Source organism: Dromiciops gliroides, chromosome 2 (assembly GCF_019393635.1).
Source record: "Dromiciops gliroides isolate mDroGli1 chromosome 2, mDroGli1.pri, whole genome shotgun sequence".
Classification (NCBI taxonomy): Eukaryota; Metazoa; Chordata; class Mammalia; order Microbiotheria; family Microbiotheriidae; genus Dromiciops; species Dromiciops gliroides.
The window spans coordinates 496,710,047-496,782,135 of NC_057862.1; the positions used below are offsets into that span (position 1 = coordinate 496,710,047).

General features: G+C 38.6%; 1 protein-coding gene and 1 pseudogene across 1 annotated transcript; one reads left to right on the plus strand and one right to left on the minus strand.

Moving 5' to 3' along the window:
* Positions 1 to 7,769: 7,769 nt before the first annotated feature.
* On the plus strand, positions 7,770 to 8,162 carry LOC122739183 (40S ribosomal protein S12-like). Its single transcript, XM_043981018.1, has one exon. The coding sequence runs from the start codon at positions 7,770 to 7,772 to the stop codon at positions 8,160 to 8,162; it is 393 nt and encodes a 130-aa protein (XP_043836953.1).
* A 40,186-nt stretch (positions 8,163 to 48,348) lies between these two features.
* LOC122743675 lies at positions 48,349 to 48,809 on the minus strand (annotated as a pseudogene).
* Between the last annotated feature and the right edge of the window lie 23,280 nt (positions 48,810 to 72,089).

Consider the following 72,089-nt stretch of genomic DNA (forward strand, 5'->3'; position numbering starts at 1 on the left):
TTCATATTTTTAATCATCACAATATTATTTAACTAGCCATGGAGAATGCAAAGACCAGAGCAAAAGAATTACTGAATTTAACTAGCTTGTACTCCATAATGTAAGTTTTTGGAAGAGAGGAAACATTTCATTTTTGACTTGGTATTCTTAGCACCAAGCTTAACCTATGCTTGTTTATTGATTGATAGTTTGATTGGGAGGTCACAACAAATATACAAATTAGAAAATACAAGGTTACCTACAGAGGGAGAAAGCAATACTAAGTGCACAATTAGGGAACTTACTATTATGTGTGTGAACCAGTGAAAGCTTGTTTGACTGTACCAGGTCCCAGGATAACCTATAATGCATGCATAATAAAGCTTAACCAAACCTAAGATCAGGCATTGCCAATTGCCCATCTCCACCTCTACCTACTTGCTTGCTGTGGCACAGTTTAGAATAAAGCTTCCTGGGTTTTTTCCCCTCATTTTACATTTCTTATTAGGCAATTAAGAGAATTTCCTTCATTCCAGTAGTCTATACCACCCCAATAATTTACCCCACTGATGAAAGGGGGTTTCTCCTATTAGTGCCACATCAACTCTTTATCTAGAAACTCTATAAAAGTTCGAACCTTCAGTACTTCTGGCTCTTTGACCAGATTGCCCATCTTACTGCACATCTGAGGCACCAACTGTCTGCCACCCATGGGACTATGAAGCAATGGGGGCCACCAACCTATACTGCTCATACCGTTCTTATCTCTTTGTAAGTTAGCCCCTATCCTTCTGTGACATTTTCACCCTTCATGAGAAAAACTCACCTTTGGTGTAGGTCCTCCACTAAATTCCTCCTCTGAGACCTCTTGCTTCTTCTAGTATGATGTTTGGTTTTTTTCTATGAAACTAAGCTAGTTTTGTTTTATAACTCACAAGGAAAAAGCAGTGGAAAGAGTACTGGCTTTGGAGTTAGAAGACCTGGATTTGATTGATTCCCCCTTCTGATATTTCTCTTTGACCTTGGGCAAGTCATTTAGACTCCTTGGGCCTCAGATTCTTTACCTGTGAAATGAGTGGGTTGGAATAGGTGACCCTAGATATCCCTCCTTGATCTATGATGTTCCCTCTGTGGATTTAAGCAACTTATGTCTCTCACATCCTCAGTTTCCTCATTTGTAAATGAGAGATAATGACATCAATATTACCTATTTCACTAGGCTGATATGAAAAAAAATACTTTCAGGATCTTAAAATACTAGAGAAATGAGTCTCAGCCAAGTAACAAATATTTATTAAGTGTTTACTATATGCCAGGCCCAGTAAACACTGAGGATACAAAGAAAAGCAAAAAACTGTCCTCCTAGAAGGAGTTTCTATCCCTTTGGGATCTATTTTGATTTTTAAAAACCAAGGATTATAATACCCAGAGATTATGACAAAAGGATGATAAATAGTAAAAAAAAAATCAAAAAGAAAATTAAAAAGATTTTAATATACAAACTGAAAATGAAAGTCCACGGACTTTTTAAACTTTATTCACTCCTCTTGTAGCTGCAGATGGGTATAAGGAAAAGTTAGGGTTCAATGCAAATTCAAATCATCTGGTACTTGCCTATAAGGACTTCAGTAGCCTCACTGACCTTCTAAATTAAGAAGCCTGGGGAGGCTCAAATTCCCTGAGTACCATGCCAAAGTAAGGTCTTCAGTAATGGCCAAATGCCTTTCTCTCTCTCCCCCTCTTCCCCTAGGGGAATGTCAATATCAGCTTCATTCCCAACCCACCATACCAAGCATCACCACCAGTGGAGAATCTTGGCCTTCACTTAAGGTATAGGCTCCAGGGCTCCCTTCTCCCAATGCCTAGTCCTTCTTAACCCAGATCAGAAGCCTATAAAAATCCCCTGGGTTTTACCAGTTTGAGTGCTCCCTTCCACTGAGTTCTAGTAGACCTGACATTTCTATCAGCTCTAACTGTTCCTTCTTATTTTGAGCCTTTTTCCTCTCAATCAAGCTGGTTTGCTTTACTATCTCTATGCTGACTCTGCCTTGTTGGGTGCTCCAAGTTTCCTTGTACTGAACCTTGGAAAACTTTAACAAACCCCCAAATTCAGTCTGTTATTAAAGGCCTTGTATTTCACATTTAGCTGCTAGAATTATCACCTCATCCAAGTTTTTTATGCCTTTCTTTCTTACTATCTAGTTGATTATTTTGTTTTTTAAAACAATAATTTTTCCACAGTGAATTTAAATAAGTAAAACATATTTAAGCTTTCCAAGTAAATTCCAGGAAGACATTTATGGAAAGCTGGGGGAAGAGTGGGAAGGAGGGAAGACTTGGGCATGAGAACTGAACAGTCCTTCATTTGAATTCCAGAGTCTGATTTTGTCATTCTCTTCTGTGTTTGCATGTTTTAATGAACTGATCCATAAGCCCCCCAGTGGCCAACATGATACCTTCCTCAATCTTCTTCTACCTTATAGCCTAAACCTGTATAATGTGGTAACACAGCTAAATTCATTTTCAGAAGAACAGATTTCAATTGCTGCTGTCTTAAAACCTTTATTAACATTTCTGTCATCAGCTGCATTAATGCCATTATAGTGCCACTAATTTCTCCCAGTTTTCTCCTGCAATTCACAGCACTTTCCATGAAAGTGAACCAATAAAAAGAACGGTTCTATCAGGTGAGTTTATGCACGAAAAATTCCCCAATAAAGTCCAGAGTTACAAAGGAAGAATCCAACATTGTCACAAGGGAAATAAACCGTGATTAACTCAACATGGGGCAGAAATCCTGATTATGGTCTGATAAATGTTTAGAGAGAAGGGGTTGCTATTTGGGGGAGAGGGAGGTAAAGTGAATGCTTCATACAGGTTCCATCTACGGGGAACCTATCTGGGAGGGGCATCATCTAACTCACTCATTTTGAGAGGAGAAAATTGAGGCCCAGAGAGGGGAAGTAACTTCTCAAGATCAGATCGATAGTGAGTCTGGGTTAAAATCCTGTTCTCCTTCCCCCAAATTCAGTATTCTGTTTATTCCACTATTCTGCCTACTTGTTCCTTGGTAGAATAGCTCCTACCAACTGGTTGGTTCGGTTCAGCCAACTCGAAGAAGGCTGCATTTAGAATGATCAGCAGAGAGAAAATATGATTTTACTTAAGGGGCTCTGAAAATCCCATATTTCCCCAGCCATTTTACAACTCCACCTATCACTCCGCCAGAAATTTTGAATTTAGTAGGTTAAGGCATTGTGTCTCCAGAAGGCCCTAGTTAAAATGCAAATATGTCCTCTGGGAGGGGTAATATAGTGAGCCATTAAGACCCACTGACACATTAGCATGGATTAGCCCATCAGAAAGAAATTAGGAAGCAAAGTGCAGGCACTGAGGAAATGAGACCCAGGAAAAGAAAATGTTGATGCCAGGCAGATAGTAAGATATCTCTGGAGTGAGTGTCCCTCACCTCTTTGTGAGGAGAAGCTACTTTTGATTTTACTGAATTCATGAAATCACTGGGAAATGCTGGCCATAAAGGCCCTGAGCATCAGATAAGCTATTTCTTTCCCTACTAGGAATCCTTGGCCCTTGCAGAGTCTAGGAATAGCAGTGGGTGTGAGGGTGTGGGTGCAGGGGAGTTTAAAAACTGGTCTGGAGGTCATTTGGGTAAGGCTTAGAGGATATGCCAATTACATTCAGTTTTCCTAGTTGGGAATCCCTGATTGAGAGTGTGAAGTGGTGCCTAGGAAGGACAGACCTATAGCTGAAATACAGCACTAGGGATCTAACTGCATGTTTGGAAATGCCAAAAGCAGACATAAGGAAGCATCTAAGGCAAACCACTGAATTGGCAGTTTTTCAGAAGGATGGCTCTGAAAGATGAGAAGTCACTTAATCACATTTTCAAAAGCTAAACTGCAATAGATATGTTCAAGTAAAAGTGGCAATCTACATGACCTTGGGCAGGTCACTTCACATCTGTGGTCTTGGCCTCCTCCTCTGTAATATGAGAGGTTTAACTAGGTGGATTTGAAGGCTCCTATCACTTTGGAATGTCCGTGATCTGAAATTCTGCCTGTTAAAGCAATCCCTTCCAGTATAAATATTCATGTTCTAAGATCCCTCCTAGCTCTGATATTTTATGTTCAAAGGTCCCTACAAGCCCAAACATACTATGTTCTATATTTTAAGACCTCTTCCATCTCTGACATTCTATGTTCTAAGGGCCCTTTCAGCTCTCACAGTCTATGTTATAAAGTCTCTGCAGGCTCTGACATCCAACGAAGCTATGACAGCTTTTCTCATAGGTTGTTGGTCTTGTGGTGAGAGTAAGCAGCAATCTTCTATGAATAGCACAATGCATCATCAATAAGAGAACTAGAGCTAGATCCCCAATCTGTTGGGTGGACCCTTTGTGGAGGACTTAAGGGAGAACACCAACAAGAATCACACAGGGTTAAAGATAGATTGTGACCTGGAGTATAAGAGGAAGGACCCACATTTCTGAAAGCATATTATCAGAACATGTCAAGTTAGAGGACATTCCTGTCCCTGATATTGTAGATCAAGCCAGGGTTTAATTTGACTGTGGCTTGCTTTATTAACCCTTTACTAACAGGATCATCTGTAGTGATAGTACCAAAAGTATTGAATTGCTTCTCTCTCTCTCTCTCTCTCTCTCTCTCTCTCTCTCTCTCTCTCTCTCTCTCTCTCTCTCTCTCTTTCTCTCTCAAATGCAGAATCTAGCAGAATGCAAAGAGCCTTATATCATCTTGATGTGCTGATGGGAAAAACAATCTGAATGATGAGGACAGCCAAAGCAAGGAAGTACAAAGCTTATTTGAAACAGTAGAAATGGATTTCAAGTACAAGCCAAATACATCCATAGCCTTGGATTCATAACTCAACATATATAAAGTTCATAAATTAATATAATAAGAAGCAGGGCAACATCTGTTCCATAGTATCTAAACAGAGGGAATTTGGATATTTGAGAAGTGGCTGTACAGATATTACATTCTGCACAGAAACATATGGATGGTATTTACAGTGCAAAGGGTTCCTCATCTCTATTGTGTTTCATTTTTACTGCATGCATCTGCCTTGAAACCCTTTTAGATTTAGGGGCACAATCTCTTCTCCTAAATGGTCCCCTTTATTGGAAAAACAAAAGAAAACAAAAAAAAACCGACCCCCCCAAAAGCACCAAAAAAACAAAAAAATCCCCCCAAAACAGAGCTAAGATACCTTGACCCATGGATGGCATAAGGAAAAGTTTCTTGTCTCTTTCAGCCTAGATTTCCCCAGTAGTTTGCAAAACAAATGCTCCCTGTTGGTTGTCACCACATCATTCCTATCCAAAGGGACCATTGCTGCCTCATAGCAAAATGTGTTAGGAATATGTCCTAACACTAACAGAGGAATTTGAAAGCCTCCAAACTTCACATCCAGGGCTAAGTTAACCACTAATTACTGTTACTAATAAAATCCCATGGTAGGTTGATTTCAAGTAGAGTTTGCTTAATTCTAGATCAAAGGCAAGCCTTTTTTAAAATTCATATCTTGAGAGATGAAGGATGTAATTAAGTTCATGTATGGGCTGTTAAGTAACTGAATATTTACCTCCTACTTAAAACGACTTCCTGAGCCAGTGTGTGGTGGTCCTTTTATCCAGTGGTCTGAAGTTGAAATAGCAGCATTACTGTAAGAGAGCTATAAAAAGGGATATATTGTGAGTTGTTGCCGCATCCTGATTACACAAGATAAGAGGATACTTGGGAGGAGATGGGAAGGTGGTAAGAGCTAAATTAGCTCTCTGCCATGCCAAAGAGATAAAAGATTGCATCCTAAAATGAAAAGTTGAGGCTATGCAAAACTTTTTGCAGAATGTGAGCTGGAAGTGACCTCAAAAGTAGCTAGTTCGGTGTGGCAATCTAAAAATAGTATGATGAATGCTAGACTTGGAATCTGGGAGACCTGGGTTTGAATCCTGTGTGATCTTGGGCAAATCACAAACTCTCTGCCTCTAAGTAGCTTCATCTGTAAAATTCAGAGGTTGCTCTTGGTATACTATAGGATCTCTTGCTGCTCTAGATCTGTGATTCTATGGAGCCTATATTTGCTGGAGAGTCCCTGCTATTATGTTCCTAACAAATTATCAACTGATCTGCCTGAATAATACTAGGGAGAGGAATGTCTTTTTGCCAGAGATAGCCTTTCCCATTTGGGGATAGCTGTCATTGTTAGGTAGATTTTCTCTACATATAGCCTAAATCAACCTCTCTTTAATTTTCTTTCATTGCTCCAGGTTCTGTTCTCTGAGAGCTTGTAAAACAATTGTAATTCCTCAGTCACATGGAATATATTATAAGTTGTTCCCAACTCCTGGATCTCCTCTCCTCTCTTTCACATACCCGATTCCAATAGTGTTCTATTCTCCATGCTCAACACCCTCAGTTCCTTCAATTGATCTTTGTATAGCAAAGTCTTCAATCCACTTACTGTAATGTTATGTCAACAACAACAATTTAATTTCCACACGGAATAAATATAAATATCTGTGAACCAATAAGAGTGTTCTGGGCTATAGGATAGTGTTGTTCCTGCAAAAACTGTAGGTAAGGGTCACAATATTTATCCAACTTTAAGAACAGAGCAACCACCACACTGAGTGATCTAGGTTTCAGTTGCAAAACAGTTTGCAACAAAATAACATTGCAGTCATCAGATTACAGAGAAAAATTAACAAGAATAGGAATCACTACAAGTTTGCTCTGCAAAAGAAAGATTAAGTGTATTTACAGAATTACAGAATGGAAGGAAGGAAGGAAGAAGGATTTATTAAATGCCAACTATGTGCCAGGAACTATGCTAAATATTATCTAATTTGATCCTTTCAAAAAACCTGATAGGTGCAAATATTATTCCCATTTTACAACTGAGGAAACCGGGGTAATCAGAAATTAAGTGATTAACACAGGGTCACACAGCAAGTAAGTATCTAAGGCTAGATTTGAGCTAAGGTCTTCCTAACTCCGGACCTAGCTTGCCACCTAGCTGGGACCTCAGAGGCCAACTAATACCACTAACTCATTTTAAGAAGGGGGAAGTGAGAGCTGGAGAGAAGTGACTTAATTAAGGCCACTTAGTCACCCAAGTTAAAAGGGTGAAGGATACGGGCAGACAGTTAAATTCCTAACTTTCAGAATTGTGCAAAAGTAGAATGAGATGCTTTGTGAAGTGGTGAGTTCCTCATCACTGAAGCAAAAGGCACATGAGCACATGATAGGGTTATTATAGAGGGAATTCTTGCTAAAGCAGAGGCAGTGTATATAAAACCAAACCCCACAGAGGAAAAATGCTGTTTTCCCATAACTGCAAGAAGTGAATCCCATTCATTGTCTTGACAGGTAATCATGCTATAAGTACAGGTGTAGATCAGCTACAGTGAACTTGAGAATCCAGTCCCAACAAAGGGCTAAAACAACTCAATATGTGGAGGTAACAACCAGCAATAGAAGGGACCATCTGCTGGCTATTTTATTGATTGTCAACAAGGGGATAGGGTGGCACCACATTATATTAGTCTCTGTTGTTAGGTTAAATAGTCCTATTTCCATAGTACTTAAGGAACAACAACTAAGTTTATAAGAATAATAGCTGCTCTTTTTCCTTGTGGCCACTGAATCAAGCAGGAGGCAGGAGGCTCCAGGTGTTTTCAAGATTTAGCTTCACCTGTGAACCGCTGCCACGGCTGAGGAAGGCACTGTTGGTGTGTTGGAGGTGTAATGGACGTTAACACCACTCCACAAGAAATGCTGAAGACCACACTCATCCACGATGACCTAGCTCATGGAATTCATGAAGCTGCCAAAGCCTTGGACAAATGCCAATCCTATCTTTGTGTTCTGGCTTCCAACTGTGATGAACCTATGTATGTAAAATTGGTTGAAGCCCTGTGTGCTGAGCACCAAATTAACTTGATCAAGGTAGATGACAATAAGAAGCTGCGTGAATGGGTAGGCCTCTGTAAAATTGACAGAGAGGAAAAGACCAACAAAGTGGTTGGCTGCAGTTGCGTTGTTGTTAAAGACTATGGCAAGGAATCTCAGGCCAAAGATGTCATCGAAGAATATTTTAAATGCAAGACATGTGTAAATAAAAGCCTTGGTCTGATTTGAAAAAAATAAAGAAGAATAGCTAATGTTTATATTGGTTTTGGGGGGATGGGGTGGGGCAATGAGGGTTAAGCAAGTTACCCAAGGTCACACAGCTAGTAAGTGTCAAGTGTCTGAGGTCAGATTTGAACTCAGGTCCTCCTGAATCCAGTCCGGTGCTTTAGTCACTGCACCACCTAGCTGCCCCCTGTGTTTTAAGTTTTACAAAATATTTTATATACAATATCTCATCTATTCATTTGTTTCTCACAACAGCTCTATGAGGTAATTCTATAAGTATATTGTTGTTATTATTATTTCTGATTTAGACAGGATGGTTTTTAGGCTAAGAGACTTGCTCAGCAGGATTTCAAACTTGGACTATGATATTTTTTTGAACAGGGATTATTTTTTATATCTGCAGTGTAAGTACTGCACCGTGCCTGACAAATAGTAGGCATTTAATAAATGCTTATGGACTAGCCTTTTCTTGGCTGCAGAGCCAGGGATATTTCTAGCATGCTATGCTGCCTCTCATGTGGTTGGTTGCTATTCCAGATGACTCAAGATTTCTTGAGACAGGAAATGTACCAGTGGATTCCAGGATTCCAACTCACATCCAATAAGGCCTGTTTGGTCCCTGAATTGATAGATAGATAGATAGATAGATAGATAGATAGATAGATAGATAGATAGATAGATAGATAGATAGATAGAAATTCATAACTGAATGAATATAAAAGAACTTGTTTAAGAGTTAAAACCTGAGCTGTGCTCTGAAGGAAGTTAGAGATTCTATGAATTAGCTAGGAGAAAGAGTACATTCCAGACTTAGGGAACCAATGGAATAGTGTGTATAATGGTGACATTGAGGGAAGGGGGGGTCAAGAATAGCTAACAAGTCAGTTTGATTGGAACAGAGTAAAAGTCTACATGAAGAAGAATAATAAGAGATGCAACTTAAAAGATAGGTAAGAACCAGAGTGTGGAGGACTTTAAATGCTAGGCTAAGGGTTTTGTACTTCATTCTAACAATAAGAAGTCAGCCAAGGTTTTTAGTAGAGAGGTGATGTGGCCCAATCTATGTTTCAGGAATATTAATTTAGAAGCCGTGTGAAGGATGGTTTGGAGAGGGGAGAGTCTGGAATCAGAGAAATGAATTAACAGTCTCTTTCAGTAGTCTAGATGCTAGGTATGGTGGTCCAGAACAAGGGTAGAGAATGTGTGAGCTCAGAATTAATGAATGAAAAACATTTATTAAATTCTTTCTGTGTTCTAAACACAATACTGGGCTGTGAAGATATAAATAATAAAGCAAAGGGGCAGCTAGGTGGCCCAGTGGATAGAGAACCTGAGTTCAGATCCAGCCTCAGACACTTTACATACTAGCTGTGTGACCCTGACCCTGGGCAAGTCACTTAACCCCAATTGCCTCACCACAAAAAAAAGAAAGAAAGAAAGAAAGAAAAAAAAATAATAAAGCAAGACAATCCCTCCTCTCAAGCGGTGGCTACTGGGGATGGGGAAGTTACACAGAGCAATAGTAGCCAGGGAAGTGTGTTTTCAGTCTGGCAAGGCATGGACATGGTGAATGGAAGAGTGAATGAGGGGAAGGTATAGATGCTATAGCACAGAGGATGGTAAGTGGCTAAGATGGAGTTGATAAAGGGCTTTATGGAATAGTCTCTTGAAGTATGGAAAGTACATTAAAGGATGATGGCTGAGAGTAGTTAAGTCATTCAATACAATGATCCAAGGACAATACCAAAGGACTAATGATGAAGCATACTTTCCACCTCCAGAGAAAGAACTGTTGTTGATTGAGCACAGAATGAAGCACACTATTTTGCATTCTTTTTTTTTACTTGAGTCTTTTTGTATAAAATGACTAATATGATAATGTTTTACATAATTGCACATGTATAACCTATATCTGATTGCTTGTTGCCTCAAGGAGGGGGAAGGGTAGAGAGGGAAGGAATGAGAGAAGGATAGGATTTGGAACTCAAAGATTAAATAAATAAATAAATGAAAAGAGGGGAAAAAAAGTAAAAAAAAAAAAGGATGATGGCTGGATAAAATATGAAGGGAAAAGGGAAAAGAACAACAACACATTTGTTAAGTACCTACTGTGTGCCAGGCACTACACTAAGCATTTTACAGATATTATCTCATTTGATCCTCTCAACAATGCAGGGAGTTAGATGCTATTATTATCCCCATTTTACAGTTGGAGAAACTGAGGCAGACTAAGGTTAAGTAACTTGCCCAGAATGTTACAGCTAACTAGCTGACCTAGCTGCTGTGGTAAGACAGGGAAGAGTATGAGAGATGCAACCCACTCTTCTTTAGGTAGCAGTAATTGTATTTTTTGGAGGGGGATGAGGCAATTGGGGTTAAGTGACTTGCCCAGGGTCACACAGTTAGTAAGTGTCAAGTGTCAAAGGCCGGATTTGAACTCAGGTCCTCCTGACTTCAGGGCTGGTGCTCTATCCACTGTGCCACCTAGCTGCCCTTAGATAGCAGTTTTTCCTTACCTCAAACCTAACTTTACATCTTTGAAATTTCTACGTATTGCTACTAGTTCTGGCCTCAGGGGGACAAGCAGAACAAGTTTATTCCGTCTTCCATGTGACAGCCTTCTAAATACCTGAAGACAGCTGTCATGTATTACCTAAAATGGGAAAGGGAAGAGAAGGAAATGGACATGGGAAAAGAACCCACTTCCTGGACTATCTTTCCCACTCTGCCTTCCTGTGCCAGACCCTTCTTGACTCCCATCCCCCTCCTGAGCATACTTTCCTTAATTGTCACTCTATCTCTCTGGTAGGAATTTGCATACAACTTTTATTTTCAGATATGCACAAAGCTGTGTTTGGCTGGTCAAAGAGAAACTCTTTGAGGACAGTCACAGTTTGATTTTTTTCTCTGTGTCTACAGTGTCTAGCAAGGTGTCTGTTATATAGAAGAAATAAAGAATGTTCCTACATTTGAAGATTGAATTGAAATAAGGAGCATGGAATAGGAGTGTAAGACTTTAAAGTAAGAGGTTAGGAGCAGCTAGGTGGTATAGTGGATAGAGCATTAGCCCTAGAGTCAGGAGGACCTGAGTTCAAGTCACTTAACTCTGATTGCCTCTAAAAAAAAAGTAAGAGGTTAAGGAGGTAAAGGTAGAGGTCATGTTGGAATGGGCATATTCGAGGTGGTGAACCTGAAAATAATACCTGGGGTAATGTGTAGGTTTCACATTGAAACTCCCTATGATAACATTGATCAAGAAAAAACCCAATATGATTAATAGGATATTTATGTATGCATGAGTTTCTTTAAAGAGGCTTAGGTCTCATGAATAAATGACCACTTAGGTTACTTATGAGCACAAGCCTTGACTCATGGCAGATTTTAGGAAGCTTTCCTTGACCAACCACATGGAACTCTGGTCAGCCCCTGCCTTGCATCCCAGCAGCACTAATTAACCCACTTTGTACTATATTCACTTTGGGGGGGGGGAGGAATAAACATTTTCATAGCACCTACTATGTGCTAGGTACTATGCTAAGTACTTTACAATTATTGTCTCATTTGATCCTCACAAAAACCCTTCAAAACAGCTGCTAATATCATACCTATTTTTACAGTTGGAGAAATTGATGCAAACTGCGGTTAATTAAGTGATTTCTCCAGGGTAACACAGCTAATAAGTGATTTTGGCTAGTTTTGAACTCATTTTCCTGATTCTAGGCCCAGTGGTTTATCCATTGTACCTTAAATTTATTACAGTGATGATTCCTATACTTAAAGCACTATGTGGTTACAAAACATTTTCCTCACAATGACCCTGGAACTAATTGGTATGGTATGAGGGAAAGTAAGATATCTGTCTTCAGAAGCTTGGGTATTTTTGTAAGGGGAGAAATATAAAGACTTATATGAACTAAAGAAAAGTGAAGTTAAGTAAAATCAGAAAAAAAATTGGCACATGACTATAACAATGCAAACAGAAAGAAACATAAAAACTTTAAACTCAACACTGTATAATTATAATGACCAAGCTCAATCCTAAGAAAGGCTATGAGAACGTACCTCTCTCTTCTTCGCAGAAGCAGGAGGACACTATGGAGAAAGAATGGTGCATGCATGTAGTGTTGGATTTGGTTGTTTTGCATAGATTGCTGAACTATTTTTTTCCCTCTTTCTTTTTTATTTGTTCTTATAAGGCATGGATACTATGAGCCAGAATGAGTGATATGTTAGGAAATGAAAGTTGATGTAAAAACAAAAGATACAAATAAAATCAAAATAAAAAGAAAGAAGACAGGCTCAAATCTCACCTCTGTCAGTTACTAGCTGTGCACATTTAGGCAAGTCATTTAAATTCACTGGGTCTCAGCTGGACTAGATAATTACTAAGACATCTCCCAGCTAAAGATCCAATGATCCCAAATATGTAGTGCAGATACTATTATCTCCATTTTATGGATTCAGTTACAAATGTTCAAGAACAGTTTCTTCCTTTCATTTTAGGTGTGTCCGACTCTCCATGACTCCGTATGGGGTCTTCTTGCCAAAGATACAGGAGTGGTTTGCCATTTCCTTCTCTAGCTCATTTTGCAGAAGAGGAGAATAAGTAAACAGGGTTAAGTGATTTGCCCAAGGTCACATAGCTAGTAAGTGTCTGAGGCCAAATTTTGAGCACACAAAGAGATGTCAGCTTGACTCCAGGACTGGCACTCTGTCTACTGTTTCACCTAGTTCCCTCTAGGCCTAGGCTAGATGATATAAATTTAATTAGAATCAATAAGTATTTATTAAGTGCCTACTTTGTAGCAGGTATCATGCTAAATGAAGGCAAAAATGAAATAGAGCCTATCTTCAAGGAGATCTCTATCATATTGGGGATGGTGTGGGAGTGGAGGATAAAACGTATCATAGAGATTTTTTTTTTTTAGTGAGGCAATTGGGGTTAAGTGACTTGCCCAGGGTCACACAGCTGGTAAGTGTTAAATGTCTGAGGTCGGATTTGAACCCAGGTACTCCTGATTCCAGGGCTGGTACTCTATCCACTGCGCCACCTAGCTGCCCCATCATAGAGATTTAAAAACAAAATATATACAAAGTAATTTCCAGAGGAAGGGCACTAACAACTAGATAGATCAGAATAGGCTTTCTTTAGAAAACTGATATTTAAAGGGACTTGGAGAGTCTAAAAGCCCCAGAAGAATTAATTCATTTCAGGGATGGGAGACAGTCTCCATTTCGAAGGACTATAAGTTGACAGTGAATGCAGGGCTGGCAAGTGGCAGAGATGGAAACGTCCCTATTAATTATTTCCTTCCAACGCCTCACCTTAGGGATGAGGAAATCAAGACCTAAAGAGGGGAAATTAATGTTCCAGGTCTTCTAATTCTAAATCCAGTCTTCATTCTCCTACTCTATGAGATCCAGGTTAATAGATGTCAGCTGTCAGAAGAGTTCATTTTTTTAAGTCTTATTTTATTTTACTTCCAATCTTTTCCTCTTAGAGAAAGACATAAGAACAACTGACCCAAGTGTCTCTAGAGCTAAATGGTGCCACCCACCTGCCTACAGCTTTCCCAGCTCCCCTCAGCCTTTAGCAGATTTAGGGTACGTAAGCACACATCTACCTTTTCCATTTCCGGAGTTGCCAAGGAGCATCTCCCAGGAGCTGTCAGAGATGTTTCTGAGCTCTGCTGGCAGAAAGCACTTGACTTCAGTGGAGAGGCATTCTGACATCCAGAGGCAGGCGATTAGGAGGTTATGTGTGAAAATGGGGATTATTTTCGGATGGATGATAGAGGATGTCCCAAGGATGTCAGCAATCCTTCCAGGTTAAGCGTTTTGAGGCCACTTTTTTGCATGTCTCCATCTCCTGCCTGTCTGGGGGAGGGAATACTCAGCACCTGACATAAACCACCTGTCCCCAAGGCCAGGATCCCAGCATCCCTTTAGAGCAGAAAGGGAAGAACCAAAGGACTCCCCTGGTCCCCATCATTCCTACATTGCCAGACCTTTCTCATCACTGCTGTGCCTTCACGGTGGCTCAGGAAGCAATTCTTTGAACCAGCACACACGTTTATTTCTGCTTCCTCTCCAGATGAAGGCTCTTGTCTTCAGAGTATTGCCCTAGCTGAGCTAAGGACCACTGTAGGTAAAAGCTTCATAAATATGCATAACTGAATAATTCCTTCAGAGGACAAGTGGTTGCTCTTCATTTTACATATACTGACACCTTTCTTCTAACATTTGCACAATCACCTAGTGATGGATTCCATACCCTGGAGGAGTAAAAGTGCAGGGTAGTGCAAATTGCCAGTTTCTGGTCATCAGAAGACCTGGGTTCTGTGTCTGATTTTGCCTTCTCATGAATTGTGTGACTTTAAGCAAGCCACCTCCCTTTTCTCCCTCTTGCATAGCCTGTGTTAGACTAGATGACTTGTAATACCCGTGAACCTAAAATCCTATAACTGCCACACACCTCTGTTAGTTGTTTTTGAAATTGCACTGGTCCTATGCTTCTATTTGTTTTTTCACCAATTGGGGTTAAATGACTTCCCCAGGGTCACAAAGCTAGTAAGTGTCAAGTGTCTGAGGCCGGATTTGAACTCAGGTCCTCCTGACTCCAGGGCCGGTGCTCTATCCACTGCACCATCTAGCTGCCCCCCTATGCTTCTACTTGTAACAAGGAATTCCCTCTCCCCATGCAAATGGTATACTGTTTTGCAAACTGTGGGTCTTACTTAGGAGTCGCCTGGGATGCTGAGTATGTATCAAGAGGTAGGATCTTAATCCAGGCTCTCTATCCTCTACATCCATGATACTTCTAGACCATAAAGATAACTTCTTTAAAGTGTTGTTTTAATAAATGAAATAAAATAATAATTTATACTTGAGAAACAAGTTTTGTTTTTACAGTCTACCTCTTTTACAAATGTCCTGTTGAGGTAGATGGTAAAAGGGTCATTGTTCTCATGGTACCGATGAGATAACCAACATACAGTTACATAGCCAAAAAGTGTCAGGGCCTAATTCCGATCCCTGTCTTCATTTCAAATCTGTCCCTCTTTAAGCTACACTACTTAGCTTCTAGGCAGAAATGGTTAATTTGATACTTAGCACATGGTAGTTGCTTTAATAAAAGGAGGCAGCTAGGTAGCTGAGTGGCATTGGGCCTGGAGTCAGAAAGACCTGAGTACAAATACACCTTAGACACTAGCCATGTGACCTTGGGTAAGACACTTAACTTTTGTTTGCCTTAATCCACTGGAGAAGGAAAGGTTAAACCACCCTGATATCTTTGTTAAGAAAACCCCATGGAGGGGCAGCTAGGTGACACAGTGGATAGAGCACTAGCCCTGGAGTCAGGAGAACCTGAGTTCAAATCTGGCCTCAGACACTTGACACTTACTAGCTGTGTGACCCTGGGCAAGTCCCTTAACCCCAATTGCCTCACAAAAAAACCAAAAACCAAAAACCAAAAAACAGAAAGAAAGAAAACCCCATGGACAGTAAGTACTATCCAACCCATGGGGTCACGGCAGAATGAGACATGATTGAACAACAATAAGAGGTGCTTAATCAATGCTTGTTGACTAAAAACTTTGGGGCTCATTTTTTTTGTAACTATAGCTTTTTCACATGGGACAATTTAAATTGCCATATGAAAAGCCAACCTACATCAGGATTTGCCTTGGTGATAAAGGAAAAGTATTTATATGCATTCATATAACACTTTTTGCCTTAGAACCTATTATTACATGGAAGATAGGAAAAATGGGTAAGAGACACTATTTTCATATCAAAGAGATATGAAGATGGGGGCAGCTAGGTGGCGCAGTGGATAGAGAACTGGCCCTGGATTCAGGAGGACCTGAGTTCAAATTCGGCCTTAGACACTTAACACTTACTAGCTGTGTGACCCTGGGCAAGTCACTTAACCCCAATTGCCTCCCCACAAAAAAGTGATATGGAGAACTTGGAAAGCCTTCAGTCAGAAAAAAATAATAAAAACACTGGAGGTGATTATATACAGAAAAAGAAAATCTGTAGGGAAGGCATAACATTAAACCTCCTAAGTCCAAGAGGATAGAGACACCCTCTTTTATTAATGCCCCCAGGTTTGGCCCTTGGTAAGCTTATGGTGCTTTTGTCTTCTTCTCCTTGGCAGTGGCTCTTTACACCCTGATTCTGGGGACCAGAGAAAAAATATCTAAAGCTTAGATATGGCTGATATCTGAGGATCTCCGTCCCCCAAAGTTATTCAATGTACAATATGGACCAAGAATAAGATGACTATTTGTTTCCTTTATACGGGGTGGGCTAAAAATCATGAAGGGATCCAATGTTTTAAAAACTTTTTGGAAATTATTTTCAAATAATTTATGCCATTTATAAGATTTTATCCCTTCATGACTTTTGGCCCACTCTGTAAAAAAGAAAGGCTTAAAATCCCCAAAGACTCATTAAGCAATATGAACCAAGACATAAAATGAAGAGATTAAAACTTTAAAATATTCAATTTTATTTTATATTCAGCTCCTAATTTTTCCCCTTCCATCTCTCCCTCACATTCATCATGAGAAAAGAAGAAAAATAAAACTATTAGAAACATATACAGTCAAGCAAAACATTTCCCACATTAACTATGTCTAAAAAGCAATACATGCTTTCACCTGCACTCTGGGTCCATCTCTTCTTTATCTAGAAAACGGTAGCATGCTTCATCATGAGTCCTCTGGTATTGGTCACTATTCCTAAGTCTTTCAAGGTTGTCTAGCTTTACAATAATGATGTTATTGTGTAAATTGTTTCCCTTGTTATTCTCACTTCACTTTGCATACAAATATTTCTAAATTTCTCTGAAAATCCCCTTTCAGCATTTATTATAGCACAGTCTATTCCATCATATTAATATCTCATAACTTGTTCAGCTATTGCTCAAATGATAGGCATGCCCTAAGTTTCTAATTCTTTACTATCATGAAAAGCTGTTATAAAATTTTTTTGTACATATGGGTTCTTTCCCTCTTTCTTTGATCTCTTTGGGGGTATTGACCTAGAAGCAGTTATCACTGGGTGAAAAAATATGCACAGTTTAATAGCTTTTTGTAATAGTTACAAATTGCTTTTCAGAATAGCTGAACCAGTTCACTGCTCTACTAATAGTACATTAATATGCCCGTTTTTCCCCAATACCTCCAGGATTTCTCTTTTTCCTTTTTTGTCACTTTGACAATCTGATGTATTTGAGGTAGTACTCTAAAACTATTAAAACTTTATTTATAAATTATTTGGAGCATTTTTGCATAATGCTAATGATAGCTTGGATCTCTTTCTCTTAAAATTCCATATTCATATCCTTTATCAATGGGGGAATGGCTCTTATTTTTTTTTTTAATTTTAGTAAGGCAATTGGGGTTAAGTGACTTGCCCAGGGTCACACAGCTAGTAAGTGTTACGTGTCTGAGGCCGGATTTGAACTCAGGTACTCCTGAATCCAGGGCCGGTGCTCTATCCACTGCGCCATCTAGCTGCCCCATGGCCCTTATTTTTATAAATTTGAATAAATTTCTATATATCTTAGAAATGAGACATCTTATCATTTCCTCCTCTCAAAAATGTTAGATTTATTAGTTTTGATTGTACAAAACTTTAAAAAATTTCATACAATTGAGATTGTGCATTTTGCCATTTGGTCATAAACTCCTCCCTATTGATAGCTCTAATAGATAATTTCTTCCACCCTCCTCTAAACTTCTGATGTCACCCTTCATATCTAAATAATATACACATTGGAGTTTGTCTTGTCATAAATGTGAAATGTTGATCTATACATAGCTTATGCCAGACAGTTTTCCAATTTTCCCAAGTCAAATACTAAGTTTTTGCCCCAATAGTTGGGATCTTTGGGTTTATCAAAAAAAGTATTGTGTTCATTGGCTTCTGTATATTGTGTACCTAGTACAAGACTCAATTTCTTAATCAGTAACATATTGTTTTCACAATTACTCCTTAGTATAGTTTGAGATCTAGAAAATTGAATCTTAAAACATTAAAACATGAGACAATTAGTGGATACATCAAATAGTCATTTCATCTTCATTTGTGTTCAGTAGTATCTGAATATCTTTTTTTAAGCTCCATGTCTTCTGGCAAGCCAATTGACTTATCTTCCAATTAATAGTCTTCTTCTCCTTTGAGAAATGTTATAGGAACTATAGGGATCAATTATAGTGTAGCCAGTACTGATTTAAATACCCAGGAGCTCCTGACCTTTTGAACTCTCAAGATTGCCTCTTGGGCTGAAAAAGTACATCTCAGCATAATGTTTGGTAATGTTATTAAGGAAAAAACAACAGCAGCACAGTACAGAAGAGACAGCCATTTTCTTAAGATCCTGATTAAGCTTATCGAAGCACATGCTCTTACTCCCCAGTGTAAGAAGATACCATTAGTAATGGTGGAAAAAGAAGAGACCTTTTCCCTTCACTCACTAGAAGTCCTAAAGAGAAAGTTTCATCTTGCACATTCCAGAGACAGGAGGAGAAGAGTAACAGCAGAAATTATTTCTCCATTTAAAGTCTTTACAATGTGGATAATTCTTCCTGGCTTAGTGACCAATTCTTTTTTTGCTAGATCCTCTTTCCTTTATGGGGCCAAGACATTTCTATGATATCCCAAAGGATGAAGTCCTTCAGCACTGAGTACACATATCCCTGGAAATGACCAGGGGAGCTCAGTCCATGCTTCATAGGATTGCTCATATGCATGAATACACCATGGAGTATACTCCAATCCAACTCTTTTATGCTACAAAATAATAAAAAGAATTGGGAATATTTGAGCCAAAGCAGTAATGGAATTTGAGCCCTTAGAGAAACTTTAGAGATATTCAAACCATATTCTCTCATAAACTGATAGACTCATAAATGTTAGTGCTACATGAAACCTTGAGACCCACAAATATCCATGCAGAACTATACAGAAACTAAAACTCTCTCTCTCTCTCTCTCTCTCTCTCTCTCTCTCTCTCTCTCTCTCTCTCTCTCTCTCTCTCTCTCTCTCTCTCTCTCTCTCATTCTCTCTCCCCCTCTGTCCATCCATCTGTCTCTCTGTCTGTCAAGGCAGCTAGGTGGCACATTGGAGAGAGCACCAGCCCTGGAGACAGGAGGATCTGAGTTCAAACCTGGCCTCAGACACTTGACACTTACTAGCTGTGTGACCCTAGGCAAGTGACTTAACCCCAATTGACTCACACACAAAAACAAACAAACAAAAGAGACCTTTCTTTCTGTCTATCTCTTTCTAAAATACTAAGGGAGTCATTTGTCCTCTTTGAAAATAAGGAGTGGAGGGGGCAGCTAGGTGGTGCAGTAGATAGAGAACATGGCCCTGGATTCAGGAGGACCTGAGTTCAAAATCCAACCTCAGACACATGACACTTACTGGCTGTGTGACCCTGCGCAAGTCACTTAACCTTCATTTCCCTGCAAAAAAGAAAAAAGAAAAGAAAGGGTGGTGGGGCAGCTAGGTGGCACAGTGGATAAAGTACTGGCCCTGGATTCAGGAGGACCTGAGTTCAAATGTGACCTCAGACTCTTGACACTTACTAGCTGTGTGACCCTGGGCAAGTCACTTAACCCCAATTGCCTCACAAAAAGAAAAAAAAGGGGAAAAATAGAAAATAAAGGGTGGGGGGCAGCTAAGTGGCACCCTGGATAAAGCACTGGCCCTGGATTCAGCAGGACCTGAGTTCAAGTCTCGCCTCAAACACTTGATGTGTACTAGCTATGTGACCCTGGGTTAACCCTCATTGCCTCACAAAAACCCAAAATAAATAAAAATAAAAATAAAGGCTGAATAACTAACAATTGAGGGAGTATTTAGATACTCCTCATTATATGAATTTTTTTTGTTTGTTTGTTTGTTTGTTTTTTTTTTTGCAGGGCAATGAGGGTTAAGTGACTTGCCCAGGGTCACACAGCTAGTAAGTGTCAAGTGTCTGAGGCCGGATTTGAACTCAGGTACTCCTGAATCCAGGGCTGGTGCTTTATCCACTGAGCCACCTAGCTGCCCTATATGAGATGTTTTAAGAAAAGGACCCCGGGGCAGCTAGGTGGTGCAGTGGACAGAGCACTGGCCCTGGATTCAGGAGTACCTGAGTTCAAATCCAGCCTCAGACACTTGACACTTACTAGCTGTGTGGCTGTGGGCAAGTCACTTAACCCCCATTGCCCTAAAAAAAAAAAAAAAAAAAAAAGGAAAAAAAAAAAGAAAAGGACCCCTACATTTGAATAACACCACTTAGCTGTTTGAATAACACCACATAGTAGGGAGAAAATTGCTGATATATTGGAGCACACTCTCTCACCTACAATCTACGAAGATCTGCTGTTGTAGATTGAAAGCATAAAACTCAAACACTAGAAGACAAAGGACCTCAAATTGTGTTGTCATCCTGATCCTACATGGAACCGAGGACACAAAACTGCTTGAGAGGCACAAAGGGTAGAATTGCATTATTCCTCGTGACTCCTAGGATGCTGCTTGGTTTTGAGGCCAGAGACCACTGGAACCATTGTAGAAAAGATTTCAAAAATAGGGCATTGTAAAAAAAAAAAAAAAGAGGCAGCTGGGTGGGGCAGTGGATAAAGCACCAGCCCTGGAGTCAGGAGGATCTGTGTTCAAATCCGGCCTCAGACACTTGACACTTTACGAGCTGTGTGACTTTAGGCAAGTCACTTAACCCCAACTGCCTCACCCTCCCCCCAAAATAGGGTACTGTAATTGCATTTTAAGTTATAATACAGACCTTCTGGAGTTAGCATCTTGGCAGGAAGCAGGGACATAGAAAAAGTTATCATCAGAAGCAACAATCTACAACATGTAAGACAATGTTCTATAGTCTTGACTTAAAATCAGGAAGACTTAGAATCATATCTGCCTGTTATTTTTTCTAAATCTATGATCCTGGGCAAGTTATCTAACCTGAGTCTCAGTTTCTTCATTTATAAAATGAGTGAGTTTTAAATGAATTATTTCTACCATCTCTTCTAATTCTCATATGTAATGAATTCAAGCTCCTATGTGATCACCCTCCCCTGGATATAATGTCCCTTTGCTATCTGCAAAGTTACTGAGCACATGGATAATTCTCCAGGAGGACATTTTAAATATCATTCATCATTGCTATCTGTTGTGGTCTTTTTTTGTCATTATCCTATTTTGTTGTTCCTTCAGTCCACACCTAATTTTTTTTTTTACAACTAAAAATACATGTTTATAAAATAATATCATAAATCATATAACATAATAAATTGGGGTGGGGAGGCAGAATGTGCTATCTGTATTCAAGTAACCAGTCTTAAGAAGCTCTTCTTGAGGGACAGAGCCAAGATGGCAGAGGAAAGGCAGTGACCTCCTGGAGCTCTCCCCCCAAACCCCTCCAAATTCCTTCAAATAATGCCATAAGACAATTCCAGGAGCAGCAGAACCCATAAAAGGACAGGGCAAGATAATTTTCTAGCCAAAGACAGCTTAGAAGGTCAACAGGAAAGATCTGTTGTGCTGGGGTGAGAGTAGAACACAGACCTGTGTCAGTGCCGTGCAAATCCAGTCCCTGGCAGGCCACTCTAGAGTAGCCTCTCAGCTGTGGCTGCTTCTGAAACTCAGCCCATGGACAGTGAGGGAGTCAAGCAGTTGGCCAATGAGAGATTGCAGGGATCTCTTCTGGCATTGAGGTGGGACTCTGTTATTTTACCCGTGTTCAGAACTAGGAAGTTGTCTTGAGTGGTGGTTCAGGTTGGAGAAGGGCATAGGCATGCTGGGGCTTTCAAACAATGTGAAACTGCATTCTATTCCTGGGTTAAAGAGCAAGAAGGCCTGTGGTTACTTACAGACCAGAGCACAGGCCAGAGGAGTGTAGAATGTGCCTCTCCTTAAATCATTCCACTTGGGACCTCCTGAAGCTTGGGACATTGTGCCCTGGAAGGAGTGCCCCACTTTAAGAAGGAGTTAAAAGTCAAGAAATAGGCCAGGAAAATGAGCAGACATAAAAAATGCTAACCCTGGAAAGCTTTTTTTGTTTGTTTGTTTGTTTTTGTTTTGACAAGGAAGGTCTAAATAGACCCTCAGACAAAGATAAAAATGTCAAAGCTGCTACATCCAAAGCTTCCAAGAAAAATATGAATTGGTCTGAGTCCATAGAAGCACCTCAAAAGGACTTAGAAGATAAGGTAAAAGAGGTAGAGGAAAAAAATGGAAAGAGAAATGGGAGTGATGCAGGAGGGTAATGAAAAAAAAGTTAACAGTTTGAAAAGCTAAAAGGAGATACAAAAGATCTCTGAAGAAAATAAATGCTTAAAAATTAGGATTGAGGAAATGGAAGCTAATGGCTTTATGAGAAATCAAGACATAAAGCAAAACCAAAAGAATGAAAAAAATTGAAGTCAATGTGAAATATCTCCTTGGAAAAACAACTGCCCTAGAAAATAGATCGAGGAGAGATAATTTGAGAATAATTGGACTAACTGAAAACCATGATCAACAAAGGAGCTTAGACACCATCCTCCAAGAAATGGTCGGGGAAAATTGCCCTGATATTCTAAAAAGAGAAGGTAAAGTAGAAATTGAAAGAATCCACTCATAACTTCCTGAAAAGAGATTGCAAAAGGAAAACTTCAAGGACTATAATAGCCAAATTCCAGAGCTCCCAGGTCAAGGAGAAAATTTTGCAAGCTGTTGGAAAGAAACAATTCAAGGACTGTGAAACCACAGTCAGGATAACACAAAATTTGGCCGCTTCCACATTAAAGGATCAGAGGGCATGGAATATGATAATCTGGAGGGTAGAGGAACTGAGTTTACAACCATGAATCATCAACCCAGGAAAACTGATTATAATCTTTTGGGGAAAAAATGACAATTCAATGAAAGAGAGGACTTTTAGGCATTTGTGATGAAAAGACCTGAACTGAATAGAAAATTTGACTTTCAAATACAAATCTTGTATTTGAAAAATAATCAGGGAAAAGAAATCATAAGGGATATTAAAAGGTTAAACTGTTTACATTCCTACATGGTAAGATGATTCTTTTAACTCCTATGAACATTCTCACCATTAGGGCAGCTGAATGGAGTATATTTAGACAGAGGGAAGAGGTTTGAATTGAATATGAAGGAATTCTATCTTTAAAGCATGTATTTTTTTGACTTTTTTTTGTGGGGTGGTCAGAGTTTGGTGGCTTGCCCAGGGCTATATAGCTGGTGGGTGTCAGTGTCTGAGGCCGGATTTGGGCTCGGGCCCTCCTGGGTCTAGAACTGGTGCTTTGTCCACTGTGCCACCTAACTTCCCCATGTTGATACCTTTTAAAAAATAAAATTAAGAAGGGAGAGGAATGTACTAGGAGAAAGGGAAAGGGAGAGGTGGAATGGGGTAAAGTATCTCACATAAAAAAAAGCAAGAAAAAGCTTATGGAGTGGAGGGGAAGATAGGGGTCGTACAGGGGATTGAGTCAGCATTACTCTCATCAGAATTGGCTCAAAGAGGGAATAACATGCATACTCAATTGGGTATAGTAATATATCTTGCCCTGCAGGAAAGGAAGAGGATAAGGAAGGAGGAGTGAAGGAAGGGAGGGCAGATTGGGGGAGGGGGAAGTCAGAAGCAAAACACTTCTGAGGAGGAATAGGGTGAAAGAAGATAGAAAATTGAGTAATTATCAAAGCAAGGGAATAGGATGGAGGGTAATACAGTTAGTAATAGTAATTGTAAAAAAAATTTTGAAGCAAGTTTGTCTGAAAAACACATAGAAAACTGTAAAGTTGCTATCTGTTCAGGGATAAAATTCTAGCTAGACTGCCTAAAAAATCTAACGAGTGGTCACCATAAATTGTAAGCTTTAGCAAGAGTTTAGACTTTTAAATATTTATTAAGGAGCATAAGAATTTGGTGACGAGAGAGAAAGAGGCCAAGATTCCTTCATCTATCTATCTCAGGGAGTCAGCATCTCAGCTCTACTCCAAACAAGGTCCTGGATGAAAAGAGAGCTCCTAGCTCCTTGCTCCTTCTTCCTCTGAGAAACCTCTCGTGAAACAAGAAAAGGAGCCATCCACACACACACAGCCCCAAGCTAATTGGTTTATAGCTTTGATCAACAGTACCCATGAGCAAATGTCACTTCCTGACACCAAGGTCACATGGCTATGTCCGCAGGCCAGAGCTCACAAAATGTTCCTCCCAGCAGGGGGTGTTATTCCAACTCTCACAGAACTGAGTCGAATTTGCTAAAATGAGAGCCATTCCCCAATTGATAGATGATCCAAAGATATGAAGTTTTCAGATGAAATAATCAAAGCCACCTATAGCCATATTAAAAAAAAAATGCTCTATCAAGTATCTGAAGATCTATGGAGAATTTATTAATCCAATCTAATCCATTCCAATAAAATTTTGTTAAGTGTCAACTATGTTCCAGGCCCTATGCTAAACACTGGGGATACAATAAATATAGAAAAAGACAGTCTTCAACCTCAAGGAACTTACAGTCTAAAGGGGGACAGAAGGAAGCAGAAAATAAGGCACCAAGCATACCCAGCAAGGAAGCATCTTGCTCCATATATCTGGAACCAGTCAAGGCAGCAGATGCAAAGTGGAGTGAGCCAAGTTCATTTTTGCCCTCTGTTAATTAAGGCATTTGGAGGAGTTTGGTATGCCATCCTCTAGGGAGTAGAGAAGACTGAGGAAGGTGGTGTCAATCAGAACTTAAGTTAGCAACATGATGGTGAGTTTAGAAGTGATGAGCTTATCCTGGGAATAGCATCTCATTTTGTGGAGTTGAAACCAGGCAGGGAAGCAAATGCAAACTAGAGTGGATTAAATGTGTTCTCTTTTGGCCATAGGAGGCAGAATCATAATCAGTGAATGGACAAAACAAAGAGACAAATTTAGACAGTTTGAGGAAAAAAATTCCTAGCATTTAGAGCTATCCACAAGTGGAATAGCCTCATTTGAGAGGAGGTAGTTCCCCTCTCCTTGAAGGTCTTCAAGCCCAAGCTGGAAGACACTTTTTGAGTATTTGACAATGGTGAATCCTTTGTGTGTATGTCGAAATAGCCACAGCTCACAAATGTTGAAATTCTATGACAGGGAGTAGAGTACCCACACTTCTATTAGAGTACTCTCTGGGACTATGGCTGCCTCTAGGAGAGAGCTGCTCAGTGACAAGTAAGGCTATTTTCTTTAAGCTCTGACATAAATTATGTTGTTTTTTTTTTTTCATTAACTAGTAAATAAATTTGCTCATCATTTGAATCTGGGGCAACTTTTGTGCTTGTAAGGTAAGCTGATAAATACACCCATAGGAGTAGCAGATTGGGGTGGCATATCATATATAGACATTTGATTGATGGTAATGAGCCAGAGAAGTGAGTCAATCTCCAAGGTATATACCTGGAAGTATATAGAGTCAGAAGGCAGCCTCTGACACAAGTGCTATAATTATATTGATTTTCTAAGGTTGAAGATGTCTGGTGGTCTGGAGATCTGAGTGTCATAAGCTTGTCAAAGTTAATCCATTACGCATGAAAAATGCCATCTACCTTCAGATAGAGAACTGAAAGGACTTAGAGTGCAGATTGAAAGCATAGCTTTTTGCCTTTCTTTATTTTTCTTGCTTTCCTGCCTCCTCCCCCTGCCCCAGAACATTGATAATGCAGAGATATGTTTTCCATGACTTCATACATCTAATGGGTATCATATTTCTTGCCTTCTCAATTGGTAGGGGAGGGGCTAGAAGGAGGAAGAGAATTTGGAACTTAAAATAAAACTAGAAATTGATAATTTTTAAAAAATTAAAGCAAAAACAAAGTTAGCCTTTAGAAGGACTCTTCAAGTGTCGCAGAAATTGATTTCTTTCATTCAGTAACAATAGCTAATGAAAGATTTTCTTTGAATGGCAAGTTTAGAGCTTGGGGAGTAATGTTCCACTCATCCAAAATCAGAAAAATAGACTCATTAAGATCTATTAAAATCTGTCTGTATGTCTATCAACAAAAGGAAATTTGGTCAGAGCATTTCTTTATAAGTATCATTAAGTATGAGGATAGAAATGAGGGAATTTCAAATGAGACTTCAGAGAGTCTAGGGATAGAAGCCATGATACTATTGGCCAAGTTTTCCTCAGAAAAAAGAAGGTAAAAAAAATTGAGGAAGTTAGTGATTTGAAGATCTATCCAGGGCCAGCCCTGGACAAAACTGTGAAGTAGGTTAAGTTCCTTCCAATGGCTGCTGACCTCTGTTTCTGCTTCCCTTACCCCTGTTTGTTGTGGGAGAAGGTGATCTTCTAAAAGCTCATTGCTCTTAAAGAGGTGCGAGATTGCTCCCAGACAGACTTGCATTTTATCAGAGGAACGAGAAAACCAGGGTACTGCTTAATCCAAAGGACTGAGCAGAGATTTATGGAGTCGTGGAATTCCAGACCTATAGAATCATGGAGTGTGAGAGCTGAAAGGATGTTAGAAGATCATTTAGTCCAACTCATTTATTAGAAAGAGCAGGAGACGGAGTCCTAGAGAGCGGGAAGTATCTTCTTCTGTAGGATTATGGGGTTGAACCAGATCATCTATAAGATACTTTTTCAACCCTGAATCTTGCAATTTAATGACAAATGGCTTGCCTGAGATCACACAGATATTAAGTGGCAGAGCCATGATATGAGCCCATGTCTTTTGATTCCAAATCTACAAGTGCCACTTCATCACAAGGAAAATACTTTTTAGACAAAGGAGTTGTGACATCCCAAATGCAGAGGTGTCTGTTTGATTTATTTCCAAGGAAGGCCACTTGGATTGTATTGGGTCAACAATCCAGATAATCCATGACAAAAATGACATTTTTCTTCAAAAATATGTTTTTGTTTTCTTTTGTCTGAAGCCTGCTTGGCACTTTACCTGTGGGGTCCTTCACACAGCTGATTTAATTGTCCACTAGGGTTTCCACAACCTCTTCCCAGGGCTATCACATCTCCTTTACAAGTTTCCTTGATTTTTAAAACATTTTTCTCCCTGTCCTGGCTAGGATCCTAGGGCTTACCTGGAAAAAATCAGGCAGATTCAAAGGCCCTGGAGAGAATTTCCTTCCATGGGCAACTTAGACTTTATTTCCAAATCCATATTTTCCTGGAGTGGGGATGATTTTCTTTGTACCTGATTGGCAGCCGTGACTTCTGCCAAGTGCAATTAACTGCTGAAAGATAAATTCAGTGGTTCAGTTGCAGAAATGTAGGTTTGGTCATTGGTAGATTTCTGAACATAAGGGAAGAAAGTTGCTTATTCACTTTATTGAATGGTGTTGAGTAGGTTAAAAGAAAATCTTTTTTATATTAACCATACTCTGCAAAGGGACATGGAAGTAAGGGTTAAATCCTCTCTTTTTAAACTGCAACTTTATATTTTTTCGATGTTATAATTTTATGATTATCTAATTAAGAAAACTGGTTCATTACAAGCAACTCTAAGGTGCTAATTCAATTCCCGCCTGCGATTTTTTTTTCAAGCTTGTTTACCTGTGAAGCCATGTGTAACTAAAGAAAATTCCCACAGCAAGTGGTGGGAGATATAGGGGGAAGAGACCTCAGTGTTGGATTACTTTAAGCTGTTAGTCCAAAATCTCTAAGCCCCCAAGCTTTAATTATCGTGTGCAGTGTACTGTTGAATAGGAAAAGGGGGTTACAGCATGACAGATTCTCACCCTGACACCCACAATGAAACATGAGCAGACTACATATATGTAGTATATGCAATATATAGAGTATAGTATATATATTCTATATATACACATATACATATTTTTCTATATACATACATATCATATATACAGGCACAATGTACATACAGATATATGTACATTGTCTTTATATACACACATGTATATCCATATAAACATGCACATAAACACAACATGTATAATATATTATAATAATTATTGACCCATTTTTTCTTTTTTTTTAATGGGGCAATGGGGGTTAAGTGACTTGGCCAGGGTCACACAGCTGGTACTTGTCAAGTGTCTGAGGCCAGATTTGAACTCAGGTCCTTCTGAATCCAGGGCCAGTGCTTTATCCACTGTGCCACCTAGCTACTCCCATTTCTTTCTTTATTCCTGGTCCATACCCCCATATATGTGTGTCTTTCATACATACATATATAGTTATATATTCATACATGATATATAGTTATATATGCACATATAATATATGTGTATATGCAATTATAGCTATGCATTCAATGTACATGTGTATGTGTGTATATATATATATATACATATATATCTCATATAACCTTTTGCAAAATGACTCATCACTTCCAATGAATAATGACAATAACTCATTTAAAAATCCTTGGTAGGTTATATAACTTTTAACATACATTATCTCATTTTTGAGAGGCAGCCTGACATCCTGCATAGTGTTCTGCACATGGGGTCAGAAATGCCAGGGTTCAAATTCTCCTTCTGCCACGTATTCACTATGTGACCATGGGGAAGTCAGTTAAACTCTCTGAAATCCAAACAATTCTCTAAGATCATAAATTATAAGTTTTTGGGCTGTATCAGTGGAGGGAATTCTCATACCCACAAAATTACAGATGCTTGATAATGTAAGGGCTGTGTGGAATACCCCATCCCAATTAATGTAACTATAGAAGGCCTGATTCTATTGTGTAAAACGATCAAATAGATGCGTGAACATATCCTTAATCAGTTTGGAGAGAGTGAAGTCACTTGATAATTGGATAAAATCAGATGATGTCACACTCAGAAATGTGTTGGGATTGGCTAAAGGAATCAGACAGACCTATCATAGCAGCACAGTTTGGACTCCATATTCTATCAGGGAATTGCAGCAACAAGCCTGTCTAGTAGTGGTGCAAAGAAATTTCCCTTAGAAGTTTGAAGAAGGATTAAGTTCTCTTTCCTCTCTCCTTCCCTCATTGAACTAAGAATGATCTTGTTAACCTCTAAAGGTTAGAAGATTTGGACTTCCCATTAATGTCCCTAGCATTGTCTCTGTAATAGCAGTGACTGATGGAAGTACATGCATCAAGGAAAGACAGTTTTAGGGTTCTACAAAGTCACCAATTCTCACAGTCAGTTAAGGAGAATTTCATGAGGAGGTGATGAAGGGACTGCCATTGATATCACCCTTTGTCCCCACATGTATACCTTACAAACAGGGTCTCAGTCACCATATAGGCATCAATGTCATATGTAAACCCAACTATACATGCCCAAACAGATTTACATGTGGGGATATTTATACAAGAACAAACTAAATTTATATGAAAACCTTAGGATCTCAGTGTCACCACATGATAGAAACCTGAGTAGGAGTAGTAATAATTTTTTGGAAACTCTGTCTTCCAATTTGAATGAAAGGGTGCTATATTGGCCTAAATCATTTCATTTCTTCCACATATTTTTATAGTCTCTATGGCCAAGATATTCTTCTGTCTAAGGTACTCATTAGACTTACTATATTGTTACTCTCTTCTCCTGGGTTTACCTATTGGTCTTCTTTCAGTTCATAATAGTCTTTATTTTGTTTGTAATATTTTAAGTTTATTCATATCTCTCCTGTCTGTTTCTGGCTAGGGTTTTGACTTGGGTCGGACTGCTCATTCTTGTACTTGGATGGTGTAGACAGGCCTTATTTGGTCCTAGATATAGCAACAAAGACTGAGTCCCACCTTCTGCAGGGGTAGTGGCTCAGTCTTCTGGTGTTTGGGGTTAAGTTTGGGTCTTGAGTCTTTCCATGTCCCCTTCTGAACAGTTATGAATGTGGAATTGGCTCTGTTCCTTGCCATGAGACTCAATCAAATAGCATCAATTGTGTTGGTGGCATAATCCTGCAGGACCCAAGAGCTTTGTTTCTCCTTCCCACATCCCTAGTCCTTGAATAGGCTCTCTAGGACCTGTCTTCTATCCTAGGGTTCCCTCTTTGTCTTGGACTTATGCTTATTTGTCTTTGTTTAGAGCTTCTGCAGAATCCTGGCAATCTTGTGCAGTCCCAGAACCAATGGAGAAACTTATCATTGTTCCTCTTTGGTTTGCTTTCTTATTGTTCCTTCTGATATGCTTTTAGAGGTTTAATGTATCATTTGTGAAAGATATGGTTTCCTCTAGGTCCTAACACACTATGATCTTGCCATGGTTCTAATCTACCTAATTTTAGTCTCAAAAAATCATAAGAAGTAAGTATCATGGGTTCAAAGATGGCAGAGACAAGCCAGGAAGTTGCCTGAGCTCTCCTGAGTTTCCCTCAACATTAAATCAAGCCTCTAAATGGATTCTGGAACTACAGCATCTACAAAAAGACAAAGAGCCACAATCTTCCAACTTGAGATAATTAAGAAGACTTCAAGAAAGATTGGTCTCACTTGGGCAAAAGGGGAGCACAGCACAGCTCAGTGTAGCACAATGCAGAGGGGGTCTGGGCAAGTCAGCAGCAGGTTCTTGGCCATAGCATAGATTAGCATCTGATGCCTCTTGGTCCTGGCTCAGCAGACTGGTGGTGCAGCAGGTCATTTGTGAGACCTGATAGCCCCAGTTAAGAAGGCAAACTGCCAGCTAGAGAACTACCCACAGGATAGTCTCAACTAGGTCAAGCCATCCCAGCTCATGGAGCAAGCCTAGGGCAGTGAAGAATCCACAAGCCATAAAGGCCTCAGAGTAGAAAGACAGTGACTAGCCCCCTATCCCCCAGCAAAAGAAGCCTGCAAGAGTGGACCCTGTACCTCAAGAGGATACCTCTACTTTAAAAGTTAAAAAATAGGCTACAATATGAGTAAGAAACAGAAAAGGGCCCTTACCATTAAGAGCTTCTATGGAACAGGAAAGAACAAAACACAAATTCAGATGATGACAATATTGTCAAAATGCCTACATGTGAAGCCTTGAAGTTGAAGATGAATTGTCTCAAGACCAAAAAAGCCTTCTTGGAAGAGCTCAAAAAGAAATTTTAAAATAATATAAGAGAGGTAGAAGAAAAAATGGGAAAAGAAATGAGAGAAATGAGACTTACTCAAGAAAGTTATGAAAAAAAGAGTCAAAAATCTGGAAAAATAAGTACAAAAATTTACTGAAGTAAACAATTTCTTAAAAATACAATTGGCCAAATGGAGACAAAAAATGGTCAAATGGAAAAGGAGGTGGTGCAAAAGCTTACTGAAAAAAAATGAAAAGAAAATTTGATCTTCAAATACAAGATTCAAGAGAAGCATAAAAAGGCAAATGGATAAAAAATGTTATTCAAAAAAGTTAAAATGTTAACATTCCTATAGGGGAAGATAACACATAACTCTTGAGAATTGTATCTCCATTTGGGCAGCTAGAAGGAATGTACATAGAGGGTATAGGTATAAATAGACTTTTATGTGATGATATAAAAACTTTAAAAGGTCAAAAAATATACAGGGAGAAGAGGAAAGGTGAGATGGAATGGTATTAATTACATCCTATGAAGAGGCACAAAAACTATTATAATAGAAAGAAAGGAGGGGTGAACATGGTTTCAAACTGATTCTCATCAGATTTGGTTCAAAGAGGGAATAACATATATACTCATTTGAATAAAGAAATTTTGCTTACCCTTTAGGGAAGTAAAAGGGTAAGGGGAAAAGGGGGGGTATTCATAGAAGGAGGGCAGAAACAGGGGAAGAAAAAGGAAAGAAAATGGAGGGGTCTGATAAAAGGGAGGCAGATTAAGGGAGGCAGTGGTCAGAAGCAAAACACTGGTGGGGAGGAATAGGGTGAAAGAAGAAATAAAAAGTACAAACAAAGGGGAAATAGGATGAAGGGAAATAGACAGTTAGAAATCCTAACTGTTCATGTGAATGATATGAACTCTCCAGTAAAATGGAAGCAAAAAAGCAGAGTGGATTAAAAACAAGAATCATACAATATGTTCCTTATAAGAAACATATTTGAGGCAGACAGATACACACAGAGTAAAAGTAAAAGACTGGAACAGAATATATTATACTTTTGCTGAAGTTAAAAAAATAGGGGATAGTAATCCTTAACTCAGACAAAGCAAAAGCAAAAATAGATCTAATTAAAAGAGATAAGGAAGGAAATTACATCTTGCTAAAAGGTACCATAGACAATGAAATAATATCAATATTAAACATATATGCACCAAGTGGTATAGCATCCAAATTCTTAGAGGAGAAGTTAAATAAGTTACAAGATGAAATAGCAAAATTATACTAGTGGGGGATCTTAACCTTCCCCTCTCAGAACTAGATAAATATAAAACAAAATAAATGAAAAAGAAGTTAAAGAGGTGAATAGAATTTTAGAAAAGTTAGATATAATAGACCTCCAGAGAAAACTGAATGGGGATAGAAAGGAATATACCTTTTTTCTCAGCAGTACATGCCACATACACAAAAAAACTGACCATATATTATGGCACAAAAATCTCACAGTCAAATGTACAAAGGCATAAATAGTAAACTCATTCTTTTCAGATCATGATGAAATAAAAATTACATGTAATAAAGAGCCATAGAATGATAGACTGAAAATTAATTGGAAACTAAATAATCTTACCTAAAGAATGTCAAGCAACAAATCATAGAAACAATCAATAATTTCATCCAAGAGAATGATAACAGGGGCAGCTAGTTGGCACAGTGGTCAGAGCACTGGCCCTGGAGTCAGGAGGACCTGAGTTCAAATCTGACCTCAGACACTTAACACTTACTAGCTGTGTGACCCATGGCAAGTTACTTAACCCCAATTGCCTCACCCCCCCCCCCCAAAATGACAACAATACGATAACATGCCAAAACTTATGGGATGCAGCCAAAGCAGTTCTAAGGGGAAAATTTATTTATTTATTTAAAATTGTGTGTGTGTGTGGGGGGGAGGGGCAATGAGGGTTAAGTGAGTTGCCCAGGGTCATACAGCTAGTTAAGTGTCAAGTGTCTGAGGCCAGATTTTCACTCAGGTCCTCCTGAGTTCAGGGCCAGTGCTTTATTCACTGTTCCACCTAGTTGCCCCCTTATTGAAACTTTAAATCCTTAAATTTTTACATAAATAAAATAGAGAAAGAGATCAATGAATTGGGCATGTGACTAAAAAAGCTAGAAAAATAACAAATTAAAAATCCCCAATTAAATACTAATTTAGAAATTCTGTAAATCAAAGGAGAGATTTATAAAATTGAAAGGCTGAAAACTATAGAATTAATAAATAAGACTAAGAGCTGGTTTAATGAAAAAATCAATAAAATAGATAAACCTTTGGTTCATTTGATTTACAAAAAGAAGAAAACCAAATTACCAGTATCAGAAATGAAAGGGGTGAATTCACCACCAATGAAGTGGAAATTAAAGCAATAATTAGGAGCTATTTTGCTTAACTCTGTGCCAATAAATCTGACAAAATAAGTGAAATAGATGAATATTTACAAAATATATAAACTGCCCTGATTTATATAAGAGGGAATAAAGTCCTTAAATAAGCCCATTTTGTTTTATTTTATTTTTAAATTTAAATTTATTTATTTATTTTGATTTTTCTCGATTACACATAAAGGTATTTTTTGACTTCCAAATTTTTCTTCCACCTTCCCTTCCCTCCCCTCTACTGAAGCCAGTAAGCAATTTGATATAGGTTATACATTACAATTATGCTAAATATATTTCCACATTAATCAAAACAAAGGAAAAGAAAAAATGCAAGAAAAAAAAAAAACCAAGAACCAGAACAGAAAAGCAACAACAAAACTGAAAATAGTATGCTTCAGTCTGCATTCTGACTCCATAGTTCTTTTTCTGAATGTGGAGAGAATTTTCCACCATAAGCCTTTTGGCATTGTCTTGGATCATTCCATTGCTGGGAAAAGCCAAGTCCATCACAGTTAATCATCACAAAATGTTGTTGGTACTAGGTACAATGTTGTGTTGGTTCTGCTCATTTTACTCAGAATCAATTCATGTAAGTCTTTCCAGGATTTTTTGAAATCCATCTGCTTATAGTTTCTTGTAAGACAATAGTATTCCATTACATTCATATATCACAACTTGTTCAGCCATTCCCCAATTGATGGGTATCCCCTCAATTTCCAGATTTCAGATTGCTTTCGGTCTTGGGGAGGAGATAGGGAAGGGAGGTAGGGAGAAAAATTTGGAACTAAAATCTTATAAAAACAAATGTTGGGGGCGGCTAGGTGGTGCAGTGGATAAAGCACCAGCCCTGGATTCAGTAGTACCTGAGTTCAAATCCGGCCTCAGACACTTGACACTTAATAGCTGTGTGACCCTGGGCAAGTCACTTAACCCCCATTGTCCCACCCCCCAAAACAAAAACGAAACAAAACAAAACAAAACAAACAAAAAAACAAATGTTGAAAACTATCTTTATATGTAACTGGAAAATAATAAAATATTTTTATGATTTAAAAAAAAAAGAAGTAGGTATCATGAATATCATGAATACCATGTATCTATTTGGCCTTTTAAAGCCCTTCAAAACCTGGACCCAGTTTCCCTTTCCAACTTTATTATCATTGCCTTGATATACTCTGTGGACTAGACAACCGGTTCTCCTTGCTTATCTTCTCAAGACACACCACTATCTCCTTGTCTCTACACCTTTGCACAGGCAGTGTCCCATACCTAGATTGTGCTCATTGTTTCCTTCAATCACTTAGAATATCTTTTCCTTCAAAATTCTGGTCAAATTTAGCCTACTTCATGAAATTATCTTTATTCCTTCCAATTGCTACTAGTGTCCTCCCTCCCCAGAATTATTTTTACTTATTTTGTATACCCTCACTTGCATACATGTTGTCTCCCCTGATAGAATATAAAATTCTTTTTTTTTTTTTGGTGAGGCATTTGGGGTTAAGTGACTTGCCCAGGGTCACACAGCTAGGAAGTGTTAAGTGTCTGAAGCCGGATTTGAACTCAGGTACTCCTGACTCCAGGGCTGGTGCTCTATCCACTGTACCACCTAGCTGCCCCAAATATAACATTTTTAAAGGCAGGATTTTTAAATTTTTAATCCTTATGTCCAATGAGCCAGCACAGTTCTTGCCTCATAGTAGGAGCTTAATAAATGCTTATTGACTGATTAACCAATACATTGTATGTGTGTTATGGCAAACTTTTAATATATTTTATTCTATATTTATTTTTAAAATGTATATTTACTTTGTTTATGTATCTAAATCAATTTGTATCATATGTTTATTTTATATAGCACAGTGCTTGGCACCTAAGTGCTATATACAAGTTGTTGTTGTTGTTTATTTTGTTAACTTAAAGCCTTTAGTTTGTTCTCTTTCTTTGTTGAAAGGATATGAAGTACTTTTGTACTTTTCCTACTGATCCATTCTGTATCTCATACATATAGCATTTCAGACAAATTTCTGGTGTTCTAATATTGGAGCTTCCCTTCATATCCTTTCAACAAAGAAAGAGAACAAACTAAAGGCTTTATTTCTCTACCATCCATGAACTAGAAACTCCAAAGTTAGCTTTCTTTCAGAATCTAGCCACAAGTTGTTGGGTTTTTTTAGGATGTTATTGGCTGCCACCATACAAGGTGAACAGGCCCTCCTGAGCAACTATTCAATTAACTCTACATGGGGTGTGGAGAGGATTAAAGAGTGGTTCAGTCCCCATTCACAGTATCCTAAAGGGCTTTCTCTAAGGGCTCCTTTAAACAAAGCTTGTCATACTAAGCAGTGTTTTTTTTTCCCCCTTGTTGCTTAGCTGTGGTCTATTGTCACAAAAAACCTAGCCATTTCCCTCTAATGGAGGCCTTATAATTCTCATTTCTACTTTATTTGTCCTTACAATCCTATAAGAATATGGCCATAAATGTATGTAATTATATATTTTTTTGTATAAGAGTATACTTACCTATTTAAGATATATACCTATACAAATGACATATCTGTGCACTGGCATATGTAAACATCATAGAACATTGATTAGTTGTACTGTTTGTTTCAACTCAAACTCAGTTTGGCTGATATTTCTGAACCTTCTATTTCTAAGACCTTTCTAGGGTCAGGAAATAATGTACAGATAAATGAGATTGGATCCCTGTCCTCAGGGAGCTTATACTCTGGTACAGAGGGTAGGTGATTTGCTGCACTAGAAAGATCTCTAAATTGACACAGTCATTTAACCTCTCCAGATCTCAGGTTCCATCTGTAAAATGAAAGTAGAGGAGCTGGTGGAACCGAAGGTCTCAAAGAGCCCTTTCAACTTGAAATCCCACAATACTAAAGGAAAGGAACAAACACTGGACCTGTTGTCAGAAGACCTGGCTTCAGGCCCTTTTTCTATGCTTTGACTTTAGTTTCCTCATCTATAAAAGAGAGCTAATAATACTTACACCAATTATCTCCTTGGGTTGTTGTGAGGATCAAATGAAACAATTTTTGTGAAAACACTTTGCAAACAGAGAAGCCCCATCTTAATGTGTTATAGTGATTTTGTTTTTATTAAGGGAGTTAGAAGTTGTTATGCAAATGTGCATCAAGATATATACACATGCGGGGCAGCTAGATGGCGCAGTGGATAGAGCACTGGCCCTGGAGTCAGGAGTACCTGAGTTCAAATCCGGCCTCAGACACTTAACACTTACTAGCTGTGTGACCCTGGGCAAGTCACTTAACCCCAATTGCCTCACTAAAAAAAAAAAAAAAAAAAAAAAAAGATATATACACATGCACACATATGCACATATATACATATTACTTTCCTTCAGTGGAGGGCATTTCCATACAAGGAATTCACACCACAGGTGTGTGTGTGTGTGTGTGTGTGTGTGTGTGTGTGTGTGTATGTAGATATTGTGAGCACATAAATGCAAATACAGACTTGTCATGGAAATTTGCTATTTGGAAACTCTGTTCATCAGTGTAAATCAGTAGATCATCTGTAATTTACAGTCATTTGAGAATGTTGCCTTGAGCTCTGAAAGATTAAGTGACTTGCTTAGAATTTCAGAGGTAGGATTTGAACCCACATCTTCTTGACTCTTAGAGAAGCCTTCTATTCTCTGTGACATGCCATGACTCTACAATGAAAGGACAATAAACAAAATAAATGTATTTGTTAACAAACATAATATTTAAATTAAAAATGATTGTATTAGGGTGTTTTTTTTTTTAATGTAGTGCTAGAAAGAACCTTAAGAATTCCACTCCAAACCTCTTATTTGACTGATGCGGAAACAGGTCCAGGAAACTGAAACGATTTGCTTAACCAGTATTTGAAACTAACTCCTCTTCTTGTGGGTCTGGTGCTATTTCTAACATAACACACAGATTTTAAGTAATATCAGGAACCTATGTTCGTTGTGTTCCTTGTGAATAGCATTACATAGTAGGTATTTAAAGAATGTTTATTACAATAAGAGAAATTGAATTCTAAATCTGGAAAAGAAGAGAGCTCTGTAGTATCAAATGTAACCCCAGGGATATGATCCTTTGTCCTTGGTCTCGCTGATTCCATGATCAGCAGTCAGATCAGCTGAGGCCCACCTCAGGTACAGAGTCCTTGTTTCTGCCATGGCTGTGGCCCAAATTCTTTATCTTGAGTATATCAAAGGGATCATCTCCAGTACTCAAGGGGGCTTTTACTGTAGAGATACCATAGACTGATATAGACATAATATTGACTCTTCTTGGAAACTGCTCTCTGGACCTGGGCTCAGGCCAAAGAGACCCAAGGAAGCCATATGCTCTGATGTGCTTATCCCTCATGCCAGCACAATTAAAGAAAACCTGGCCCAAGCGGATAATGCCCATGCCAGCAGAGTAGTTCCTCTTCCCCTAGTCTTGTGTTCTCTGGGTACCTTCAGGAACAGGGCTGTTTTCTGTTCCAGTGTAGTAGAGGAGAAGTACTCCTTCTTGCATTTGGAAGACATTAGATAGAATGCAAGTTCTCACCCTTATTAACTGTGTCACATTAAGTCAAGTCAAATCAAGAAGAATTTATTAAGAAGATAGGATTTGTCAAGCACTGTGCTAAGTACAAAAGCAAAAGGTTAGCTTTGCTCTCAAAGACCTCACAGTCTAATGGGGGTCAGGGAGAGACAACATGCAAATAACTACATACAGACACAAGCTATGTGAAGGATACATTGGAAAGAAACAACAGAAGAATGGCACAATTGTGGGGGGTGGTGTCAAAAAAGGTTGGGACTTGAAGGAAGCCAGAGAAGTCAGAAGACAGTTAAGTAGGGAGAGTACTCTAGACATAGGGGACAATCAGTGAAAATAATCCTCTAGTGGGGAGATGGAATGTGTTGTGTGAGGAATATAGTACTGGGAATATGAAGGAAAAGCTTGCATGAAGTTCCTATTCAAATGAGGCAAATATACAAGTAACTCCGTACATATGAGAAATATCCAGGGTCAATGGAAGGTAATCTCAGAGACAGGGCATTAGTAGTTGCCGTTGAGGGGGGAGCTTGGGTTTGGGGAGTGGTATGGGAGAGGTCTCCTGTTGAAGGTGAGAATCAAGCTCTCTTGAAAGAAGCCAAGGTAGCCATGAAGTAGAGGTGAGAAAGGGAAAGCATTCCAACTAAGGGGGATAACCAGTTGACAAGGTACAGAATGAGGTTGGAGTGTCTATGAGAGGAAAGGCAAATAGGCAAGTACAACTGACCCATAATTGTAGAAATGAATAAAATATAAGAATGGAAAGCTAGAAAGGATCCATACTTTGAAGGGTTTTGAGTACCAAAGAGAGGACTTTTATATTTGATTCTGGAAATAAGAAGAAGCTGGTAAAGTTTATTGAGTTGGAGGAAGAGGTATAATATGGTTAAATATTTAGCAAGTCACTTCTTCAATCTGGAACCAACTTTGCTCATCTATAAAATTAAGGGGTTGGATAAGATGGTCTCTAAGATGCTGTGGATAGAGCATTGGGCTTGGAATCAGTAAGACTCATCTTCCTAAATTCAAATCTGGCCTCAGACACTTAATAGATATGTGATCCTGGCTAAGTCACTTAACCCTGTTGTTCTCAGTTCCTCATCTGTATGGTGATGGTGTCAAAGGGTTTGGGGAGAAGCAGAGAAAAGGGAATTCATTGCTACTGTCCTCTTTTTTCTCAGAAATGTATGAGGTGAAGTTCTCAACAAGGAGAGCAGAGTGGAGTAAAGGGACCACCTTCTTGAAATGAGGGCCCAGTCAAGGTTAAGTAACAGAAATTTTTAGTGAGCCCAGTCAGCTTGGTTGTATGTTTTCTTCCTGTTCTCTTCAGCAGCATTTATTTGTTTATATTTATTTCTTTGCTTGATTGTTTGTTTATTTTTTTGTTTTTCTTGATTACATGTAAAGATTTTTTTTTTGAGTTCCAAATTTTTCTCCCATCCTCCCTTCCCTCCCCCCTCTTGAGGTCAGCAAGCAATTTGCTATAGGCTACACATTCTTCAGTAGTATTTAAAAGAAGAGTATGAGTGGTAGAATTAATACAGGGTTGGGTTCCAGCAAAATATATGTGGGGAGCAAATTTGTTGTAAAGGATAAGAGAGGAAAAGGTAGTGTGATATTTCTTGCTGAAACCTTTCTATTCACCTTTCTGTTAGAAGCAGTTTGAGTCAGGTACAGCCTTCTCCATTAGTGAAAATTTGAGCCAGCTGCCATCTCAATAAAGGTGTTTCTCTAAGTCCTTTCAGAAAACTGCCAAAATAAAAAGATTTGCTCACTCTATTATTGCATGTTAAAGTGTTTTCTTCACAACTACCCTGTGAGCTCAATGCCATTTTAATTTTACAGGCAAGAAAAATGAGGACCAGATTGTTGAAGTGATTTGTTCATGGTCACCCAGATAAGGTATTATAACTAAAGCCTTCTGACTCTGGGCTAATTCTATTTCTGCTTAACCATACTATTTTTCTCCTGGATCTGTGTTTAGTGTTCACTTTTGTCCCTTTCCTTACACAGGAAGCTATGTGGCACACTGAATAGAGACCTGAGTTCAAATTCTGCCTCAGACATTTGCCAGTTGTATGATATTGGGCTTAAACCTCAGTCTGCTTCAGTTTCATCTATAAAATGGGATAATAATAGCACCTACTAACCAGAGCTATTGTGCAGATAAAATGAACTATTTGTAAAGTGCTTTGCAAACCTTAAATAATGATATAAATGTTAGCTATTGTTCATATTATCTGTTGACAGGGTTTGATTTTGAATACCTACCCTTGAATGATTCCAGAACCATTTTAAGGGCCCAGCCTCCAGCATTGAGGAGCCCTTGAAGTCTGGCAATTTGGGAATGAAAGCAGGGGTTCCACCCCAACAAAACAGTGAGTGTTTCCATAAAGTTCTTATCTTCTTCTATTCCAAATTCTGAGAAGGCAAAACCAACCTCTTTTCTTCTTACCCACAGTTTACCCCATTTAACCTTCCCCATGATTCTTTGTGGGAGTCTTCTGTTGGGGTCATTTTGAGACTATGCTAGATCCATGATCTTGTTTCTAGAGGGTCTTCCTCCACCATTTAATCAACCTGTGTGATTCTTATCCAAGTTTTCTCAAGGATTCTTTGTAGTTGTTAGATGCCTCTCTCTAGTTTGGCATTCAAAGCCTTTCATAACCTGTTCCTTCCCTATATTTCCAGTCTTGTTACAAATTACACTGCCCCACAAATGGTACAATCCAGTGACACCAACCTCCTTGTTATTTCTCAAATAAGACACTCCATTTCCTCAATCTGGCCATCTTTAATAGCTGTTCCTCATGCCTGGAATTCTCTCCCTTCTCATCACTACATCCTGGTATCCCTCCATTCTTCAAACCCCAGCTAAAATTCCACCATCTGCAAAAAGACTTTCTCTATTCCTATTTCTATTAATGCTAGCCTTTTCTCTCTATCTTGTTTATACATAACTAATTTCACTTTAATCTTCCCTATTAGTCTGTGATCTTGTCAAAGACAGGGCTCTGCCCCCCCCCATTTACTTAACTTTCCTTGTATCCCCAGAACTTATGACAGTGCCTGTCACATAGTAGGCTCTTAATCAATACTTGTTAACTTGTTGGCTTGGTTCTGTTATACTCTTGAAGGAACCAATGCAGTACTGCAGATAGTCATGTGCATCACTCAGTATGTCTTAATTCCTGTCTAGCCTCTTCAATCCTCAATAATGTCCTTTTCTCTACTTCTTGCATCTAAACCACTTGCTATCATACCCCAGTCTACTTATCACTACTCTCCCATATGCTTTTCCATTGCACTCTGAATGTTTTATAATTTGAATTCTTCTGAGATACCAGTGGTCCATGATTCACGGTCCTGTGACTTCCCTCAGGGGAGAATTGGTCTCAAAGAGATAGGCTTCTGCAGTGGAAAACAATTTGCATTAGTTTTAAAAACTATAATACACTTTGTTTTAACTTCCATCAACAAGTGTAACCATTTAGATATTAAAACATTAACAAAAGAGAAGATTAAAAAAAAAACCAAAAAGCAGAAAACTAATAAGAAATGAGATAATACATAAAAGTGATTATAAATGACCATATAGGTAGCCAATTACTTTAATTATTTACCAGGGATGTTTTAAAAAAAAAAAAAAGAAGAAAAAAGGAAGCACCATCTACTGACTTGAAGAAAATAGTCAGGGGAATTTCATTGACTTATGTAAATATAGATGTGTGTATGTATGTATGTATATATATATACACACACATGTATATATATTTACATGCATACACATATATGCATAATACATATATGCACACACACATAATATATTTGCATATATATTTGGTTGTCACTTTCTTTAATCTGCATCTATTTGTATGACTTTTGCTTTTCTTATATGGAGTCTGTCATCCCTTCAAAATCCAAATTCTTGAATTCTGTGATTTTCATGAGATCTTAATTTTTTTTTAATGTGGAAAAGCATTGCACTGTGTTCACATATAGTATTTGAAAGACGTATTATTTATAGTAGTGTAGAAGCTCCTTTCACCAATGCGGCTAGCGTCTTCTTTTTTAATTTATAGTATTAATGAGTTGCCTGAGATTCAGACATGTTAAATGTTTTGCCCATGATCACATGACTAGTGTCAGAGAGGAGAATATTCATATGCCAGAATTCCAATTCCACTCTTCAAGAACATTCCCCAATTATTGGACACAGTTTGATTCTAGCTATTTTTGCCTTTTTTTTTTGTTTGCTTTGCTATTGAACATGGTGCTACAGAGAATATTTTTATGCAGATTGGTCATTATTTTTTCTGTTATTAGTGTCATTAGAGTAATGATCAAATAGTACTAGGCATCACTGGGTCAATGAGTATAAACATTTTCTTTCTTTTCTTAATCAATGAAGTATTTTAATAGGTTCATGTTTTAAAAAATAATACTAGGGCCACCCTTTCTTTTCAACACTATTGTGGAACTCTTCTGAACACCTTTAGGTACTTGGGAGATTCGATTTCTTTAGAATTTTATTTTCCAAATTACATATAAAAACAAATTTTGAGATCAATTCTTTTAAAACTTTGTGGTTCAACCTCTCCCCATCCCTCTCTTCCCACCCACCCCCACACCCAGAACTCAAGCAAATCAATATAAGCTATATATAATCAGTCATGGAAAACATGTACATATTAGCTGGGTTGTGAGAGAAAACAGACAAAAACCAAACTTCAGAATAAGGAACTTTAAAAAAAATATGCTTCAATCTGTTTTCAGACACCATCAGCTTTTTCTGTAGATGGATTATAATCTTCATAAATCCTTCAGAGCTATATTGGATCACTGCATCATTGAAAATAACCATGGGCTTCCCAGGAGATCATCCTACACTATTTCTGTTATTTTATATACAGTACATTTCACTCTGCTTCAGTTCATGTAGGTCTTTCCAGGTTTTTCTGATAGCATCCTGTTCATCATAACTTTTATATAGTTCCTTAAACTTGACAAAGAATTTTCTTCACAATAGTTTAGCAAAGGAGGTACCATATGTTTTGCTGTTATAGTCAATCATCATAACTATTTCTCTCCATCCTATTCCCTTCCCATGATATTTCCTCTATTTTCTATCTTCTTTTACCCTATTCCTCCTCAAAAGTATTTTGCTTCTGACTGCCCCCTCCCCTTTCTCTGCCCTCCCTTCTTTCACCCTGCCCTCCTTATCCTCTTCCCCTCCTACTTTTTTGTAGGGTTAAATGGATTATTCCTTCCAATTGGGTGTTGTGAGGAATTGATTGTGATTTGGGGTTTCTGTGGCCCCATCTTTGGCTAAGGATATGGGCCCTGGCACACACCTGTGCATGCTGGCCTCGCACCTGTCACCTGCATGCCTGCATGGGCCTGGCAAAATTATACTGTAGGGAAGCCTGACTGTGAAGAGAAGCCTGATGAGGAGAAGTCAGGTGGTCTTCAGTGTCCAGAAGCTGGATGACTTGCATTTGTAGAGCTGCCTGTTCGTCTTGTCAATAAGGGCTGCCAGCCAATTAGCTTGGGGCTGTGTGTATGGATGGCCCCGTTTCCTGTGGGAGAGAGGGCTTCTGGGAGAGAAAAGGGAGGAAAGGAGTCACTCCTGCGTGAGAGGGAGAGAGACACACTGATATGGCGGTGAGTTTGTCTATCCCCTTTTTCATTATCCCTTGCTCTATTAACTTTACATGTGTTGTAGATTTGTTCCCATTAATAAAACCTATTTTGTTCTTTTTAAAAGAGGCTGTTAATCTCCTTTCTTACCACAATATTATGACAAGCCACCCAATTAACTCTCTCCATACTAAATTTGGCCCTTACAGTGTGTATGTTATTCCCTCCTTGAGCCCACGCTGATGAGATTAAGGTCTTTGAGCTAATTCTGTCTTCTAAATTTTCTTTGACCCTCCCTCCTCAACTCTCCCTATGAAATCAAGCAATTTAATATGTCATACATGTGTAGTATTTTGCTTTTTACTGTTCTCTCCTCCAATCTTCCTTTCCTTCCTTCCCCCTTCTCTCCCCCCACCCACCATTATCTCTTTTCTCTCCCACTTTCCCTCAGAGCAAAATATATTACTATACCCACTTCAGTATGTATGCTATTCCCTCTTTGAGCCAATTCTAATAATAGTAGGGTTCACCTACTCCTTCCGCCTCTTCCCATCCCCTCCATAAGCCTTTTCTTCTTTCCTTCATGTGAGCTACCTCTCCCCAGTCCACCTCTCCCCTTCCCCTTCCCCTAGTACATTCCTCCTACCCCTCAACCCTATTTTAAAGATGTCATTGGGCAGCTAGGTGGAGCAGTGGATAAAGCACCAGCCCTGGAGTCAGCAGGACCTAAGTTCAAATCCGGTCTCAGACACTGGACACTTACTAGCTCTGTGACCCTGGGCAAATCACTTAACCATCATTGCCCTGCAAAAAAAAAAAGAAAGAAAGAAAGAAAGGAAGGAAGGAAGGGAGGGAGGGAGGGAGGGAGGGAGGGAGGAAGGAAGGAAGGAAGGAAGGAAGGAAGGAAGGAAGGAAGGAAGGAAGGAAGAAAGAAAGAAAGAAAGAAAGAAAGAAAGAAAGAAAGAAAGAAAGAAAGAAAGAAAGAAAGAAAGAAAGAAAGAAAGAAAGAAAGATGTCATCATGGGTTAGCTAGGTGGCACAGTGGACAAAGCAGCAGCCCTGAACCCAGGAGGCCCTGAGCCCAAACCTGGCCCCAGTCATAAGTCACCCCACCCTGCCTGTAGCCAAAAAAAACAAGGATAAACAAAAAATAAATGTTTTACAGATATCATCCCTTCATATTCAATTTACACCTGTGCCCTCTGTCTAAGTATAATCCTTTCAGCTACCTTAAATCTGAGAAAGATCTTATCAGTTCAAAGTATTATCTTCCCATATAGGAATGTAAACAGTTTAATTGTTTAATATCCGTCATGAATTTTTTCTCCTGATCATCTTTTTATGCTTCTCTAGGGTTGTGGATTTGAAAGTCAAATTTTCTATTCAGTTCAGGCCTTTTCATCACAAATGCCTGAAAGTCCTCTTTTTCATTGAAGTCACATTATTTCCTCTGAAAGATTATACGCAGTTTTGCTGGGTAGGTGATTCTTGCTATAGTCCCAGTTCTTTTGCCCTCTGGAATATCATATTCCATGCCCTCAGGTCCTTTAATGTAGATGCTGCTAGATCTTGTTTTATCCTTTTTGTAGCTCCACAGTATTTGAATTCCTTTTTTCTAGCTGCTTACAATATTTTCTCCTTGATCTAGGAGCTCTGGAATTTGTCTATAATATTCCTGGAAGTTATATAGAAGCTGCTAAATCTTGAGACTGTGGCTCCACAATATATATTTTTCTTTCTGGATTCTTTCAATATTTTCTCCTTGAACTGGGAGCTCTGGAATTTGGATATAATATTCCTGGAATTTTCATTTTAAGATTTATTTCATGAGGTGATCAGTGGATTCTTTCAATTTCTATTTTACCTTCTGTTCCTAGAATATCATGGCAATTTTTCCAAACCATTTTTTGGTGGATGATGTCTAAGCTACTTTTTTAATCATGGTTTTCAGGTAGTCCAGTGATTTTCAAATTATCTCTCCTAGATCTATTTTCCAGGCCAGCTGTTTTTCCAAGGATATATCTCATATTGCCCTCAATTTTTTATCCATTTAGATTTGCTTTACTGTGTCTTGGTTTTTCATAGTCACTAGTTTCCATTTGTTCAATCCTAATTCTTAGGCAATTATTTTCTTCTGGGAGCTTTTGTATCTCCCTTTTCATTTGGCTTTTCAAGCTGTTGATTTTTTTCTAATGATTCTCCTGTATTACTCTCATTTCTCTTTCCATTCTTTCCTCACCTCTCTAATTCTTCCTTCCATTTCTCCTACTTTCTCTTTAAAGTTCCTTTTGAGCACTTCCATGGCCTGAGACCAATTCATATTTCTCTTGGAAGCTTTGGATATAGGGGACTTGATGTTGTTATTCTCTTCTGAGGGTTCACTTTGATCTTCCTTGTTGCTAAAGAAACTTTCAGTAGTTCTCAACTTTCTTTGCTTGCTCATCTTGCTCTATTTTACTTGACTTTTGACTCGCTCTTACAGTGGAGCTCTACTTCCAAGCTATACTGTCCCAAGCTTCAGAGGGTTCCAAGTGTTTTGGTTTGAGGGAGGGAAGGTTTTTCTCTCACCTGTCCTGTTCTCTGGTTTGAAAATAACTTCAAGCCAAATTACTAATTAACCAGCCAGCAGAACTTTCTGTGCTGTGGTTCTTAGCTCTGACAAGCCTGTGCCCCTCCCCGACCTGGGTCTCCCACTGCTCAAGATTTCTTCCTGGTTCCCTGCTGGGGTGGAATAACTGATTTTCTCCTTAAGTTCCACAGTCACCCCTATATTCCCCACCTCCCCAGCATTGTTAGCTGTTCAGCCCTCTCAGCTGACCATAAGCTTAGTTCCAGAAGACTGGTGCTGCAGCTGATTTGGAAGCTAAGGGGTAAGTTCCTCTGGCACAGTGTGCCTGGGGTCTGTGTAGGTGCTATTGTGGGGCTGGACTCTTCTCACAGCCCAGCACTGCCCTCTCTAATCTGGCTAGAAGATAATCTCCACCTGTTTTTTTTTTGTGTGTGTGTGTGGGCTTTGCTGCTCCAGGGGTTGTTTTATTACTATTTTGGGGGGTAATTGTGTCAGGAGCTCTGTGTGTTTAACGTCTTTCCTCAGCCATCTTGGCTCCACCCTGGAAGTCGTATAAACTTTTTCTTAACTTTTTTTCATAATTCCATCCATATTGCTTTCTAAAACTCTGTTGAACCAATTTACATCAACTTTAGCAATAGATTTAAAGAGCTGTTGCCCCCTTCTCCACCTTATTCCCCACCCCCTAGCCAGGCCAACATTGAATTTTATCATCTTTACCAGTTTGAAAAGAATAAGGTAACCTCCCACAATTCATTAGACATCTATTTATCTGATTATTTTTACCTGAGAATCATTATTTTTATTGTGATACAGAGATGCTATTACCTTATTGATAGTCAGAAAAATCTGGATTGAAATCCTATTTCTGCCTCTGCAACCCATTAGTCATCTTACCTTGGCTAAATCTTTTTTCCTCTGAATCTCACTTTCCTCATCAGTCAAGTGAATGGCTTGGACAAGATGACTTCTAAATTCCCTTTGAACTCTTATTCTCTCTAGGCTAATTCACTGCCCTTATAAAATAAAGGAATAGAACACAACTATCTTTATACTCTTTCCACAATAGCCTATTGCCAACCCCTAGCCTGACTTTAGCTATGAGACTAACCTGCCTGAAAAACAAAAACAAAACAAAAACAACGCCAAAACAAAAAACTTTTTTCCGCCTTAAAGAAGCAATGTGGTAACCTGGACTCTTAATTCCAGATCTGCTCCTTACTCCTTGTGTGATCTGGGGAAAATGACTCTCTACTCTCTGAGCCTCAGTTTCCTTTTTTTTAAATTGAGAAATTTTCATTATTAAATAATCTTATCCACTCAAGGGAACTCTAGCCAGAGTTTTCTCTTTGCTTTTTTATTTTTGACAGGTAGGGGAAAAAAAGAGGAAGCTTGATGTAGTGGAAAGAATGCTCAACCCAGAGTTGAGGTCTTGGTTTGAATCCCAGTTCTGACACTTAACTACCTGTCTATTAACCTTGCTGACTTTGTTTCCTCATCTGTAAGGTGGGGAAAATAACACACTACCTACCTCAAAGGGTTATTGTGAGTAAAGTACTTTGTAAATATTAAAGTTCTCTGAATTATTATTGACATCTCTGGGATGGACCTGTTAGGCTACTGGTTAAGGACTTAGTAATAAATAACCCAGGCCTGAGCCTGGATCCATCAGAAATCTTGAGGAATGTAGTTTAGTCTCACTATAGTATTAGTTTGGAAGGAGGGGGCTATTTAATGGCAGGTGCAGTTAATGCTCTCACTCATTCTGGGGAAGAGTAATTTCTCAGACAGTGCAGAGATCAATAGAAGTACCCCCCCACACACACACACACCTATTCCTTAACTGAATAAGTGCAGGCAGTAATTGCCCCTTTTGCTAGAACCTTCCTCTGCACTGATGTGGCTGACTGATTCAGGCCTTGTTTCTTTATCTGCCTCCCCACATCCCTTCAAAGGGATCCCTTCAGGGAACATCTGGATTCCTGGGTGGATAACCCCAGCCACCCCCAAGAGGTCAGTGTCTAAGCCGGTGGAGATAGCTTGTAGGGTTTGTCTTTCTCCAGCTGCGCCTATTCCTGCACTTGTTTTTGAGTTTGGGTTCCTGGCACTTGTTCTTGGGTTTAGGTGCTGCCCATTGCTGGTCAACTCCATGGTAATGCTTGAGGGGTCAGCAGGTGGAGTGCAGTCTTCAGGTATTCTACGTCGACTGCAGTGCTGCAGTGAGTGGCCCAGTGGCCATCTTTTTTTCCTTCGATGCTGCCTTAAGGCTTCAGCCATCCTGTGTTCCCCATCACACTCCCAGATAATCTGTGAGTGTTCCTCAGTCCGCCTGTCACCACTGCGCTGAAATAAGCCTTGAATTTGTAGCAGCTCCACATGCTAGGAGCTGTTGGCAGAGGCTTGCTTTTGTCCCCGGACTCCTGCTGGTGCCTGCCCAGGGGGTGGCTCACTCACCACAGAGGCTGGAGTGCCCATCTTAGGCTCTGGTAGTCTGCCGATGTGGCTTCACCAGAAAGGGGCCGAGAGTAAGCTTGACTGAGCTGAACTGAGCCCTGGCTCACTTGCAGGATTCCATTGAAAATCCCTGTTTCCTTTTTGTTAAACAAGACAGTTGTGTTAGGTTATCTCTAATGTCCTTACTGCTCTTATAACCTAATTATGTGTGAAGAATGAAAAACCTGAGACAGTTTCTGGGTAATTGATAATCAATGTATTAATTAGGCTAGCTAATAATCAATAAATTGATGGCCAATGGTTTCTCTGGGTATCCAAAGGAAAAACCATGCAGACAATGAAAGTTTTAAATATCTTTGTAAAAGGGGATGCCCCTGACAGGAGAAATCAACCCTGATTGGAGGACATTTAATGAGGAGGTATGCCAGAAGTCTTCAGATCCTGGTGCTTAGAATGTGGTTTGATCATGAAACTCAGCCACCACCAGCAATCTGGACAGGGGCATCCATCTCCATTCATATCACTCTCTTTGGTTTTTTCCTTTTTGAGCTAGGTCACCCTAAACTCCACTGGAGAGGTACAAAGACAGAGAGCTGTTCTCCTCAAGGCAAGAACTGGCCTAGACTGGATTCTGTTTACACTTTACCCTGTCTTGGTTGGGTGGGGTCCAGCCCAAGATTGAGGGTTAGGGGTAATCTCATCAATCAGTCATGTCCTTCAGAAATTGACTGACCTATATGGGCTGAGCCCTAAATGAGAAAATAAAGGAGAAAAAAGCCTGAATCCTAGTTTAATAATTGGTTGTTAATATGATAGAAAAATAATAATTTACCTCATATGGATGTATCTGTGAATAATTAGCAAGTCAGTGATAGAGGCAATGTCAAGCAGAGGAATTGTAAATTCTTTACCTTCTTGTTATCATATAAAACATTTTTAAAGCACTTTCAGGGATGATACTGAGGAATGGACTTAGAGCCATCTTAAGATTTAGGACAACAAGGGTCCTGCCTCTGTCCCATACTGACTGTATCTCTGTGGGCAAGTTGCTCAATTAGTCTCTCAGGGCCCCTGATTATAAATGTCAGGACATTTGACAGTCTGCATTGGTAGGGGCAGCTTCTCATGGGGAGACCCAAACATCTGTGAAATCTCAGACTAGAACAAATAAATGAACCTAAAGTGTTTCTGAATTTCTTTTCTCTCTGAAATTCACAATAACTCTATCAAGTAGGTTGGGAATTATTACCCTCAGTTGACAATATTTGGGTGGGGGGAGGGGAGTTGGAGTCCCAGAGGAACTAAGTCCACCCAGTTAGTTACTGGCTGTCCTGAGAGAAGACCAGAACCCAAGTCTCTTGATTCGCTGCTTTTTGCCTTTCCACTAGATCCTGCCAATCAAAAAAAAAAAGGGGGGGGGAGAAGAAATTATTATACAGTGTGATACTAATCATACCCTACTCTTCTGTCCCTTAGAAAACCCTGATCCAGCCTGCTTTAGAAGTAGGGCTTCTACTGAAATCAGTCTCACTGATTTCAGAATTGCTTCCGTGACCAAAGCATAGAGACAGTTAGTCACTTTGTGTTTAAGAAGAAAGAAATCAAAGAACTTGGAAAGAATGAGACACTCAGCAATCAATCTAGCTGATTAGGGGACCAAGCCCAAAGCACATGCATTTTCTCATATATTCATAATAGAAACTTGGTCCAAGAAGAGAGAAGTGGGGGATGGGGAGGGTGCAAAGCAAATGGCTCAGTCTGAGTCTACTAAGGCTTTCTTTCACTTGCTACCAGTTTTGAGCTCAGGCTTTCTTTATAAAGGGAGCAGGGGATTCCCAACCTTGGGACTTTTTATTTTCCCCAGCTGTACATGACTTTCCTGGAGAGCTCAAGGGTAAACCATCAGTCCAAATAGCCAGGAAGCTGGTGGAGAATTATCAAGCTTTCAGGCCACAATTTGAGTTCAGGAACTCTCATAAATGCAGCCAGCAGGGCTTGGCAGTTCCAAGTGTGACCAGCCCCATTGGAACCTCACCCAGACTGCTGACCTGGCACCCACACAGAATCATATAATTCATTCCCTTGGCTGCATCTCATTGGAGTTTTAACCATCTCAAATCCAGGAGTGAAAGCCCTGAAGACGAATATTCCAGGATTGCCCTATTCCTAACATGTGATTTCTTTCTATGAGGGATTTCGGTAATTTAGAGGCTTGGAACTCAACCCTTGTAACACCACCAAAAAATGTTTGCATAACTTTTTTAGCCAAGAAAAGCTCTTTTAAACAAAAGAGAACCCCTTCCCCCTTGAGAAGGCCCACTTTTATTAGTTAAGCCAATTAAAATATGTTCAAAATCACAAAGATATTTTTTCCAAGTTTCAAAGTTTATTCGAAAAAATCCATAGATAGAAATCATTTCATTTTTTAAAAATCCATCACAGACAACTATTCCCCTATTCCCATATAACATGTTGTTCTCATTTAATTTATATGACTTTAAAACTGTATAGGAAAAATATGGTTGGCTAGGGAGACATGGATGTTTAAAAAATGCAGCACCATGTAGGAAATTAATAATGTACTGTAGGACAGGGATTGTATTGCAATATTTGCCACAGTGAAAGTGGACAGAACACTGAATTGCAACCTTACACATTTATATTTTATATAATAGATAATGCAATATGCATACACATACATATATTCACATATATTATATATAAATCTCATTTAATTCTCACAATAACCCTGTGAGGCAAACATTTGTACTTTATTTGATTCATGTTTCTCAAAAACAGTTCTTAACGCTTCAATGACACTGGTAAGACAGCTAAATTCTGCATAGAAAAAAAAGCCACAAGATAATGAAAAATATAAAAAAGTCAATTATCTATATTTTTCAAAGATTCAAAATCACAAAAATAATAATATGACAAAATACACGGCAATAGAAATAATATTTATATTGTCCTAAATAAAAAGGCAAACAAACTGTGTCTTGGTTACCAAAAAGGAAAAAAAAGGGCATCATGTTTAAGTGGCATAAGATTAGAATTTTATATTTATATATGTATATATGTATGTATTCAGTGTATGTACTGTCTCACCCCCATAATATGCTCATATCATTGCTGCACTTAATAGCATCCCACACCATTAATTTTCTCATAAAGTTACAATGCCCTGGCCCGATTTTTTAATCTGGACATCACAGGCTCATTGCCTAAGTCCCATGTATTATATTTTCCAATTTCTATAAGCAAAATGAGGGCCAGAAGAGTGAAAGGATCTCTCCAAAGTCAGATAATTGATAAATAGTAGATCAGGGACTCAAAGTTCAGTGCACCAAATTACCTAAGACTGGAAAATCCTTGAAGACCTTGACAGTTCTTTATGTCTTATGGTGTTGGTTTTTGTTTTTGTTTTGTTTGTGTTTTTTGTTTTGTGGTGCCTGTTACATTGCCTCTGACAATGGATTGTGAGTGTGAGTACCTAGGTTTGAGTTCTAGCTCTTTCATTTGCTCCTTGGATGACCTTAGACAAGTTGGCCATCACCGTGTTAGCCCATTTGTAAAATGAGGGATTTCAACCAGCTAATCTCAAAGCTCCTCATTTTTTTTTAGTTTCTATGATTCTTTTTTTTTTCTAGGACAATAAGGATTAAGTGATTTACCCGGGGTCACACAACTAGTAAGTGTCAAGTGTCTGAGGCTGGATTTGAACTCAGGTCTTCCTGAATCCAGGGCTAAGTTTCTAAGATTAAATGTTCTGTAAGGTCCCTCCTAGTTCTAACAGTGCAAGATATATATTCTAGGGATTCTTCCAGCTCTCAAAGAATAAATAATTTAAAAGACCAGATCCTAGTTCTGAGTTTAATAGCAAGCAGAGATTTGAGCTTGAGCAAATTATTTCATCTTTCTGAGACTTGGTTTCCTTACCTCTAACACAAGATAATGGAGTATGACCATTCCCCCTCAAAAATTCTACTACATTGATGTAATCAGTAATACCATATTTGATCAATTAAACTTTTGCCTTTTTTTTGTATCCTCCATGCTTAAAACATAGCCTGGCACAAATAGGCACTTAATAAATATTTATTGACTGACTGGTCCAAAATGTATATATGCATATATATGCATACAGATGGCTAGAGATGAATAGGTAGGTAGGTAGACAGAGAGAGACAGACAGACAGACATGCTTACAAAATAAAACAACAATTATTTTGCTGATAATATTTACATTGTTTTACAGTGGGCAGTGATGGGGATATAAAAGTATAGATACCACTGTCTTTGCCATTGAGGGATTTAGAGTATAATCTGCATGACCTCCTTTGAACCTGACCTTCACCTTACCAGGCACATAGCACAAAAATTCTCTTCATTTTATAGGTTCAGTTCAATATAACATGCATTAAGTGCCTACTACTAGCATTCTGTTAGTTACTAGGCTTAAAAAACAAACATGAAACCAGTCTGCCCTCAGATAGTTTACATTATATTGAAGTTGAAATTGATTCACAAAGATTTGAAGTGATTTGCACAGTCACCCAACTAGTAAATAACATTGGCATTTCCATAAATGAAACCATTGTCCTTCTGATAATCAATGCTGAGGTTTTTCCTTTATGCTAGAGTGGTAACCCTTCCAAGAATGGATATGTGAATTAGCAAATAAATCTACAACCTGGCAGATGTCATAAGTAGCATGTACCCACCACCCATTAACTAGATGTGTGAATCACCCTTTCAGAAAAATTCAAAACGACTTAAATGTTTGTCACACTGTCCAATCTGCCTTTAATCCTACACATAATCCCTGACTCTTCTTATTCCTCCTCCTCCTATCCCTAATGTTCTTCTTCTTTTTTTCTTCTACCTCTTTACTGGACTATAAAATTCTAACATATGCTTAACCAACTTGGATTTCCTACCTAAACACAGATTTCTATAAAAACTCTAGGCATGGCGGTGGAGGCTTAAGTAGAAAGGTACCACTAAGCTGCTTAAAGCTTTTAAGAGCTACTACTGCCTGACTTTTTTTAGGGCCAGTGAGATTGATTTTTGTTATATATGAACACATATACTCTTGTGTGACTATGTCAAGAATAATGTAAATATCATATATTTTAGATGGATTATTCTTCTTCACTGCTAGGTATTTTCTAGATAGAGAAATGACAAAAATCACTTAAGGCAAGTTTGAGAAGCTTTTCAACCTTTTCATTTCCTTAACCATGGTAAGATCAATTAAACAATCAGAGGTAAATCTAAATTTACATTTCATTTTGTTACAGAATGTAGTGGTAATTAGAACCAAATGTCACATGGCAGGCTCAGAATAACATAATTATTTTCCTTACAGAGCCTATGAAACAATGCTTGAAATCTCATATCACATTACATGTTTACCTTCTTGATGTTTGGCTCTGTTTAAGATTTCAAGAAGGTCCTTCTTCAGTGTTACTAGTCAGTAAAACCAGAATCGTTGACGCACACCTGAAATGAAAACCATTACTTTTAGTTCCCTGCATGCTAGGAGGGACAAATGAAAACTCACCCTTTTCTTTAAGGTAGTCAGAATCTGGCCCAAGGATGTTAGAAAACATCCTTGTAATTCTGGCCTGCGGCTGCCATACAAACCATCAGAGAGAAGCTGAGTCCTTAGCATAACAGGACCTGAGATCTCTGATTACCAGGTATTTGCAACCTGTTAGGGCTGGAGTGATGAGATCTCTGACATGATCCTACCTGAGAGAAGAGGTGTGAAGACTTTGAAGGTGTTGTCAAAGACAGAGATACAGGTCTGACTTTGTGACATAAATTGTGGTTGTTTTTATTCTTAAGACCCCAGGTAGCTTAGAATAGAGGCCAATTAAGGAGATTTCCCCAGGGGATACAAAAATCATAGAGGGACACAAACACACACCAAGGAAGCTACAGAGGTAGTCAGATTCACCCGAGATGCACTGATTTGCCAAAAAGAGGACTCACCTTGGTCTCTTATTCAATCTCTTGTTAATACAGTCAGTTCTGCAGTTATAATACCAGGTTCAATTTAAGTAAAACAAGTTCCAAAGCCTGGACTGTCTCTGTTTTTTAAGCTTTGCTAAAATCATTCTCCAAATGGAATAAAGGCTGGTACCTTTGCTTCATTTACTGGCAGCAACTTCTGTTTTTCTGGTCTCATAGCTCAACTATCCTTATCATGGTAATAGAGTGGAACGTTGGGCAGGATTAACTTTCTTTAACTAAAGGTGGTCCAGCCAAATGGAGAGAAAACAGGATGAGGAGGAGGAGTTGGGGGAGCTGGGAAGAAACTAAAGAATAGAATCAGAGAATCAGTCGCTAAATATAGTTAATTTTGAACAACACCATAATGTATCTTGGAGCAAAAATAATAGTATATCTTGTTCTTCCCCTTCACCCTATGGCACCTAATAGTATACTGGGTACATTGGTACTAATCAATTACTACTATTATTATTTTAGCAGACTTAAAATGAAAGGTAGCACCATGTAGTGGAAAGAGTGCTACATATAATGTAAGAGGATTCAGATTCAAGTATCAGTTTTGTCAGCTGTGGAAATTTGGGTCAGGAGCATCAAAGCTCAAAGGGAGCCAAGGCTAGCAATGAAGGGCAAAGGTACCAAAGTCAACATAAAATACTTTTTTAATACTGTGTAATGGAAATAAGGACGAAGTTCAGAAAAAGGATGGGGCTGCCTCTTGGGTGGTGAGGCAAGATGATAATGTTGCTCAAATGGAAGAACCACTCAAGTTCTTCTTTGTTTCCCTATTTCTGCACAAAAAGAAATTAACTTTATATTAAAAAGTGTAAAACAAAAGTGGTTAAATGGGAATAACACAAGATAAACCAGGTCCAGATAAATGACATCCCAACTTGCTGAAAATACTTACAGATAGGATTGCTGAGCCACTCTGAGAAATCTTTGAAAGATACTGTGGGATCATGTGTGTCCTTCCACAAATATTTCTTAGGCATATCTACTCTTCCCAGTTGTGGTATATGTATTTGTGGAAAAGTGTGCCCTGAGTTTGTGAAGGGAATGTTTTCTTGCTACTTTTCTTACTGCGCTATTTCATTATATGCCTCTGCTTTTTTGAGGGGGGAAGAGGGGGTTGGGGATGAAAGAAAAGAAAAAAATAATGATCATGTAAAAGGGACTTGAAAAATGAAAATGCTTGCAAATTCCTGCTTGTTCTTTTTGATGCATGTACTCAATGGCTATGAAGGAGTTTTTTTTTGGGGGGGGGCGGGGAACCTATGATTTTATTGAAGTAGGCAACTACCAATTACAAAAGACCTTGTAACAATGTAAATTGTCAACTATTTTGCAATTTATTGTCTCAAAGAGCTTCCTGGAACACTGACAGATTATAGGACTTATCTAGGGTCACACAGTCAGTAAGTGTCAGAGACATGATTAAAACCCAACTTTTCCCTACTCTGAGCCTAGCTATCTTCAATGCCAACTATGTCTCATGTTAAATAATTCACAAAATTTTTTTATACAGATGATAAAGCAGGAATATGGGTCATCACTGTTCTTAGAAGCTTTAATTTGTTAATATTGTCTAAGATTGTTTCCATGTCTTTTGTATCTTTCCCTTCTTCAAATATCTTAAAATTTTATCCATTAATGTCCTCAAAATTTTGTCATCTCCACTACACATCTCATATATGTATATGTGATATAGCCCAGTTAGTTTTTCCATCTTTGTTTGCTCCAGTGTCATTTCCATTACCACTGGAAGCATATGTACATCTATGATGTTGGTGTCCAAAGGTAATTACTCTAGTGTTCTTGATGGTAAAAAGAATTTGTTATAATGTGCATACCCTTTGCCAGCATGTATCAGAGAAAGGGCAATACCACTGCTAGGTTTATATCCAAAAGACATCCCCAAAAAAGAGAAAAAGACCTATTTGTATAAAATACTTATAGCAGCTCTTTTTGTGGTGGCTACGAATTGGAGATCAAAGGAATGCCCATTAATTGGGGAATGGCTATACAAATTGTGGTATATGATGGTGTTGGAATAGTATTGTGCCATAAGAAATGACAATCCGAATGATTTCAGAGAGGCCTGGAAAGACCTGTTTGAACTGATGTATAATGAAGTGAGCAGAACCAGGAGAACATTGTGTATAGTGATAGCAATACTGTTTGATGAAAAACTGTGAATGACTTAACTATTCTCAGCAATACAATGATCCAAGACAGTCCAAAAGGACTAATGATGAAGCATACTATACACCTCTAAAGAAAGAACTGCTATTTATTGAACACAGACTGAACCATGCTATTTTCACTTTAATTTTTCTTTTATTTAAGTTTTCTTATACAAAATTACTAATGTGGCAACGTTTTACATAATTGTATATGCATAACCTGTATCTGCTCACTGCCTCAGGGAGGGGGAAGGTGAAGGTGAAGGAAGGAGGGATAAAATTTGGAACCCCAAAGTAAATAAAGATGTTTATTATAAAAAAAGAATTTGTTATAAAAAATTTGCAGATCTTTCCCATATTTTAGCATTTTGTTTTTCTGTTTCCATTTCTACCTTAAATTCCCTCAAGGTAATTTTGGTTACTTGGGTTTCTTACTAAGCTTTTTTCTTTTATTGTTTTCTTCTATCCAATATTTCTCACCATTTAATGATATGATAGTCCCTATAAAAAGGCACCTATCTTCATAATATTTTATAAATAAACTTACATTCTAAATATTTTATTCCTATAATTTCAATTTTTCTATGCTTGACACATATGGCAAGTTTTTTGCTGACAAATTTTTAGGTACTTTGAATCTCCTTGTTATGTCAACTGACTTACATTGTTTTAAATGTCTGTGTGAAATTGTAATCAGTTTCAATATCTTTTCCTCCTTCAATTTCCATTCTCCAGTAGAAATGTAGCAGTCTCATTTCAAAAGATCATGTTAGAGTTCTTTTAATTCAACATTCTTTAATATTTGCATTGGATAAGACTCTCCCATGTGGAGTAATAATGGCTAAATACATGTATATTAATGGTCTAAAAGATGTGTGATTCGTATTACTCTCTGTCCACTTTATTCTAAAGTTTTCCTCATCATATGTAGTTAGAAAAGCTTGGAGTCAAAGTGAGCCCAAACTCAGCTCTAATACTCGCTGACTTTGTAACCCTGGACAATTGACTTAATTTTTTGGGGTCTCAGTTTCCGCTCTATAAAATGAAGGGGTTGGGCTGGATGATATGAAAGGTAACTTCCCATTCTAAACTCTATAATACTATATTACATATTGATATTATCAATCTATCATTCTTATTTGTGTGTTTGTTGTCAGCCACCTTAAAAAGTCCTTAACTTTTAAATATATATTATTTTAAAAAATTATACCCTTCTGACCCCTACTTGACCTTTTTTCATTCCTGTAATACTTCCATGAAGTACTGGGTCATTTGTATAGTCGACACTGCAAATGAAGGTATCATCTACTCGAACAGCTCTAATTGCATCTCAAATAATCATTGCCTTCTATAATACATTTTTTAACCAGATCTGTGTTTTTATGGATGTGTGGTGCTCCCAGGAAGGAAATTCTACCTCATTAATGCAGATTGTCAACTTCATGTTCTTAGAGAGTTGCCCTAAGCTGGGTGAGAGGTTAAGGTATTTGCCTGGGGTCAAACAGCCAGCATGTGTAAGAGAAAGGGCTTGAAGCCACATCTTCCTACTCTGAGTCTTGCTCTCTTAGCCATTATGGCACAATACCTCTCTATTGTTACCACATTATTGAAAATGATTACCACTTCATACAAGGAAATTGTTTTGTTTTTATCATTAGTTCCATTCATCTTTTATCCAATTACTACCCTAATGAGTCAGGGTAAGCTATCATATACATCTTGTGAAAAGATTACAAATAATCATGTCTTCTGTATGTGAAGAATTGAAGTTCAGGGTCGACATTTCCTGCTTTTCCAGCTGATTTAAGCCCATTTCATCCACACACAAGAAATACAAAAGCATGTGATATTTCTAAAGGGAATAATGTGAAAATTTATCAATTTTTACTTGGCCAATCTTTCAGCCTTTTGCATTTACACTAAAATTCATTTCAAAAGGCATGGGTAAATTGTCATTTTTATCTGTCAATTTAATATTTTAGAGCAACAATAGATATTCTGAAATCACACACAGCTGCATTTTACCTAGGGATCTAGTCTAGGGGTGGTCTATTAAAAATCAGGTTACTGGCTCCCTAATCTATTCCATGGACCTATTTCATTGTAAATTCAGAAAGGGCAGCACCATGCCGTGGAGTTCACCATACAACACAGCAGAAATGGGCCAGAGCATTATCCTCTAAGATGAAGACATAGGGAAGGGTTTGCATTTTTAGCTGCTCCTGGGCATCTCAAAGATCTGAGTCTCTTAGGCTCCCTGCTTAGACTCTATATTTTGCCCTTGAACTGACCTGGTTTTTCCCAGCTTCACTCATTTTTCATTCGGTCATTACCTTTGCGCTTGGATTCACTACCACTATCATCCATGCAGATTTGCTTAGCTCTGGGTGACATTTCAAAGGCTGCAGCATGTTCTTTTCAGTGAAAAGCTAGAGCTAAGAGAGATCCAGATGGGCAGAGTAGAATACCAAAGAGAGAGCTGGACTTGGAGAAGGGAGATAGAGGTAGACTCCAACTTTTGACTCTTCTTAGTTTGTGAGTATGGGCAAGTCACTTAATCTCCTGGAGCCTCAGTTGTTTAAAATAATAGCATCTGTAGAATTTACTTCATAGAGCAGTGGTGAGGTCTAAATGGGATAAAACTATTTGTAAACTATTTGTAAATGTAAAACTATTTGCAAACTTTAAAGTCCTACATAAATGACAGTTATTAAGAGGTAGAAGTGAAGAAGCTAGGTAGTGCAGTAGATACAGTGGTGGACCAGGAGTCAGGAACCCCTGAGTTCAAATCCAACCTCAGATACTAACTATATGACCCTGGGCAAGCCACTTAATCTTCTTTGCTTCAGTTTCTTCATCTGCAAAATCAACTGGAGCAGGAAATAGCAAACTTTATTATTTCTGAAACAAAAAAATCAATTTCAGAAGAAACTGAAAGTCTCTTTTTTACACATTTTAATTATTCTATTCCAATTGCTATGAATTTTGATTACTAGAAGTCACTGTCTCTCTCTCTCTCTCTGTTTCCCTTCTCTGTCTCTATCTCTGTCTCTCTCACTATCTCTGTCTCTCTATCCAAAATAAGGAATTTGATATTAAAATTACCTGACTTATAGATCTATACTGTACCTAAAGTTGTAAAATGACTACTACCCTTTGCAGTTTTAAAGAACAGAATAAAGTGCACTTAAAACTATATGGCTGTCTTATAACTTTATATAGAATTTCACAAGCCCTTTTGGTTTTAGATTTTTTATGTGAAAAAAGCACATCTGCTGCTCCTGAGAAACAGCAGCACACATCTGCAGCACGCTGTGTTTGTCAAGCCTGAGAAGAGAACGATGTACTCTGTGTGCTCTCAATAAATACCTGTTGATTTGTTGATGAGAATACTTCTTTCTTCACACCTAAAACTCTAAGTTTTTATCTATAGCCTTTTATCCTGGGACTTTAAAACCACTTTAAAAAAGAAAAAAAAACTCAGCGTATTGATCTTCACCCATACCTCTTTGAGGTTGGAATATAGCTGTCATTGCTGTGTCTTATAAATGGAAAGAGATCAGCCCATCTACTGGGCTCCTCATAGCATCTGTCAGAAGACATATCCTCCCCTGCCTCCCTACCACCAAACTCCAGCTCTGGGAAACACTGAACTACAGACAAGTGTATTTTCATTCAGTTCAATTCAACAACGTTTGTTCTGTACCTACTATGTGTAAGACAAACCATGATGAGGGACGGAGAGGATACATCAGAAAACTTTAGAGCTAGATATAAAGCTGAGAAATGGAAAACCAGAAAAGTTTTGTGACTTGAATAAATGTCCTGCTTAAGGGACCTCAGAGGAAATCTAATTCTTTCATTTTCTTTATGAGGAAACTGGCTGAGAGAATAAATTGCTTACAGGAAGTGACAGGGAAGATTTGAACTCAGTTCCTCTGACTCCATAACTGGGGTTCTTTCACTCATCAAGGAACTTATATTTTGCTAAGCAAGAACATTTAATTACCCCCTCTACCACTTTCATTTGTTATCCTCTTATTCCCAAGAGGCTAGCTAGGAAAAAGTGGTGGAGTAATCACCTATGGCATGTAATGGAAAGACTAACAGTATAGGGACAGCTAGTGTCACAGTGGATAGAATGCCAGGCTTGAAGTCAGGAAGACCTGAGTTCAAAGCCAGCCTCAAACATTTACTGGCTGTGTAACCCTGGGCAAGTCACTTAACCCAGTTTCCCTCATTTTCCTCATCTGTAAAATGAGCTGGAAAAGGAAATCGCAAACCCCTCCAGTGTCTCTGCAAAGAAAACCCCAAATGGGGTCACAAAGAGTCAAACATTCTGAAACTGGAATGCCTAAACAACAACTACAACTACAACCACAGTATTATAATCAGAAGACCTTGTTTGAAATCTCAGTGCCGCTTTTTACTACCTATGTGACTTTCGGCAAGTCTTTCTTCTACTATCCTATCTATATCTAAATTGTCCATGGTGGTTTTCATGTAGTCTTTCCCTTTAATCTGTGAGCCCCTTGAGAGGAGGGACTCTTTCTTGCATTTCGTTATATATCCAACACTTGGCACTGTGCCTGGAACATAGTCTCTTCATCTCTCATATCTGATCAGTCTCCAAATCTTGTCAATTCTATCTCTATAATATTACCTATGTCCATCCCTTCCCTCCCCACTCACAGGACCACCACTGAATATATGGTTGTTGATTGACTGAATGACTGATGGTAGGGTATAGACCTGGAATAATGTGATACATTTAATTTGAATAAATGTCACACATCACTTTCACATACATTATTTCAGTTCATTCTCCCAACTAGCCTAAGATAGGCAGAACAAAAATAATTACCCACATTGAACTGAATAAGAAATAGACCTTCAAATGGGTCAAATAATTTGCCAGGGATCAGACAGATGTTGAGTGTCAGAGTCAAGACCCAAGCCTGGTCTTCTGACTCCCAATCCATTGCTCTTTCCATGGGATCATGTTATTGAGATTCTTCCTGTTTAATATTATTCTACTTATTTTTCTCTAATCCATTCCCCTTCTCCTCTTCTTCTCTATTCTTTTCTGTTCTGTCCTTCTTGTGCCTTTAAATTATTATGGTTCCTATTCTACTTATGTCTCCTAACTTTTGGCTCCCTTTCCTTCCACCCAAATTGCTAGCTACTTCTCAGCTCATTTTGGACAAAAGTCAGTCCTTAAATAGAGATGTCTGTTACATTTGTTGACTAAAATGCTTCCTTGTTACAAACAAAAATTCATATTCAAACCCCTAAAGACTGGGAATCTTCTGCCTATCTCCTATGTCTAGAATGCTCTCCCTCCTTACATCTGCTTATTGACTTCTCCTTCTTCAAATCTCAATTAAAGTCCTATCTTCTACAGGAAGCATTTCTCAACCCCTTAATTCTAAGCCTTTGCTCTTTTAATTATTCCCTATTTTTCCTGTATATAGCCTATTTGTACATATTTGTTTGTATGTTATCTCCCCCATTAGATTGTGAGTTCTTGAAGAGAAAAAAAAAAACTATCTTTAGCTTGTTTTAGTGCATAGTGCTTGGAACATAGCAGGTGCTTAATAAATGCTTCCTGAATCATTGATTAAACATTATTTATTCTTGTATATTATTAATTGGTTTCAATTTTGAAGGAGAAGGAAGTGTTTAAAAGGGACAAGGATTGAGGATCTTAATCAAATGAAATATTAGAGTATTTCATTTTCATCTACAAAGATATTCTTGTTTCTAAATGGTAGTAGTATTTTCTGGGTCAATTTTTTTAATGCTGGAATGTTCCCTTAATCTCATCATTATGGACATGCTCTCCATTTCCTACATATGATTTTTTCTAATCTGCTCAATTTCTGGAATTCCCTCTTTCAAAAATTCCTTTGTGTTGATTTGGGATATATTTTCTATTGACTTATCCATGGAGATCCTGAGGGGAGAATGTAAGCTTCTGAAAGGCACATGGCTTTTATTTTCCTTTTTCCTTTTCACCCTCTGTGATTCCTGCCAAAGCATTTACAACCATTCTCCAAAGAGGATCCACTCAATAATGTTGAGGCATTCTGGTTCCTTTGTTATGTCCTACCCAAGGTAGGCAGGCCACAACCATTTACTTAAACACTTACTAGATCTATTTACTTCATGACACTAGTGATACAAATACAAGTAAAAGGAAGATAGTCCCTGTCCTCAAGGAGCTTACATTCTAATGGGATGGGAAAAGAAAACACACAAAAGGTGAGACTGCAACTGAGGCAAGTTGCCTGGAAAGTACAATGTACCCAGTCATCTGGGACCCCTCCCGTCTCTTCATCTTTCATATCTAATCAGTCTCCAAATCTTGTCAATTCTATCTCTATGATATTACCTATGTCCATCTCTTCCCTCCCCACTCACAGGACCACCACCTTTTTTCCCCACCCTCATTATCTCTTAACTTGAAGAAGACTATAGTCTCTAAAATGGTCTCCTTTGCTCTAGTCTCTCCACCATTCAATCCACACAGCTGCCAAATGGATTTGTCTAATGAAAAGTTCAGGCTACATCATTTCCTTGCTTAAGAGGCTTTGGTGATACCCTTTTGCCTTTAGAAGAACATGCATACTTCTTTGTTTGACATGTAAAGCCCTTCCCATGTGACCTGGCTCCAACCTACTTCTCCAGACTTATTACCCTTTATTACCCCCTCACTTCCTCTACATTCCAGTCTAATTGGTCTATTTTCTGTGCCTCATACATGACATTATGTTTCCTCATACATGCCATTATGTCTCCCATCTTCTTGCTTTTCTGCATACCTGTAGGCTGAAAATATAAGGAATTACATACCTGGAATGTTCCCCCCTTCTCCTCTTTTGTCTTTTGAAAAGCCTAACTCCTTTCAGGGGTCAGTTCAAATGCTACTTCCTAAAAATGGCCTTTCCTAATTTTCTCAGTTTCAAGAATCTTGTCCTCAACAATTCTGTGGTGTTTATTTGCTGTATATTTTCTATCTACTTATCTATGGAGATTTTATTTTCCATGGGTAGAATGTAAGCTTCTAAAGTCCAGACTCTGTTTTCATTTTCCTGTCCCTGGAGGAGGAGGTGACTCATAAAAGCTTGTTGAATTGAAGTGAATTGAATTGTCCAAGTTCTTTTCTGCCCCCAACCATTCTTGATCACTCATCTGTGCCATTCCCTGTGCATATCAATTTTTAGAAAATATGCTTGGGTCACAATCATTTCAGATGATGACCTAGGCCCTAATTCTTGGCCTTCACCTTCAATACCTGCAATTTCTTTCCTATCCTACTATTGATCAAAACCTTCTCAAGTTTCCAAGATTGTGCTGGAACTCTTCCTGAACCCATTTGGTTTTTCTGTGGCAAAGATACTGGAATGGTTTGTCCAGCTCATTTTATAATTGAGGCAAACAGGGTTAAGTGACTTGCCCAGGGTAACAAAGCTAGTGTTACCAACTAAAATACAGCTAATATACAGTTAATACAGGTAGTCTCTGAGGACAGATTTGAACTCAGGTCTTCCTGACTCCAAGTCCAGAACTCTATGCACTGAACAACCTAGCTGCTTTTGTTTCATAAGTGTTGTATGACTCTGGGCAAGTCACTTAACTTCTCTTAGGTAACTGTTTAAGATTCTAAGTTGCAAAGAAGGTGCCAATTTGAATTGATCAAAGAATTCCCCCACAAAAGAAATCAAAGGACTGATCAAAGGGCAAAACAAAACAAAAAGGGGGGGGGGCCGCAGGGTGGAGGTGGATATGTGTGTGGATATGGATATGTGTATAGATATTTGTGTGGGGGTGTGGGAGAGTATGGGAGTGCAGGGAAAGGTGTATAAATATGTTTTTTCTCTATTGGACTGGAGGATTTATGAGCAGAGAACAGTATCTATTAGTCTTCATGTTCCTTTCAGCATCTAGTATACTGTCTTGCTCACTAAACGTGTCTGGGTTCAAGAGGCAGCTCTGCCACTCATTACCTATGTGAACTTGAATAAGTCACTTACCTTTTATAGGCTGAAATTTTTCAATAAAGTGAGCCTGAATATCTTGGCCGTGGCCACTTCAGGATCAAATGAGATAATGTGTGAGAAAACACTTTGCAATCAGTGAAACATGATAAAAGTCTAAGCCATTATTATATGACAGAAATTGGTCAATCACAATATTTTCAGATAAAAGGAACCTTAGTGATCACCCCTTCATTTGGCAGAAGAGAAAGCAGCCTGAGAGAAGTGACTTGTCTTGCCAAGTGACTTCACCCAAAGTATTATGTACCACAGGTAACATTTGAATCTAGGTACAATGAGGATAAATTCAATACTATTCCTGTTACAATACATTGCCTTTCATACCCCCAAACCAAAGTCAGGAAGAAATAGGAATATCACTAAAAATAGTGTTGAATGAATGTTTGTCAAATGAATGAATGAGTGAATGAAAGCATGGATAAACTGGATGACACCTTGGAAACTGGCATCTGCTAAAATCAGGGCTTGATTTCTTTGGTTTGTTTTTGTTTTGCCATTTCCATGGGCTTAATAAAGTGATGGATAAAATGCTGATGATACATTAAACTTAACAACATGTTATGTGTATTTCCCTCTCCCTTCCTAGAGCCAGTTGTTAAACATTTACCAGGACATTCCTGAATGAAAACAGTAAGTGGTAGGAAATACTAAATGTATAGAAGAAAACAAAGACCTATTCACCATCTTGGGCCTCCCTCTATAGGCATCTGCTCAATGATACAAAAAGAAAATCTTCAGGCAATCAAAGGATCCAGAGAGAAATTGATAGAGTTTGAACTTCTTGTGTTATAGCAGAGAAAAGTGAGACATTAAATGACTCACAAAAGATTACACAGTAAGCATGGGATGATTCAGACTAAATTTTGAGTGAAGTGGCCTGTGTTTCAATTTCCCAAAAGCAGGCAAGAGAGCAGTCACTGAAACAGAGCAAGGGAGAAATTAAAGCTAGAGGAAACATGTGCTTGTACAATTTACAGCTAGCCTGCAGCATATTATTGAGACAAATCATTTAATAGCTTGTAAAAGGATTAGATTGAATATGAATATGACTCAGGCTGAGAAGAGCTTGGTGGCTCTGCTCACTAGGATTAAAAATGATAGGGTGCATCTTACCTGAAGCCTCAGGGCTGAGCCTAATAACACCTGGAAAACAACTCTGCTGGCTCTCCTCTAAGGGAGAAAGTTGATAGAATGAGGAATCTTATGTGTCCAGTTCCATTTCTTGGTTTCACGTTATTTAGAGATGGAAGGGACTTTGGAGATAACAGTATCACAGATTTTCAGAGTTAGAAAGGCCTTGAGGACCCATCAAGGCCCACACCTAGCAAAAAAAAAAAAATCCCCTTGCTAACTTACTCAACAAGGGCTCTTCCAACCTCTGAAGAAATCCAGGGAAAGGAAACCCACTATCACTCAACAGTCCTTTCCTGCTTTGTATAGCCCTATTTTTAAATTTTTCCTCCGACATCTAGTTTAAGCCTATATCTCTTTTATTTCAACTCACAGGAGCCAAAGAGAACAAGTCTAATCTCTCCTTTACATAACAGCCCTTCTTATTCTTGAAAACAGCAATCATTGCTCCCATCCCCAATTCTTCTCTTCTCTGGTGCTTTCATCCTATGTGGATAGGATATGTACTGGAGATCCTTCACCATTCTGGTTGCACTTGTTGGAATGTTCACCTATCAATGTCCTTCCTAAACTGTGGAGTACAAAAGTAAATATTTTAATACTCTAGATGCAGTCCTGTTCTGGGGCAGAGAAGAGCAGAACTCATAGGTCCTTCTTTCCAGAAAATTATGCCTCTATTAATATAGCCCCAGAACTATATCACTTTCTCAGCATTCACTAAATGTTTGATTAATTGGTTGAGTAAAGAATGTATAGAGCATTAGGTGATGTGGAAATAGTTCTTAATTGCTAAATGAACAATATCACATTTCAATGTGTTTGGTTTTCTGAGGCTGAGAGGTCTACATTCAAATTCTGCCTCAGGGACACATTTGATATGTGACCTTTGGGAAGCTATTCAAATTCTTGAACCTCAGTTTCCGTATGTGTAAATTTCATTAAACTACCAACGTCATTGAATTGTTAGAGAGAAAGTGTAATACAAATGTAAATGATAATTTTGGAGGTAGATCTTGGCTCTCTGATTAATTTGGAAATAAATTTCTTAGTTATACTTGACCTTAAAGCTCAGCTGAGGAAAGGTATTTTCATTTTTTTTCTTTAGTAATGTTGACATGACTGTATGAGGTTGTTTCATTTGGTACAATATAAGAAATTGGTGAACATGACTAGTTGTGTCCCATTGAAGAGTCATCCCTCTATCCTCACCCTAATCACCACCCATGGCATTGGTCTTGGTTTCTTCATTAGTAAAATTGGGATGGTGAAGCTTTTCTTGCAGAATGTTCAGGGCCTTTTCCATCTCTGTGTCATATTTATTTTTAAGACTCTCCTTTGGGGTTCTACTCTCCTCAGTGCCTAAGTAGTACATTTAAGATGGTGGGGGCACCTGCAGGGCTGTCATGCCCTGAAAAATTAACTCTGCTGTTCCTGAAATGCTTGTCTAACTCCCCAGGAGAGCCTTGGGTACTGGCGAGCATCTGGCACCTGAATGCCCTACATTCTCTAGTTGAAGTTTCTTCTCTAGTACTCATCAATTATGAGCCTATTTCTCATCCTTCATGGGTAGCAGGTCAGGTCCAAGGGGACCGGGGAAGCAAAAGCATCAGAAATTTGTATTGGGCCAGACTGAATTATTAAAAAGGTAAAGTGTGTCCTCAGCACCCTTTCATCCCTCTCTCTGTACAACTTTCTCTTCCTTCAAGGGTATAGTACCCTTAGATTGCCCCATGATTTCTTGTTACCCCATTGTTCTACCCTTGTTAAGTCTTGCTTTGGAGCTGGATGCTGTCCTTATCTGCCTGGCCTAAGACTGTTTCTTTCTTCCTTAATTTTTGCTTTTATTTTTGGGAAGGAAGTGACCTGTCTCCTATTCCCTCAGAAACATACTTTCTTTTTTAAAATTATATTTTATTGGGGGCATCTAGGTGGCACAGTGGATAAAGCACTGGCTCTGGATTCAAGAGGACTTGAGTTCAAATCTGGCCTCAGAAACTTGACACTTACTAGCTGTGAGACCCTGGGCAAGTCACTTAACCCTCATTGCCCTGTCCGCCCCCCCCCCCCCAAAAAAAAGTCAAATAAATTATATTTATTTTTTCAAATGAACAATTATTTGTTTTTTCTCCCTTCTTCCCCTTCCCCTGCCACTAGGGGAAAAACAGAAAAAAAATGTGTACACTGGATAATCAATTCCTCTAAGAACTCTTCCATTTTTGGACATTCAACAAAGATACCACATTGCAGTGAAATTAATATTTGCAGTCAATCAAAAGTCCGTGTGATTCTTAGTACCTCCTTTCTTCTTTTCTGCCTCTAACACAATCACTAGAAATGGAAAATGGCACATGTGTTTGAGGGACATTGCCTATTTTTAAGTAATTCATTGTGCATCATGCAGAAAATGCACATTCATCAACAGTAAATATTCATAGTATCATATATATGTGGCTATGTATTATATATATGTATGTGTGTATATATACACACATACATATATATGCATGTATGCATACATGCACACAGAGATTCCTTTCTCTTCACCAAACCCCCCCCAACCCCCCCCAGCTTAGGCCTTCATCACCACTTGACTAAACTATCTTTTTTTTTTTTTGCAGGGCAATGAGGGTTAAGTCATTTTCCCAGGGTCACACAGCTAGTAACTGTCAAGTGTTTGAAGTCAGATTTGAACTCAGATCCTGCTGAATCCAGCTCTGGCTCTTTATCTACTGTGCCACCTACCTGCCCCCCTTGACTAAACTGTCTCAAAAGCCTTCTAATTGTTTTCCATGTTTCAAATCTCACCCCACTCCAATCCAACCTCCTCCAAGCATCCAAAGTAATGTCTCTAAATCATGATTCACCATGTTATTCCACCTCCTACATACACTCACACACATACACATACACACAGAGACAGGGACAGAAAGACAGAGTGAGACAGACAGACAGAGAGACAGAGATCCAGTTTCTCCCTATCACCACCTACAAAATCAAATATACATTTTACTGACATTTGAAGCTCCTCACAATCTATCCCCTTCCTATATTTCTGGTTTGGTTATATTTTAATCTATGCATGCTTGACATTCCAGAAACACTGTCTTACTCACTGTTGATCTCATACAACATTTTACCTCAGGTCGCTCTGTGTTTGTACTAATTATACCTGTTTTCTCCCTTCAAACCTCTACCTCAACTCCCCACTCTTCTTTAGAGATAGCTAAGACCCCACCTTCTGTAAGGGTCCTTTCTTATGGTTACTGCCTTCTCTGTGAATACCTTCCCTATCCTCTGTACATATCTTGTATCCACCTAGTTATTTAGATGTTGATTCCCCAATTGGAAAGTGACCTTCTCCAGGACAAGGACTTTCCTTCCCTTTCTTAGTATCCCTGGTGCTTAGAATGGTACCTGGCACATGCTAATAGCTGAATAAATGTGGAATGACTGACTGACACTGACTGATTGATGAATGTCTCAGTATGGTCATCTTCAGAGACCTTTCACATTTCACTGGTGGGTTTGTACTTGAAGCCTTTCTAGCCTGATTGATGTTATCAGAGCTTTACTTCCACCAGCATGCTCTTGGAAAACTTAGGTTTATCACAACATCATTATGATACATTCATTCATTAATTCTTTGTGTGTGTGTGTGTGTGTGTGTGTGTGTGTGCGCGCGCGCGTGTGCGCGCGCGCGCGCGTGTGTGTGAGGCAATTAGGGTTAAGTGACTTGCCCAGGGTCACACAACTAGTAATTGTTAAGTATCTGAGGCCAAATTTGAACTCAGGTCCTCCTGAATCCAGGGCCAGTGCTCTATCCACTACACCATCTAGCTGCCCCCATTCATTAATTCTTTCAGCAGGTATTTATTAAGAACTTACTGTATACCAGGAAGTATGTGAGGTGCATGTCATACAAAGACAAAAATAATCAATGTTTGCTGTTTTAATGGATCTTACATTATTTTTGTTTGTTTGTATGTGGGGGTGGAGGACAGTAGACAGACTCCTAATATATCTGAGCAGAACTTTTGAGGGAAGTCTTCAGAGAAAGAATAAATTTGGAGATAATATTAAAGTAATTAGTTTTTACACATATATCTCCACCACCTAACACAGGGTCCAGCACATAGTAGGCACTTAATTTTTTGTTTGTTTGTTTTTTGCAGGGCAATGAGGGTTAAGTGACTTGCCCAGGGTCACACAGCTATTAAGTGTCAAATGACTGAGGCTGGATTTGAACTCAGGACCTCCTGAATCTAGGGCCGGTGCTCTATCCACTGTGCCACCTAGCCATAGTAGGCACTTTAAAAAAATACTTGTTTATTAAATCAATTGCTATATTTGGGACAGGGGAGCTGCCTTTCTTAATAACCCTCAAATACCATTACTCCCTTTGTGTAAATATAAAACTAACTCTGTTGGTAGCAATTAAATTTGGCTTGATACTTTGGTCCTACATGTGCCTAAATACCATAGATTTACATATTTCTACTCAGAATAAAATGACAAATAAAATATTTTTGATAGTTTTGTAAGAATGAAGCTTGCAAAAATAGGAACAATGCTTATATAAGTTTCTACCAGATAATTTGGAGGCATCTGTCAATTGAAAAAAATGCTGAGCTCATTATAGCACAGCACTAATGAGGCCATGGCTATAGATTCTATTGCCCTGTGGATTCCATAGCACTGCACTCCATCCCCTGGCCATAGCCTGGCCCCCTGACCCCAGCCAGCTGCTTCACAATGAAGCCCATTGGTCTCAAGAAAAACCTGGGGAGAGAGAATGAATGGATCAATTCAAATCCATCCCCTCTCCTTGGAAACAAAGCTCAAAGTGTATGCCCTATTGATGATGGTTTGGTAGCATCAGTTTCAAAGCTAAGCACATCTGTTAGGACATCTGAACCCAATTCCGTCTGCCAATATCTTGCTATTGCCATCCTTTTACTAACATGGACTCTTACAAATATCAAACAATATAATAGCATGGTACTTTATGATTTTGACAGACACCTTGAGAAATGACTGTGCAAGGATCATCCAAGAAAATGACGTATGTAGAGCTGCAAACTCAGATTGCATATATTCACATCTCATATTTAACTAATTTCTTTAATTTTGCAGTTAAAATGTGTAATAATAACATGGCGTGGTAGAAAAGTTCTAGATATGGAATCAGAGGAGTCAGAGGAATCTGCTGGAATTCTGCCTTCTACCTACTTACCTGTATGATCGTGAGGAAACCACGTCATCTCTCTGGTCCTTATTTCCTCATCTATAAAATAATGGAATTGGATAGATGATTAATAAAGTCCTTTATAGCCTAAAAAATATGATCCTATGGTCTCTTAAAATAATAATAATAATAATAATAATAATAATAATAATAATAGTTGAGGTTCTTGTATTGCTTCAAGGTTTACAAAATGCTTTGAAAAAAAAAGTCAAGTAGCATAACTATGATGATGTCCATTTTACAGATATTAGAACTGAGGCCCAGAGAACTTAAGTGACTTATGCAAAATCACATAGTAAAAGGCATATTCAGGATTTGAACTCAGGACCCCAACTGAAAATTCAACACCATTTCCCTTCTGTCACACTGCCTCCAATGTTTTCAACTCATAGGTATGAACATTTCTTTTCTTTTCTTTCTTCTTCTTCTTTTTTTTTTTTTGGTGAGACAATTGGGGTTAAGTGACTTGCCCAGGGTCACACAGCTCATAAGTGTCAAGTGTCTGAGGCTGGATTTGAACACAGGTCCTCCTGAATCCATGACTGGTGCTTTATCCACTGCACCACCTAGCTGCCCCCTGAACATTTCTGATCATGTCAATTCTTACCTTGAAAATCTTTAATCACTCACCAATAGTTCCAGGACAAAATACTGTTTAGAG

Bases quoted from the DNA above. Each gene is read 5' to 3' on its own strand.
- LOC122739183 (XM_043981018.1), top strand. From the start codon at position 7,770: ATGGACGTTAACACCACTCCACAAGAAATGCTGAAGACCACACTCATC.